General features: G+C 46.3%; 1 protein-coding gene across 1 annotated transcript; it reads right to left on the bottom strand.

The window, feature by feature from the left end:
• Window positions 1–49,903: 49,903 nt before the first annotated feature.
• On the bottom strand, window positions 49,904–56,824 carry LOC147665206 (suppressor of cytokine signaling 1-like). The gene is made up of 2 exons (XM_086949673.1): window positions 56,561–56,824; window positions 49,904–50,915 (listed from the first exon to the last, which is right to left on the bottom strand). The coding sequence occupies exon 2, from the start codon at window positions 50,833–50,835 to the stop codon at window positions 50,188–50,190; it is 648 nt and encodes a 215-aa protein (XP_086805799.1). The 5' UTR covers window positions 50,836–50,915; window positions 56,561–56,824; the 3' UTR covers window positions 49,904–50,187.
• Between the last annotated feature and the right edge of the window lie 15,265 nt (window positions 56,825–72,089).

Here is a 72,089-nt window from a genome sequence, read left to right as displayed (position 1 = left end):
TATCCCTGGGTGACCCCAACGCCTATTCAGGGGGTTCTCGAATGCTAAGAACATTAAATAATGTCAGCACATTAACAAAATATATATACATAAAAAGCAAACATAAAATTGAACATTTTGAATGCCTTTTAAACGTGAAGAAATCTGAAATTCGATGCTACAAATTGAGGCGGTAGGCTTTGCTGGATTCGTAAGAGCACTGCTAGTACAGCAAAAACAGTCTAGAATGGACAGATGGTGAGTTCAATTGTAGCGCTGCGATGCCCCAACAAAAAGACACCATGCCTTAGGAGCATGAAAGGCAAAGTGATGTGCTAGAATCTGACATACTGCTTCGTCTTTTAGAAATAAAAACACATTAAGTAAAGCTCTACCCTTTCAATTAAAATGTAGGTTTTTGTATATTTTTTGTTTGAGGATTAAATCAAATATTTCATCATGTGTCTATTTATTTGATAAACACTTGTTTCTGAAGTGTTCTGCTTTGCTTTGAGGTTCAAATCATATAAATTACTTGGGCCGGGGTCCCAGACATCCAGTAGTGATTCAATGGGGGTCCACATAAGTGTAAAGATTACGAACCACTGATTTATAAGGTTAGTGCTGGACATAGCATTGATTAATAGACTATTTCGGCACCTACCTATTTTTTAGGTCGAGCCTGGGCAGCGCATGCGCTGCTCTGCGAGGCATGCTGTATTTGAGTATATAGTTGAAGCCCCGCCCACTCCCCACCCATATTTTCCATTAGCTTGTTTCATTGTCCTTTCTAATTGCTGGCCTCTAATTCGTTAATAGGCGTGTTAGTCCCTCCTTAGTACCGCCTTGTCTTCACTTGCAATCTCCCATGAAGACTGACCCTTCTACTTCTGTTGTTACACAGTATGTCTTATTTAGTCTGTGAGCACTCTTTTCTTTAATGAGTTCTCCTTCTGCAGGCACAACATGCTTTCCTGCAGCATTCAGCGTGCCTTACGAGATTTCACTTTCCTCGCAGCCCGGGACAATGGCGGGCGCTTCTTTGAAGTGAAATAGGTCCAGCATTTGCAAGAGTTTGAGCTATTGGCAATGTAAATGACAATGCCTTTTATGTATGTGGTAATTAGCAAAACAGATAAATAAAAGGCATTGTCATTTACAATGCCAATAGATTAAACTCTCGCAAATGCGAGACCTATTGCATTGCAAATGCTTGTTGAAAAGTGTTCTCACTGACTGTCTGTGCTTACGTACCACAGTGTTGTGCTTTGGCTAAATGTATATAGCAGTATTCATTTTGTGGTATGCACTATCTGTTTGGCCAATATTGATATTCTTAATTTATCATTAGTAGGAGTACTTTTGTCTGTGTTAAAGTTATTAGTAATTGTAGCAATTAGTCAACTAGTAATTTTAATATCATCTTTGTAGGCACTTGAATAAAGATAGGGTTACAAATGTCTAAGTAGGAGGCCATGATGATTATCATAATAGTTGTCCTTTTCTTTCACCTCCCAAAAAAGGTGTAATTTGCAGTGGCGGCTACTCCCTTATGGCAGATGAACATAGCCCCACTGCCTTAGCAAGCAGTTAAAAACATTAAAAGGATGGTAAAGAAGTTTTATTATTATTTTATTTTACATGACGGAGCCCGAGACCAGTCTTAAGGGAGGGGCCATCCTCTGACAGGAGCAGGAGTGGTGAGATCAGGGAACTGCAAGTGCGCATGACGGTTTGGCTGCTTTGATAGGACGGCCAAACCGTCATGCACACTTAGATATCTCCAGGCTATAGCCTATAGCTTTGAGAATAAGCAGGCACAGGCTCCCAATCCATCTGGGAGCATAAAACCAGCCAGCTCTGTCAGATACCAGCGCTGCTCTCATGCTGGGTAATAGTATTACTAGCAGCGATCGATAAGGTTCTTGATTGGCGCAGGAGAATCTGAGAGCCTTTGATCCGGAGCAGAAGAGTACTGAGGTGTCGAAGCGGCAGGTACGCTTTCTTTTTAATTTTTTTTTATTGTCCCCCTCACTGCCCCACACTTTTCCTTGCTGGCAGCCACCGCTGGTAATTTGGGCAGGGCTTTGATACAAAAGTTACAAGTCTTAGTTTATTATTAAGATGGGAATCTAACAGCACCATGACTGATTTCACTTTTTGGGACATGGTTTGAAATTGGTCATCTACCATCATGCATTCGTACTTTAATTTTCACACTATCATCCTGTAACCGACATAGAAAAGTTCAGTGTTTTCCTTATTTAGTGGCAGGCAATTGTTTGCCTTCCAATTTTGTGAAAAGATGATATTTTTTATTTAGTTTCAGTGCATCCTGTTTCAATCACTATTATTAGAAAGTGGAATGATTACCAATCATCTGCATATATGTGAAACCCTCATGCCACTCATGAGTAGCATATTGTGTAGTGGTTTCACACAAATGGTGGCTACGACGAGGAGCAATGGGCATCTGTGAGAACCTCTGCACATCACCTCCAAAGAGGACATAATTTCCCCACACTTAACCAGAGAAATCTAATCTTTAAAAAAGGAAGCAAACCAATGTGGCGAATCTATGCTGACCACAGTCAAGGTGCTCAGCCCTTCGAGCAGAATTTGATGGTCTATAGAGTCAAAAGTTGCAGATAGATCTGATAACACTAAGATGTCTGCCTTGCCTCGGTCTGCCACCTTCCAAATCCCCCATAAGATAATATGGCTACATTGGACTTGTGATCTGGAAGGTAAGGAACTGCTCCATCATTTGTTTCCAGGCGTGGGGCTCCTGCAAAAGCTAATCCATAGCGGTACAGGTAGGCAAACACTTGATGAGCCTGTAAGTGTCAAGGTTCTGAGAAGGTGTAGGAGTTTGCTGTCTCTGAATCAGTGAAAAAGATGCCGTCAGATATCTGTGATTACACAGCACTCTCTCATCAGTCCAGCTCCCGAAATGGGTGAACAATGGAAACAGGCTCCTTTTCCAAGCCCTTTCTAGCTCTAGCTTACACGCAATTTAGACCACTCTTTAAATGGAGTCGAGCTGCACTTGTGACCTAATAATAATAATAATAATAATAATACTGCATTTTATAAAGCACGAACAGCTACCTTGTCATTGGTGGTCTCCAGTCATGTTAATCTCATAACTTGAAAGAGGACAAATTCATCATGGAGGGGTGCCAACTTTAGGATACCAACTGTCCTTCTACCTAGTTCATGGCCCATGCATACCTTTTCATGTTGCAATCAAGAACTAAGCTCAAGGGGTTGATGCATTCATTGAAGGGATCAGTATGTAACCTGAAGGCCATATGTTGGAGAGCTGGTGAGGCTGTTTAACCGTTCAAGGGTGACAGGATGAGTAGCTTGAAATTTGCAAACATTAATGTCTGTTATCAGTACCTACAGATCAGGCAAAAGGTAAAGTGTGCTATTGAGATACAATGATTATTATTTGAATTCTCTTCTCAAAGATGGTGGCAGGGATATCCAGAGTGGAAAGGCTTTTCTCATTATAATTTATACAACCCTTCTCCGGATGCACTACTCTGCCCGAGCTAGAAAAAGTAAAGAAGAATACTCTGGCCACCAATGTGTAATCTTTTTAAAGACTTAGGACCTGATTACGAGTTTGGAAGTGTAGGAATGGGGGCAGCACCCTACCGCCCTGCTCCCACACAGCCAAGCTCGACTGCTGACTGCCCTCCAGATTACGAGTTTCTTCATGTTCTGGCGGGCGGTCCTTTGGTGGTCTGGTAGCCTCACCACCAGCATATTGCTGGGCCAGACCGCCGCGCCACTACCGAGGGATTGTGGATCCACGGCAGTTGCCGTGGTCCCATGGCGGTTCGACTGCCATAGTAATAATACGGCAATCGGATCGCCGGTGTGCACCACCACCACTCCACCATCGCGGGTTTGGCGGTAAACGGTTTGGCAAACTCAGAAAGTAGCCCTCAGGGCCTCTTTCAGGGTTTGACAAGTGGCTCGTCGTACCTGAAGGTCCCCCGGCACCCTGATGGACGAGTTTGGCAAGTGGTGCACCATCCCTGAAGGTGGTGGAAATTATTACCTCTGCTACCCTGATGGGCTACCACCTTAGGGTGACCAACTGTCCGTAAATTTCATGGACCGTCCGTTATTTTAGTATGCTGTCCTCAAGGCGTCCGTAATTTGGTGTCCCAAAATTACGGATGCCTTACAGACATCATACTAAAATTTAAATAGGAAATTTCGATTAAGGAATGCTGTTTCCCTGCGAGAGGCCCCATGAGTTTAAGATTTCACTCGGCCTCTCGCACTTATCTTTTATACTGAAGAGGCTGCCTGTGGCAGCCGCTCCCAGACCTCACACAGACTGTGGAGTGGCCCATTGTCATTCTGAGACTGCAGCTGATTAGCACTTATAGAATGACAATGGGCCCAATTGTAGTGACAGCATGTGGTGTGCCTTCTCCTGCAATGGACTAGGGCAAAGCAGTCTGCTTTTGTCTTGGCGTCATGCTGGAGAAAACAAAAATAAAATAACAGCGTTTTCACTGTACATTTAAAAGTCAGAATTTACCATATAAATACAAAACTACTATTTAATGTTTGTTACATTAGCACAAATCTTGATTGCAGTAAGTACCTGATGTCGCTTTGCAAAGCTGCTCACATACTGAAAAACTGTGGAGTGCACGAATGTCTCAACCTTATATAAACGTATTTTGACTTGTATTTATGTTGGTTGTTTATTTACTCACTTATATATTATTGTGCCACCTCCTCCAATATGTCTGTAAAACGTATGTTTTGTCCAAAATGTTTGTCCTTCATTTTGACCTTCTGTCCTGAATTTTTCTCCTGAATTTTGATCCTTTGTCCTGAATTTTTACACTGACCGTCCTGAATTTGCACCCATGGCAGACAGTTGGTCACCCTATACCAGCTGCCATATATAGGGATCTGCGCCGACCTTGTGGAGAGCTCTGTGTCTTCAAAGAAGCTACTGCCATGGCAGCTCAGCTGAAGGCACTAAAAGAGCGCTGAGTGGCTGCCATGTTTCATGTGGCTGCACAGCAAACTTTTAGGTTTTACATTAACAGGCAAAAAACTAAGACCCTGGCCAGGGCCGGACTGGCCATAGCGGGCACCGGGCATTTCCCGTGTGGGCTGCCAGGGTGGGGGCCGGTTTTGGCTGCCTGGAGGGCCTTTTCTGTTACAGGGGCCGTTTTAGCAGCATAGCTACAATTTCGGCCCCTGTAATAAAATCTGCCAAAACCGGCCCTGGCAACAGCTCGGCCGCACCCCAACCCCCAGGGGGCCTGGCAGAGCACTTTGCCATTAACGGTCTTATGTATTTTTTCCACTAACAGCCCTGAGTCTGTTGGGCAGTTCAGTGGCATAACATAGGCCCCCACAGCCCATTACCCGGAGGGGTCCCCCAAGTTCCAGTGGCCCCTAAGCACAGTAACCTGACCCGAGAGCTCCTGATTAAGTCCAGAGGGGGCCCCCTCCATGTTATTTGCAGGGGCAGAGGGGCTCAAGTTTCGTTACGCCACTGGGGCAGTTGGTACAGGGCCTTCATTGGCAGAGCCTGCAGTCGGTAAAAACATAACGGTTCACAAGACTCTTGAATAGAGCCGTCAGTTGGGCAGACAGGGTATCTGCCTGCCTTGTTCCATGAACGTCAAAATATAAAAGAAGCTGCTGGTGAAACACTTTAATGGCATTCTAAAATACGTCCAGACTCCCTGGAAAATGACACCATGTGCATGGTTCACTGACACTTTTCTCGCGTGTATGCTTTGTGGCACAATGTTATAAATGGGCATAGGAAGGCAACGGTATTGTAAATCAGACGGGTGAGAGGCAAACATCATGTTCCAAGAAGGCTCAGCGCCGTTCCCGTGGGAGTGTTTAATATAGTGTCCCGGCGTCTTTACAGGAATTTTTTAAAAGTTAGGACTGTGGGCCGGATGACACTGAACAGTCGGACAATCTCTAAACAACCCCCCCCCCCCCCCCTCCCTGCGTAGAAGCTAGCTTACTGAATACATACAAGTATGTATGTTGAATCATGGAAAACAGTTTGGAAACAGGAAATTCGTTTACTGTTTTTTTTCCAGCTCACGCGTTCTTTGCCCTCTGTTGTAAGAAAACAGCATTTAATTACTGCGGACTCAGTGGCTTATGGCATTTCATTAATGCGGTTGAGTGATGTCACTTGTGCCGACGCAGCTGGTACAGTAGATAAACAGAGGAAAGAGAGTGAATACAAAACTCAACTTTCCACCCTTACTTTTCTAAAAGCCCCACACAGAAGCGTTTGTGGTGGAAAGCCTTATTTTAGGCCTTGCCCCCGTTTGGGTTAGAATTCAGATATTCTGCTCCACGCTTAACTTTATGAGAGAGGAAGTTATAAAATGATGTGCATTAAATGTGGAAATTGTTCTCCTTTTTCGGAGGTTAATAGTTAGTTGGGGCGAGGTGCCAGGCAGAGCGCTCCTGTTTGCTAGTTTTCGAGCATGGGAGGCAAAATATTCAAGAATTTGGGAATTCTGAACAGTGGCACAACGCAAAAGGATGAGGTCTCGCTGCAAAACGTGAAGAGGGGACCCTCAGTATTCTGTATATCACAGATATTCCTTGGCTTTGGGCTGAATGGGGCCCCAGAAGTTTAGGAGGCCTGCACTATGCCCTTGTTTATGAATGCCATGAATTTAGTGGTGATAGTGTAGTTCGAAAACAGTCACCGATAACAAATGTTGGGTCGATGACCTTAAAGTCCTGGTTGGGGTATAGGGTATAATTTTATTTCTGATGTACTGAGCCCCGCTGTTATGGAGCGCCTTAAAGGCCAACAAAAGGGACTTAAAATGAACCCTATTTTTCACTGAGAGCCAGTGCAGAGCTTGTAAATGAGCCGTCATATGGGTCCTGGGCCCAACCAGGGAAACAGCTCTAGCGGACGCATTTTGAACTACCTGTAGGCGGCCCAATTGATATTTTGGGATGCCCAGGTATAGCACATTTGCATAATTGAGCCTTGACATGATCACGGCTTGGATCACAGTTTTCCTCTGGGACAAGGGGAGCAGCGGTAAACACATGCCGGCCATAGATCGGACCTGCGACTTCATGGAAAGATCCGAGTCAATCAAGACTCCAAGATTTTTCACGGTGGTAACTGGATTAGAAGGTGGAGGCTGATCCTGGGGCCACCAATTTCGCCATTCGCCATCCGGAGTATGGCCGAAGCAGATTATTTCAGTTTTGGGGGAATTGCATGAAAGTTGATTTTGTCGGAACCAATCAAACACTTTAGTCAGGCATAAATTGATGGAATTATCATTAAACAGCTCGCCCTTCTCGCAAGTGAACAACAGTTGGGTGTCATCGGCATAAGTTATAACTTTTGCCCCATGTTGTTCAGCTAGGGGTGCCTATTAATATTAAATAAAGTTGGACTCAAAACTGAGCCTTAAGGCACTCCAACATTCAGCGGTGGAATATCTGCTGAGAAAGGGGGGACCAGACAGATTGCTGACGGCCTTCAAGAAAGGAAGAAAAACACCTGCAAACCGTGCCCCCAATGCCACATTCACTGAACCTCTTTAAGAGTCGTCCGTAGGGCACGTTATCAAAAGCCACCGAGAGGTCCAGCAGTATCAATACTGCCATACCTCCTCTATCAAGGGTGGCTTTGATAGTTTCAGTGACTTCCAATAGGGAAGTTTCTGTACTATAATTTGCTCTAAACCCCGATTGACTGGGATGAAGAGCGTTAGTACCTCAATGAAGTCTGTAATAACCACATTCACATACTTCTCCAACGCCTTGGCGAAAAAAGGGAGCAGTGTTATGGGCCTAAAGTTGCTTACCACTGCTGGGTCAGCTGAGGGTTTCTTTAAAAGAGGAAACATTTTACCCTGTTTCCACCTCGCTGGGACCTTTCCTTCTAACAAGGACAGATTCACGAGCTGATTAACTGCTGGATTCAGTACCTTGGCGACAGATGCCACTATTTTAGCAGGACATGGATTCGAAGGCGAACCGGATTTAAGCACCTTTATGATGGTAAGTGATATATTCAAGGAGATAGGCGGGAAGTCCAAAAGTATTTCATACAGAGAGTGACCTTTAGGATCTGGCACATCGTCCTGACTCATTCAGGTAGGATTGTGAAATGAATCCTGAATGGACTTAATTTTGTCAAAGAAAAATTTTGCAACCTGATTTGTCCATTCAAGGGTGGGAGTGAAAAGGCTCTGAGTGACCTTGTGGATGCAAAGTCTTTGACAATTTTAAAGAGTTCTCTACTACTGTTTCTGGCTTGTTCAATTTTAGTGGCCAGAAAGCTTTTTTTCTCATCCGGAACTTTAGCATAGTGCGCTTTAAGTGCCTGTTTGTAGGTGTTTTTACTTATTGGATCAAAATTCCTTCTCCATATGCGCTCAAGTCATTTACACAATTCAGTAAAGGGGGTGGTGATGAACAGAGTGTCTGAATTAAGCAGACAACTCTTACCCAGTCCAAAGATCAGGGCTTGATCCATCACCGTTATTTATCTCACTGCACCATCCCAGCTCAGAACCTGGCTATATGCAAATCAGTCTGTCCCTGGCCCAGTGCATCATGGGAACAGGGCAGACTAAACTACCAAGCCAATTCTTCACCAGAAAGGAGACAAGCTACCGGGGACCGGTTTCTGGCATTTCAGCCGTCTTCGGCCCGGCTTGCTTGAATCCTGATGGTGCAGTGAGAAAGGGACTCATGTCTGAGTATACCCTGCCACACCTATAGTGGCCAAAAACGATTCAGAAAAGGGGGTGGTGATGAACAGAGTGTCTGAATTAAGCAGACAACTCTTACCCAGTCCAAAGATCAGGGCTTGATCCATCACCGTTATTTATCTCATTGCACCATCCCAGTTCAGAACCTGGCTATATGCAAATCAGTTTGTCCCTGGCCCAGTGCATCATGGGAACAGGGCAGACTAAACTACCAAGCCAATTCTTCACCAGAAAGGAGACAAGCTACCGGGGACCGGTTTCTGGCATTTCAGCCGTCTTCGGCCCGGCTTGCTTGAATCCTGATGGTGCGGTGAGAAAGGGACTCATGTCTGAGTATACCCTGCCACATCTATAGTGGCCAAAAACGATTCAGAAAAGAGGGTGGTGATGAACAGAGTGTCTGAATTAAGCAGACAACTCTTACACAGTCCAAAGATCAGGGCTTGATCCATCACCGTTATTTATCTCACTGCACCATCCCAGCTCAGAACCTGGCTATATGCAAATCAGTCTGTCCCTGGCCCAGTGCATCATGGGAACAGGGCAGACTAAACTACCAAGCCAATTCTTCACCAGAAAGGAGACAAGCTACCGGGGACCGGTTACTGGCATTTCAGCCGTCTTCGGCCCGGCTTGCTTGAATCCTGATGGTGCAGTGAGAAAGGGACTCATGTCTGAGTATACCCTGCCACACCTATAGTGGCCAAAAACGATTCAGAAAAGGGGGTGGTGATGAACAGAGTGTCTGAATTAAGCAGACAACTCTTACCCAGTCCAAAGATCAGGGCTTGATCCATCACCGTTATTTATCTCATTGCACCATCCCAGCTCAGAACCTGGCTATATGCATATCAGTCTGTCCCTGGCCCACTGCATCATGGGAACAGGGCAGACTAAACTACCAAGCCAATTCTTCACCAGAAAGGAGACAAGCTACCGGGGACCGGTTTCTGGCATTTCAGCCGTCTTCGGCCCGGCTTGCTTGAATCCTGATGGTGCAGTGAGAAAGGGACTCATGTCTGAGTATACCCTGCCACACCTATAGTGGCCAAAAACGATTCAGAAAAGGGGGTGGTGATGAACAGAGTGTCTGAATTAAGCAGACAACTCTTACCCAGTCCAAAGATCAGGGCTTGATCCATCACCGTTATTTATCTCACTGCACCATCCCAGCTCAGAACCTGGCTATATGCAAATCAGTCTGTCCCTGGCCCAGTGCATCATGGGAACAGGGCAGACTAAACTACCAAGCCAATTCTTCACCAGAAAGGAGACAAGCTACCGGGGACCGGTTTCTGGCATTTCAGCCGTCTTCGGCCCGGCTTGCTTGAATCCTGATGGTGCGGTGAGAAAGGGACTCATGTCTGAGTATACCCTGCCACATCTATAGTGGCCAAAAACGATTCAGAAAAGAGGGTGGTGATGAACAGAGTGTCTGAATTAAGCAGACAACTCTTACACAGTCCAAAGATCAGGGCTTGATCCATCACCGTTATTTATCTCACTGCACCATCCCAGCTCAGAACCTGGCTATATGCAAATCAGTCTGTCCCTGGCCCAGTGCATCATGGGAACAGGGCAGACTAAACTACCAAGCCAATTCTTCACCAGAAAGGAGACAAGCTACCGGGGACCGGTTTCTGGCATTTCAGCCGTCTTCGGCCCGGCTTGCTTGAATCCTGATGGTGCAGTGAGAAAGGGACTCGTGTCTGAGTATACCCTGCCACACCTATAGTGGCCAAAAACGATTCAGAAAAGGGGGTGGTGATGAACAGAGTGTCTGAATTAAGCAGACAACTCTTACCCAGTCCAAAGATCAGGGCTTGATCCATCACCGTTATTTATCTCATTGCACCATCCCAGTTCAGAACCTGGCTATATGCAAATCAGTTTGTCCCTGGCCCAGTGCATCATGGGAACAGGGCAGACTACACTACCAAGCCAATTCTTCACCAGAAAGGAGACAAGCTACCGGGGACCGGTTTCTGGCATTTCAGCCGTCTTCGGCCCGGCTTGCTTGAATCCTGATGGTGCAGTGAGAAAGGGACTCATGTCTGAGTATACCCTGCCACACCTATAGTGGCCAAAAACGATTCAGAAAAGGGGGTGGTGATGAACAGAGTGTCTGAATTAAGCAGACAACTCTTACCCAATCCAAAGATCAGGGCTTGATCCATCACCGTTATTTATCTCACTGCACCATCCCAGCTCAGAACCTGGCTATATGCAAATCAGTCTGTCCCTGGCCCAGTGCATCATGGGAACAGGGCAGACTAAACTACCAAGCCAATTCTTCACCAGAAAGGAGACAAGCTACCGGGGACCGGTTTCTGGCATTTCAGCCGTCTTCGGCCCGGCTTGCTTGAATCCTGATGGTGCAGTGAGAAAGGGACTCATGTCTGAGTATACCCTGCCACACCTATAGTGGCCAAAAACAATTCAGAAAAGGGGGTGGTGATGAACAGAGTGTCTGAATTAAGCAGACAACTCTTACCCAGTCCAAAGATCAGGGCTTGATCCATCACCGTTATTTATCTCACTGCACCATCCCAGCTCAGAACCTGGCTATATGCATATCAGTCTGTCCCTGGCCCACTGCATCATGGGAACAGGGCAGACTAAACTACCAAGCCAATTCTTCACCAGAAAGGAGACAAGCTACTGGGGACCGGTTTCTGGCATTTCAGCCGTCTTCGGCCCGGCTTGCTTGAATCCTGATGGTGCAGTGAGAAAGGGACTCATGTCTGAGTAAACCCTGCCACACCTATAGTGGCCAAAAACGATTCAGAAAAGGGGGTGGTGATGAACAGAGTGTCTGAATTAAGCAGACAACTCTTACCCAGTCCAAAGATCAGCGCTTGATCCATCACCGTTATTTATCTCACTGCACCATCCCAGCTCAGAACCTGGCTATATGCAAATCAGTCTGTCCCTGGCCCAGTGCATCATGGGAACAGGGCAGACTAAACTACCAAGCCAATTCTTCACCAGAAAGGAGACAAGCTACCGGGGACCGGTGTCTGGCATTTCAGCCGTCTTCGGCCCGGCTTGCTTGAATCCTGATTTTTTTTTTTTTTAAATATATTTTTATTGCAGGAATTAGTACAACAATACAGTAATGACCAGCATCATATTATAGCCAACTCTTACACAACACAGCCCACCGACCCCCTTCCATAGTATTGCTATGCAGCCAAGCGGCTCGTGTTCTTGGGGTTAGGCGGTGAATGTAGCTGGGGTCAATAGGGTGCTGGAGCTGGTCCGGATAACACACTGTCCGTCATCTGCTTTTCTAAACAAACCCCAACCCCCAAAAAGAAGAAACCCCCCCCCCCCTCAGCTACCAGACATTATGAAACTCCCCCCCCCCCCCCCCCACCATCAGCGCCAGGGAGTTTATCACTGTAGGATCCACTGTTTGACCCCCGGGGAAGATAATAGTGCTGTTAATGCTAGTGTTTAAAGGGACTCGGGTCTAGTTGCTTCTTCGTTTTCGGAATCGCTGGGGGTACAATAATCCCTGAGGGCCTGCACCAGCGTTTCCCATTCTAACGCGGCCTCCTGCGCCTTCTCATTGCTTTGCCTCCAAGCCAACTGATATCGCAGCGCGCTCTCACCCGCCGCCCATTTCAAAAGTTCACCGTGCCATCTGCTGCCCGTAGGACCAGCACGTGCCTTCCAATTCCTGGTCACCTCTCGTTTAGCCAGTAGGAGCCCCAGGTCTATAAATTTACTGGAGATTTTATTCCGGGGGGTATGGGGGAACCAGTGCAGTAGCCCTACCGCCGCATCGAACGATAAGCGCCTCCCCGTCACCTCTTCTAAGGTCGCCGCCACCTCCTGCCAGTAGGCCGTCAATCCGGGACAGGCCCATAGCATGTGTAGGAGGTCCGCCTCCTGAGCCGGGCACCTAGGGCATTCCGCCGAGGCTGTGGCAAAATAACGCCTGATCTTAACCGGGGTCAGGTACGCCCTATGGAGAACATAGTAGTGGACCAGTTGGAAACGGGCACAACGCGTACCCTTCCATGCTCGCCTCACCAGCTGGGACCAGGTCGTCTCCGGGATCTCCCTACCGATGTCCTCTTCCCAGCGGGACTTCAGTGTGGTGAGAGGGACCAACCCCTCGGCGATCAGCCTGCCGTAAAGGCATGTGACCGCCTTCACTGTTCCTGCCGACATCATTACATACTGGCACACCTGAGACAACTGAGGTTCCTCTAGTCCGTTTTGCCAATACGCCTGGATCACTCGCACAATGGCCGAGTGCAGCAGAAAGTCGCCCCGGGGGATCCCAAAGCGGTCGATGAGATCCTGAAAGGACAGGAGCACTCCGTCCTCATACAGGTCTCCGACGAGCTGTAAACCCGACTCCTCCCAGTCCGCCAGTCGCGACCAGTCTCCTCCGTGGGGGAGGGCCGTCAGCATCCCCAATGGTATTTCAGGTGCATATGGGGTCCGCAGGTGACCTCTATTATGAGCCCGATTCCAACAGAGTCGGATAGTCCGCTCCTCCATCGACAGGTCCCGAAGGACTAAACGCTGTCGCAGCGCGATAAACGATAGGACGTGCCTGGCTATACCCGTCCTCCTATCGTCTTCCGGGCCTCTGAACTCCCTGGCTATCTCCTGGGTGTATGTCTGGAGCTGCGCCGCCAGATAGTACTTCTCAAAGTCCGGCACAGCGAGCCCCCCTTCGTCCTTCGGCCTCATCAGGGTATTGAGAGCCACCCGCCGCCGGCCCGTGCCCCAAAGGAACCCGTTCACCATGGAACGCAAGCGGCGAAACGTAGCCGGTGGTACCCAGATCGGCAAAGTTCAAAAGTAATACAATAGTCGGGGGAGCGCCACCATTTTGAGCAGGGCAATGCGTCCTGCCACGGAGAGCGGCAGCGTGGCCCAAAAATCCATGCTGCCTCGGAGTGCTCGCATGCACCGGGCAATGTTTCCGTCCAGGAGGTCGGGCTGGTCGTGGTACACAAATACCCCAAGGTATTTAAAGCAGTCGGGTTCCCATCTGATCTCTCTACTTAGCGCCGGAATGGGGACACCCCTACGCATCGGGAAGAGGCAGGTCTTAGACCAGTTCACTCGTAGTCCTGAAACTTCCCCGAACTCCGTTAGCGCTAATTCCGCTCCCCGTAATGCGTCGATCGGGTCCTCCAGGAAGAGCAACAGGTCGTCCGCATAGAGCGAAACGTAATGCGGGCCCGCCGCTGTCCATAAGCCCGTATAGTGGGCTCCCGAGCGAAGATGCATCGCTAGTGGCTCCACAGCAAGTGCAAAAAGAAGCGGGGATAAGGAACACCCTTGCCGCGTGCCACGCTCCACCGGATAACGCGATGAAATCAAGGGGCCCGATCTAACCCTGGCTGAAGCAGAAGCGTAAAGAACTGCCGTCCATTTAACAAATCCCTCCCCAAGGCCGAATTTCCGCAATACCACGTCCAAATAGTCCCATTCTAGGCTATCGAACGCCTTCTCCAGGTCCACCGACAAAACTACCGGGGACGGGGCATCCACAAACGGTTCCCCAAGCAAGCGGAACAACCGTCGGATGTTCATGGTCGTATTTCGCCGTGGGATGAAACCGGCTTGGTCCTCGTGTACTAGGGAACGCATGTGTCCCAACAGCCTCGAGGCCAAGATGCTGCTCAATATCTTGTAGTCCACCGTCAACATAGAGAGGGGACGGTAGGACCCCGGGTCAGACGAGTCTCGGCCTGGCTTGAGAAGAGGAACCACCAACGCCTCACACATCGAGCCGGGGAGGCGACCCAGCCTCTTCGCCTCTCTGTAGACCACCAGTAAACGAGGGGCCAGAAGGTCAGCATAAGCTGCATAGAACTCCACCGGCAGGCCATCCAGGCCCGGGGTCTTGTTCCTCGCCATCCGTTTGATGGCCCCGCGGATCTCCCCCAAGCCTATGTCAGATCCCAGGGCGTCTGCCACTTCTTGTTCCACCGTGCGGAGTTCCAGCGGGCGAAGATAGTCAACAAGCCGGTCCGGGTCGCGTGCGGAGCGACTGCGATATAAACATTCGTAATAATGCCGGAAGCAAGTAAGAATCTCCGGTTGGGTGCACACCTCGGTCCCATCCGCCCCACGCATCCCAGTCGTCGTTTGGGACTGGCGCGTAGGGTTGGCCAACCACGCCAGTAATGCGCTCGATCTGTCGCCCTCCGCTATAGATCGGACCGTGTAGGCCTTGTAATCAAAACAGCGGAGCCGCTCGACCTCCACCGCCACCTTCTCCCTCGCCTCTACCGTTCGTGTTTGCAATTCTGGGTGTCCGGGTCGGCTAATTTCGAGCTCGCGAAGCGTCCGGTCCGCTGCGTCTAAATCAGCCAGGATAACACGCCGCATGCCCACCCTCTTAGAGATACAGTACCCCCTCACCACCACCTTGAAAGCGTCCCATTCGAGCGCCCTAGTACTCGCGGAACCGCCGTTGGATGCAAAATAATCCGTGATTTTCTCCCCTAGGTCTGCCTTGAAGACACTGTCCTCAAGGATCTCGGGGCGCATCTTCCAGGTGGGTACCGCTGGCGTCCCAGGGAACCAGCGAATGTCCAGTAGGAGGGGGTTATGGTCCGAAATGGTCCGCGATAAATACTCTGATCGGACCGCCGACGAGACTAATTCGGACGAACCAAGAAAGCCATCCAGTCTAACATGCAGCTCATGAAGGCTCGAAAAGTACGAATAATCTCTAGACGCGGGGTGATGCGCCCTCCAGATGTCCGTCAAACCCCATCGGGTCTGCCAATCTTGACGGCCCTTTGCCACCCGCCGGACCGGGGAGTCGGGGAGCGGGGGATGCGAGCGGTCCATGTCTACATCTACCACGGAGTTAAAGTCTCCCCCCAGCAGGAGGGGACCGGTGAAAAGGTGGGCCAACGAGCCCGATAACCCGGAAAGGAAGGCAGTCTGATCCATATTAGGGGCATACACACAACAAACATTCAAGTCCCTCCCTCCTAGCGTGCCTGATATGGCCACAAAGCGCCCCTCCGGGTCCAACACTGTCCTCGTGACTTGAAAGGGGACTCCCGCCCTGATCCATATTAGCGCCCCCCTGGCATAAGCAGAGTACGCCGTGGAGAAGACCTGCCCTCGCCACCTACGCTGAAGCGCCGCCCCTTCCGCCTTGTTCAGATGCGTTTCCTGCAGCAGCGCCATTTGCACTCCCCTACGCACTAAATAAGCGTGGACCTTGTGACGCCTGGACATAGTGTGAAGCCCCCTCACGTTCCAAGTAATACATTTCAAGTTAGCAACATCAGCCATTGTCCCAAAGTGTTCGTGCACAGTCCCCCCGTCCGGGTCCCCACAAAGAAAAGACATCGTTCCTCCCAGCGCTGTCGGCGGCCATTTTCCCCAACCAGAACCAAACCCCCCAAAACCCAACAGAACCCCCACCCAACCACCCCAGAACAGGACCCAAACTGCACCATCTGAATCCCATCCAAACTTCTACGGAGAACAACCCCAAAAACCCCACAAACCCCACTAGCCCTACGGTCGCCACCGTAGGAAGGCCTTATGGGCCAGGTGCGGGCTGAGCGGAGGCAGTGGGCCCTCGTCGCCCAGGCTACTAGGACTATCATGAGCCCCCCCGTATCAAATTCTTTCGGGGCAAGAGTAGAAGCCTCCCGACCCTCCCTCTCCCATTGTCAGCAATAAAGGACGGCAGCCGCCTCCCCCCTGCCGGGCCCCCACCCAAAACAAGGCAATCGATCCCATTACCCCTGTCCGTCCAGAAGGTCCTCCACCGATTTCGGTGTGATCACCGGTGTGTGGGTACTGTCTGCCACTGAGTCTTCCGAGTCCGATGGAGCCCCCCGAGCACCCGGGTTTTCTTCCTCCTCTTCGATGACTTCGCCCCTTGCTCCCGACAGTTCCGACAGAACTTCCAACACTCCCCTCCGCTCAGATGATGTCTCCGCTGTCGAGGGTCCTCCTGTGCGGCCGCGGCGGTTCCTGTCCCTTTTAGATCGCCTCCTTTGTTCCGGCTCCTCCGCCTGATGGGTCGAGGCGCTATAACCATCCTTCCCTGTTCGGTACAGTTCGAGCCAGTCACAGGCCTCCTCCGGGGTGTCGAAGAACTGGGTTTTGTCGTCGACAATGACTCGGAGCCTCGCGGGAAATAGGAGTGAATATTGGATACCTTCACTCCTGAGTTCACGCTTAACCGCCAGGAAGGAGAACCGCTTGCGCTGCGTCTCGTAGGTATAGTCAGGGAAGATATTCACCTGGCTGTTTGCAACCTGGAACGGGCCATTGTGTCTGGCGGCATTGAGGATCAGGTCTCTGTCCCGGAAATGTAGCAGCCGCGCCACCACCGGCCTCGGGGTTCGTCCCTGTTGCGGGGGTCGCGCTGGAACTCTGTGGGCCCGTTCTAGAGTATAAAAGGAGGACAGGCCCTCCGGGACCACCGTGTCTCGGAGCCAGGTCTCCAGGTAGCGCACCATGTCGCCTTCCTCAACCTTTTCCGGCAGGCCCACTACCCGAATGTTATTCCTCCTATTTCGGCCTTCCGCATCTTCCGCCCTCCGTTCGAGGGTCTCGATTCGGGACATGGCATCCTTTATCGTCGCAGCCAGGGTTCTCTGCGCCGGTTCCATAGTCCTCACCGTGCTCTCCACCTCCTTGACCCGGTCCGAGAGCTTGCCATGGTCTGCCCTAAGGAGACCCAGGCCAGTCGCCACCTGGGCAATGTCCTGTTGTAGGGCCGACCGAGTCGCCTCTATAGCTTCCAGTACACGGTCGAATTGCTGCTGGAGTGGTGCGCCACCAGGTCTTTTAGGATCTCCATGTTCTTCCTTGTCCTGGGCCTCAGAGTCCGAGGTGGCCTGGCTGGATCCCTTGGCTCCTCTAGGTTTCCCCATGCTGCCAGGGGCTCTCCGCAAAGGACCCGGAGTAGTCGCCTCCGTGTGCAAGTGTCCAGCACGTTTTCCCCGGGATTCCGCTCCCCAGTCCGGAATGGGCGATCTCCTTCTCCAGAGCCTGTGGAGACTCCGCCGCTTCGGCTCACGCCACCGCCACGGCGTCCGAGGGCACCGATAAGGGGGCGGAGATACCCGTCTCCGAGTCGGGCAGGCCCGTTCACCCACTATAGCTCTGGGGCACGGGCCACCAGCTCCCCCGGTTGTCCTGTGGCGCCCGAGCGTCGCGCCATCCATGTAGTTGGGGCGGCAAGGAACCCGCAGCCCGTTGCGGAGTCGCGGTGTCGGCCACTGCCTAGTGCGGAGTGCGCCCGTGCCCGGCGCCCTCCAGTGCGTGGGCACCCGCCCGGACGTCCAATCGAGTATGGTCCCGCTGTAGAGGGTCCGAACCAGCCAATGTCTAATGTCTAAAACTCCTGAGGCTGGTGAAGCCGGGTGCCGGGCGACCCCCGCGAGACCTCCTCAACTCCGTAGGTCCGATCAAGGGGACAAAGGGGTCCGGGCGCCATATTGGGTCGCACTCCGCCACTCCGCAAACTTCGGCATTTCTTCAAAGCCACCTCCGACCAAACTCCACCAGGGCCCTCGGGCGGGTATCGTCGCCTCGCTCAACCGAATGCGGGGTCTGGGGTGCCCCTCAGCCTCCGATATTCAGGATAAATCCAGGCTCAGTCCCGGAGCCGAGCTCTCAGGCGACCATCGCCATCGGCGCCCAAGCCACGCCCCCCTTGCTTGAATCCTGATGGTGCAGTGAGAAAGGGACTCATGTCTGAGTATACCCTGCCACACCTATAGTGGCCAAAAACGATTCAGAAAAGGGGGTGGTGATGAACAGAGTGTCTGAATTAAGCAGACAACTCTTACCCAGTCCAAAGATCAGGGCTTGATCCATCACCGTTATTTATCTCACTGCACCATCCCAGCTCAGAACCTGGCTATATGCAAATCAGTCTGTCCCTGGCCCAGTGCATCATGGGAACAGGGCAGACTAAACTACCAAGCCAATTCTTCACCAGAAAGGAGACAAGCTTTTTCTTAAGGCCTCAGCGAACCGAGGAGCCGAGGTTCTTCCCTGTACGGCACTACGCATCTTAGGCGGGGCTAAATGCAGTGACCAATTCTGAAGCCAGCCTTCCAGAGCGTGTGCCACATCTTCTAATTAGCCTTTCACAGGGATATGGTGGTGGTTCAGTATTTCTGGCAAAGAGTCGGACATAATCAGCTTAAAAGATCTATATTCTTTGTACATTGGGACTGTGCCCTTCTCAAGTCTTTTTTTAGCCTAAACGTGAGCAGAAAAGGGTCGGACCATACAATAGGGAGGGGATTATCTAAATCAATGTTTTATGTAGAAAAGATCTGGTCCAAAATGTGACCCTTCTCATGCGTGGGAGACACCACAAAAGGAGTCAGGCTAAAAATGTTCAAAGATTCACTGATATTGGCAGCCTGTAACTCCCCCAGTGCAGGATTAAAAGTTTAATCATGATGTTCTCCTGAGAAATAGTGAATTCTGAATTTCGAGGTTTCATTCCATAGTAAGTCCACATTCTCCCCGGGAGTTTCACTCAGAGATTTCGGTCACTTTCAGACAACCACAGCCCGTGGGGGTAAGAGCCGAGGGGTGGTGGGGCTGGAGGGGAGGGTGCATTTAGACAGACGACAAACAAGGGAAAATTATTTTTTATTTAATTTTGCCTCGTTGTCATCTGTTGAATCCCCCCACCCCAATGCCGCCCAACCGCTCTTCCCTGCACAGGCCGCGGCTGCTTTCAGGTGCCGGAATATGACGATTAAACTAACTAGATCTTTGATAAATCTGCAGACCTAGTAACTCCAATGGGGATGGCAACCAGAATTTCCGCTCCTATAGGAAAAGAATTTGAGGATTTGAGCCCATGAAACTTTGCTAGGGGCGAAAAGAGAAACAGTTACAGATAAACTATGTGGTGTTACATCAATGAATGTCCCTGTAAAGGGTTCACAAACAACATACCAGTGAAACAGATACAGAGTCCATTATCCTGGGGAGTGATTCTCAACACCCAATCAGATCAGAGAAGGAAAGACTGTAGGATTCTCAAGAGTTCATTTGGGTCTTCTGATTAGGGATTCTTGTTAGAGGGAAAGTTGACATTTAAAGAGAAACCCATCAGTTAAGGATGCTGTGATGACCAGGTTAGGACAAATCTGCCACCCAATAATAACTCATTGGAAATAGATTGTTTCTTTCTGTTTGTAAAACACTGAAGATGACCATGGCCATTAGTGTCTTGATTATTGCATACAATAGAGTCCTCAAAGTACCATGACCTCACAACTTAAACTTTAAAGCTACAATGAACTCCACTGCAGGGAACATGTTGAAAGCATTTGCACTGTTAGGGTAGAATGCAGTAAAAGGCTCTCTTCATACAGCAGATTCATCATTTATTTATTCAAATTTGTTTTAGCCCGGGGAGACTAAGTGATTTGCACAAGATCACAGGATGGTGAGCAGAGGATGGAACCAGTTCCAAATGGGTAGTTCTGGCTGTTAGGCCCTATCCATGCCCCATTCTTAGGAACATGTAAGAAAGATATTACACTTGTCTTTATGGATTACTCACGGTAGGAGATAGTGAGTACAGCTTTGAAGACAAGACTGATGTGAGACAGGGATGTGTAAAGTCAGTGTTACTCATCAACCTGGTCATCAATTGGGTGATGGAACGCACAACAGAAGACCAAGCCAGAAGCACCAGCTGGATCTTATTCTGTACACTGGAGGACTGTTGACTACGCGGATGACCAATCCTTGCTCTCTCACACACAACAGCATATGCACGAAAAGCCGTCTTGCCTCAAAATCTATGCACAGCAAGTAGGATTGAAGATCAACACAGAGAAATCAAAAATCATGCCACCCAACATCCCAAATCCCTCACCAATCAAGATGGATGTAGAGGACCTACCCATTACTGAAGAGTTCACCTACATAGGCAGTAATGTCAGACCTGATGGAGCGGCAGGCAGTAGACATCAAGAGCAGACCGAACAAGTCTAGCAATGTCTTCAGTATGTGGGGGTAATCTCAGTATAGCACCAACACCAAGCTGATTCTTTACTAGAGCTCTTTTCTGTCCACACTCTTCTATGGATCAGAAGGCTGGCAAGTGACAAAGATGCCACCAACCTGTCAGCCTTCCATATCAGTAACCTCAACAGAATGTTGTGCATTTTCTGGCCGTGGACTATCCCCAACCAGGAACTGCTTACCAGATGCAAGCAAGAGAGCATGGACACCATTATTATGAGAAAAAGAACGATAAGACACATCATTAGAAGAGAACAAGACTCCATCACAAGATCAGCTCTCCACCGCACCCCAGAAGGCAAACGGAAGAGAGGCCAAAGAACTCCTGGAGACCCACAGAAACTTGCCCAAGACAGACAGAAGTGGAGGACTTTTGTTGCTGCCCTACATGCCCGTTAGCATAATGGGCAGGAACTAAGTTAGTTTTGAATTTCAGAGAGCGTATTGCCAGTATTATAATGGCTGCTTTGTCAAGGTTGACCTGGAACATCTGAGGATTACATGTCATAAGTCAGACAGCATTCCTTCACTTGTCTTAAGGTTCAAATTAGTGTTCCACAGAGAAAATATTCTGTAGCTGGTAAAATCTGATTGTGTGTTTCTCATGGTGTTTTAGAAGTTGGAAGCATTGTTGTTGTTAAGAAGGTTGGTTTTTAGCTAGGCAATAGGCTTCTGGGTGATCAAACATTGAAGTGGTAACTATACTTACCTTTAAGGAACTAAAAGAATGAATCATTTATCTTGCCTCTGAACGTTAGGTCTAGGAAAGAGAGAAGCACCATTCATAGCATGGTTTCCTTATTTACAATTCCCACTCCAGTGAGTGCAAAAGTAGGGAAAGTGTTGGATAGCAGAGGGATAAACATTGCAATTCACACTCCTGTGAGTACAACAGTAGGGGAATTGTTAGATAGCTGAGGGGAAAAATTACTATTCCCACTCCAATGAGTGCAACAGTAGGGAAAGTGTTGGATAGAGGAGGGGTAAAAATTACTATTCCCTTTTCAGTCAGTGCATCAATAGGGTAAGTGTTGGATAGCAGAGGGGTAAAATTTACTATTCCCACAACAGGCAGTTCAAAATTAAAAACAAACAAATATCATCAACAAAATAAAAATATTTTGCTAAAAATAAAAATATATTTAATATTTTAAAAAGACATATAATGTTAAATACATATCACGAATACCTACAAATAGTATATTAAATCAGAAAATGCAAGCAAATAAATCTTTTTTTGTGAAAATATTTATTAACAAAATCATGAATTATTACATAAATTTAGTCTATTTACTTCCTACACACAACTCACAACCCACAACGTAAATAAAACAATGTATTAACATAATTATGAATTAAACAAATATTTTTAATTAAAAAACATAAAATGTAATTAACTTCCCACCCTTTACACCTATACTCCCCACAACCCAAATCTAAAATTAAACTGTAAAAAAATTAATTACACAAATAAAAAATGTTTTCAATTGAATAACTAATAGTATTTAACAACTAATTATAAAGTAAGAAAACTTAATTTACTCCCCACCCTTCACCCCCATAAACCCAAATTCCACATAAAAACTAATTAAACTATTTCACTAATTAATGATCAATTAATCAATATTTATTATAAACTAATCATTAACTAATTAAAAGTGAATTACTTCCCACCCATTACCCCTTAAATCCCCCAAGCTGCACCTAAAATGAATTATACAATCACTATAATTAATTATCAATTAATTCATTAATATCAATTAACGAAAAAATATTAATAATTAATAATAAATTACTCACCCATCACTCCTATAAACCCCACAACCTGCACATAAAATTAATTACACAATTACCATAATTAATTGGCAATTAATTAATTAATATTAATTAACAACTAGTTAATAATAAATTCAAAAAAAATTACTTCCCACCCTTTACCCCTATAAACACCACAACCTGCACCTAAAATGAGTCGCACAATTGCTATAATTAATTATCAATTAATTAATTAATATAACTTAACAACTAATTATTAAATAATTAAAAATAAATTACTTCCCACCTTTAACCCCTATAAATCTCACAACCCGTACCTAAAATTTACAAAAAAAAATGTAAAACACAATTAACATTATAAAATCTCAATTAAAAAAAGATTATTAAATATTTTCATTAATGTATTATAATTAAATTACTTCCCACACTATTCCCCTATGAACCCACAACCCACTATGGAACTAGAAAATACAAAATGTAATTAATGCCTTAACGGCGGCGTTAATTCTGCTGCGGTGCGGGCGTTCTATTAAGTGGGCGGGGCTGCGACGGCGGTTGGCCGTTTGCAGCACTGGGGAGGGAGTGCGCCAACGGGAGCACAGAAGGGCTTAAAATAAAATTAATAACTACTAAAAATGTAACACATATATTAAAAACATAAACAATACTTTTACAAAAAATACATCACATACATTTAAAATATATACTAAAATACATAATACTTCCTATAAAATCGATATTTTAAACAACTGTATTTTTGCAAACGATATTAATGACTTCTATATATTTTAAATCGATATTCCTTACCTTAAAGTCGATATTCTTGACCACGATATTCTTGCTGTAAATATTTCTGTGTCACGATATTTAAAACCCAATATTAGTATTTGTCGACATTTCAAACTTGATATTTTGACTGAATACCCTGCCTTTTCTTTGTAAGTGACTTGTTGTCCAGTGAAGACAAAGACCCCTCACGCTCCCTGTTTGGAAGCAGGTGAGAAATGAGATATTCAAGAGGCTATCTACACCTCTAGGGCAGGGTAACTGGCCTGTACAGCTGAGGATGGCTTGTGCCATCTTGAAAAGTCCCAAAAATAGTGGATTCTGGGTAATTTGCTGACAAACAGCCCCTGGATATGGCATCCTCAGGTGCGTATTAGTCACAGGACTAGCAGCCCGTTGGCGCCTAAGTCAAACACCTCGGAACAACCCCTAAATCAGGATTTAAGGGGCGCCCCTGACACCAGAATTTCAGATCTGCTCTGAAGAAAAGGGACAAAGAAGAGACATGTCTCTACAAAAGACAGGACTCCACAAAGAGAAGGTGTGAAGCCTGTGGCATGCCCCCTGCATCTGCTACGCTATGACTTGTCCCATTCAAAAAGGAAGGTGAACTCCTCTGCAACTGAAAGACTTCATCAGGACTCCTGGGGACTAGAGGGTCTAGTCCCCTACAGTCGGCAACTACAGACTGCACGTATAAGAGTCAGAGAAGGACTGTCTGCCAGGCTCAATCAAAGACCAGTCCAAAGGTAACTGGCCAGTGCCTTCTGAGAAAGCATAGTCCTGAACCTCGCCGAGTATCAGCCCTCTACAGCATTCCCAGGACTTCTGGAAGAAGATTTGCTTCATCACTGCATTTGCTGTGGCCAAGGCTTGTTGGTGGGCAGGCTGACTACTAAACTGTTTTACTCAACACTCCAAGTAGAGGGAAACATTCTGCATCATCAACCTTCAACTTCTGTGGTGCAGTTTTCAAGCACTTGCATCCCAAACCTGTCTGTGTTGGCACGTCTGGTAAAGTCTGCCCCTGCAACTCCTGTTCAGCACCATATATAGCCAGGTACACCTCTGCATCCAAGATGCCTGAGCTGGACAGAGCTAGTTTTCCTGGTGATTCCTGGTCCTAGGTCCCTCCAAACTTCAATGAATCAGCGATTTGTAGAGCGCTGCTTATCACCCGTGAGGGTATCTAAGCATTGGTGGGGGGGTACTGCTGGGAGTTGTCAGTCGAGCATTCTGGTTTTTAGGCCATCTCTGAACTTCTGCAATGTGGGTGCAGTCTGTGGTGGAGTGGGAGGCCATTCCAGGTCTTGGCAACAATGTGGGAGAAGGTCCGGCTGCTGCTTATGCTTATGTGGAAGTGGGGCTCATGGGCAAGGGAGAGTGAGGCGGAGCATATTTCTCTGCCGAGTTGGTGGTAGTTCCGTCAGTGGTTGAGGTAGGCTGGTCCTTTGTTGTGCAGGGCCTGGTAGGCGTGGGTCAACAGTTTGAACAAGCACCTTTTTTGGACTGCGAGACAGTGGAGCGCTTTGAGGTGGGGGTGATGTGGGTTCTGCTCTCGAGGTTGAGGATGAGCCTGCTGGAGCCTTTTGGATGGTTTGCAATCTGCCCAGTAGTTTTGAGGCGATGCCCACGTAGAGGCAGTTTCCATAGTCCAGGCAGTTGGTAATGAGAGCTTGGGTGATGGTGCATCTGGCGCTGATGGGGATCCATTTGAATATTTTCTGGAGCTTGCAGAGGGTGAGGAAACAGGCTTAGGAGACATCGTTTATCTGATTCTTCATGAGGAGCTTGTTGTCGAGTATGATGCTGAGGTTTCTGGCGAGGTCTGTGGGAGTAGGCGAGGGGCCCAGTTCCACTGGCCACCAGGAGTCGTCTCATGGGAAGGTATTGCTCCCGAAGATGAGTAACTCTGTTTTGTCTGTGTTGAGTCTGAGGCATTTGTTTTGCATCCAGCTGGCAGCGCAGGTCATGCAACTGTGGAAATTGGTTTTGGTGTTAGTGGGGTTTGAGGATACAGAGAGGATGAGCTGAGTTTCATCAGTGTATGATTTGATGTTCATACGATGGGATTTGAATTGCATGGCCAGGGGGGCCATGGATGCGTTGAACTGGGTTGGACTCAGTGAGGACCCTTGAGGAACAACGCAGAGGATGTTATTTGAGCCTGAGGTGTAAGGCAGGAGGCGGACACTCTGGGTTCTTCTGGTGAGGAAGGAAGCGAATCATTAAAGGGCATTTCCTTGGATCCCCATCTGGTGGGGTCCATGTAGGAGGGTGTAGTGTGACACAGTGTCAAAGGCTGTGGAGAGGTCGAGGAGGATCAGGACTGCAGTCTGCCCCTGTCTAGGAGAGATCGGATGTCATCTGTGGCTGCAAATGGGGCGGTTTCTGTGCTGTGATTGGGATGTATCCAAGAGGTTGTTGATCTCTAGGTGGTTGGAGAGTTGGCTAATTATTGCTTTTTGTCGGAAAGAGAGCAGGGTGATGGGCCGGTAGTTCTGGAGTTTTTCTGTGTGTTTCCATCGGTCTGGGAAGGAGGCAGACGTGATGGATAAGTTGAGGATTGTGGTGAGTTCCTTACTGATGTAGTTGCTCCCCAGATTGAACATGTGGTGGGGTGAGGAGTCTCTGGGTGCTCCTGAGTGATTGGAGCTCATGATGGTGGGGGTGGTTTGTGTGGTTAGTTAATCCCACATAGTGATTGTAGTGTTTGAGGTGGAGTCGCTGCTGTTGAGACGTTCATCAAAGTTGTCGCTGGGTGGTTGCAGGTCGAAGTGTTCATAGATAATGGTTATTGTATTTTAGAGGAAGTCTGTGAGAGTGTTGCAGAGGATTCCTGGAAGGGGTTACAGTGTTCTCAATTGCTAACGGGGTTGGTGAACTCTTTGATGGTGCTGAAGAGTTTGTTGCTATTGAAGAACTGAAATCTTCATTCTCAGGGAATACTTACTAATAGAAAAAAGGACTTGGCACAGAAGCTGAAATATGAAAAAGACATCTTTATTAAACTTATAGGTGAGGCCACGTCACACAGAAGAAGTAGCAACTGAATGAGGTAGTCTGAGGAATACAGGAAACAGAGGCCTTATATATGCTCAGGGTTACAAAACTCAGCATAAAAGTAAGGGGCAGTCCTTGCTTTTGCAAGCCCATGATCAATCATTGAACAAACCCAACATTCTTCTTTAGACAAGCCGGACAAACCCATAATAAGAAGGACCACAACCCATATCGTAAATAGACCATAAAAGAAGAAACAGAAACAGATAGAAGTAGGATAAGGCATATTTGTGTGCAGTAAAACCTTACAATGTCCTGTGCTCTGATCCTTAATCTTGATCAGCTAAAGGGCAGGAACTGGTTTGGCAAGGTCGGCTTTAGGCAACAGGGTCAGTTCACTCAGGTCAAACAGGAGTCAGCACAAACTCAAGCTAAGGTGTACGTGTCCTAAAGACTTGTTCAGCCACAGTCATAGGCCTATGTGAGGGCAACCACAAAATGGCTACCACGCACATAATAGAACCCAAGGGTTCAGAATTCACAGAACCTCACTATGGTTGGAGCTAGCTTCGAGGTGGGTGGCTAAGGCATTCTTATTGATGTTTTTCAGGCTTATGTGATATTTATTGACAGCCGCTTTGAATTTGGCTCAGCCGCTGGGTGTTTTGTTGGTGCTCCACATTCTTTCTAGATATATGCAATTGTACTTGGAGGCTTTTAGTTCAGGAGTGAACCACCTTTATGTTTGGAGGGTCTGCCTTGTATTGCGGCTTTGAGTAGTGTGACTATGTCGGCGCATTCGGTGATCCAGGCCTTTGAGTCCAATGGGCATTGCGCGCCTGGCCCAGGACCACTGAAATCCTTAAGATGGCCCGCCCTTTCTTGCTCTTACGTCGTACATTTACGTGTCTGTCCCTGCGTGTCCCCTGCTGACTGCTTGTACCCCTCCATCCGTGCATCCACGCGCCTCTCCTAACAACCTGTTCCCATGCCTCTTCCAGTTGCTTCCCACCTTTCTCCCAAGTGTTCCTTCTACCCGTTTACATCTTCTTCCCCTGCTTTTTGTTAATCTTACCGTTGCTTATTCCCACCTACTGTTTCCTTACTCCTCACTGTCTTACACCTACATCTGACGCGTGCATTTATCCTACCACATAATCCTCTTGACCACATACTACTACCAGATCTTCCCTCGCTCTACTTCTTCAATTTGCTTACACCTGCTCTACTTTCCTACGGCCCTGCTGCCCAGTGGCGGCTCCTCCACTAAGTCGCCCACTGAAAAAAAAGGAAAAATAAAATGATAATAACTATTGTTATTATCATTTTATTGTTCCTACATACGTCAGTGGCACTAGGGAAGGACGGGGCTGGTGGACTAGGGACAGGAGTGGTTTTCACTCCTGAAGTGTGCAGTACTGCTTGGCCGGACCTCTCGGGTCTCCCTAAGCTGTACTGCGCACTTTGCATGTCCCCCACCAGGCTGTTTTACACATCCTGGTAAGGAACATACAAACCCTCCCAGTCCCCGTATGAGCGGCCATTCATGGCGCTCAGACCAATCACAACGCTACATTGCAGCACTGTGATTGGCTATGGGGAGGCCAGGGGGGCGAGTGCTTCCTGCTGTTCACCGGGAGTGTAGAAAGATGTTGGAGGTACGGGAGAGGTGGCGGCCATTTCAGGTAAGTGTTTTTATTTTGTTTTGTTTTTCTTTTTTGTCCCCCGCCTCACCACCCGGGTCCGGTATCAGACGCTACTGCCCCTCCCTTGCTCCCCTAATGTGCCCATCAGTCTTAAAATGGCATCCTCTGCAACCCCGTCCCCTCCTGCGCCAGTTTTTCCACGCTACTCTAGGCCTGCACCTACCCCTCCCACCTTCTTCCTGTCCCACCTCTATTCTGCCCACCCTGAGGCGTGGATATGCCGTTGCCATCTCCTTACTGCCCCTATTCTATTCTGCACACTCCTGCAGCACTACCCTCGCCCCATGTCACCTTCCTTCTAGCCCATCTCTATTCTGCCCACTCCTGCAGCATGGGCATGCCAGTGCCCCCTTCCTACTCTCTGACCTCCTTCCTTTATACTTTATGCTTGCCTTTTCTGCTCCCTTCCTTCGGCCTAAGCCCCTTTTTTCCAGCCACCTTCCCCAGCTCATTGTTCCCAGTGACGTAACGTAACATTATGGGGGCGGGGGCTGCAACAGGTGCTCTATTCAACCTAATCACATGTTTCCTCACTACCCACCAGCTCCACCTAAGTTTATCCCGCTTCTTTTGAATCGCCATGTAAGTGTCAGCTGTAGGAAGAGACAGCTCCCTTCCTCCTCTCCTCTGTCGTGCACCGCCTCGCCCCAGTTCGCCTGCATTATGCATATCCAATCCCATTTTAAATAACAGTCAGTCCATGAGCGCGCTCTGGTGCTCGGCCCCAGGAGGCCCTGTGCCAGGTTGTTGGGCACGTTTGGATGGCTCCTGCCCTTCCGTGACCCCGAAGGGGCGCTCCATACAGCTCGATATTCTTGCACCTGTCCAAGTGTTTAACCCGCTGCTGTTAGTAAGCGGCCTAGGTCCAGCCTCGCCTCTGCTGTCGGGTGTGGTCTAGGCTCCCCTCTTTTAGCAGTGGCCCTAAAAGTTTCAGCTCTCTGTCAGTTTCTTTCAAACGCCAGGATTGCAGAAGGGCCTTGAGTGCGTGCGGTGAAAGAACTTCTTTCTGTTATTCACGCCTTCACCCTGGAATATGCCTCTGTTGTAGTCGTGCAGTTACACTATTGAGTTAACCAAGTAATCGGACCTATATATAACTTGTACAGTGACAAAGTAAGCTTAAGGAAGGGTATAGCCGCTCCGGAATTCCCAGTGACAGATACAGTGAAGGGCCTGCTCTAAAGTGCAAGAGATGACATCGCACAGAATGATCCTGTCCTTCGGACTTGCACCTGCTGCCAAAGTAAACCTTGCACATCTAATGCACGGCGCACGGGATGAGAGACCCTTTGACCTGACCCCTGACCCTTTCTATTGGCTCCGTGGTGATGAGAGCCACGGAGCCAATAGAAAGTGCCGGATTTCGCGGGCAGTTTTGTAAAAATCGCGGCATTTTTACAAAACTGCTGATTTCGCGATTTTTTTGCAAATCGCGAAATCGCGATATCCTGGAGGGTCTGCCTTGTATTGATTTCATTTTGGTGTCTAAATGTATATAAAAAGTTTTATTTTAATAAATTGTTGTCGCATTTCTTTGAAGTTGTGCCAATTACTTTTTTTTATCATTTTTTGTGCAGTCCAAAAAATCAATTTTCTGTTGAAAAAAAATGACACCGGACCTGTCGAACTTTCTTCAGATGTTCAGTAATGGTAATTTTTAAATGTTTAATCTTTTGACTATCAATGACTATTGCATGTGAATTATCCCTTTTGGAACTAAAATAAGTGTGTTTACAGTCATTTTCCTCCCTGAAATTTGTCAAAATAGAAGCTTCTGAGTAGGAGGAAAAGTCAGGAAAAATCGCAATTTTGTTCACTGTGGGCTTCAAAAAGTGGTTATTCAACATGAGGCACAATCCAATTGGCATTTTGAATAATTTTTTGTACAGTCCAAAAAATAAATTTTCTGATTTAAACGATGACCCCGGACCTGTCGAACTTTCTCCAGATGGTCAGTAATGGTGAATTTTAATGTTTAATCTTTTGACTATGAATGACTATTGCATGCGAAGTATAATTTTTGGAACTAAAATAAGTATGTTTAAGGTCATTTTCTTGCCTGAAATTGGTCAAAATAGAAACTTCTGAGTAGGAGGAAAAGTCTGTTGTTGCTTTGAAAGGCTTAACACTCTTTCCTCTCAGTAAGCCTGACTGCTCTTTGCCACTCTACCAGGACTGAGCTAAGTATTACTAGTATGAATCCGAGGTTCACTTTTGGGTACTGTGTTAATATTACATGCTAAGGCTCTCCAGCCATACCACATTATATTTCCACCTTGTTACGTTGGTGGCAGCAGTGGGATCTAGAACTTATGTTTCGCAGTCCCACCTGGCCATAAGTAGATTTTTGAGTACACAAGAAATTCTCAAATTGTCTTTACACTAACTAATTCTTTTTTTAGATTTTTCTAAAATCAAGTTTAATTAGAGTTGCTAGAATCCTTTGTAGATCCCCATTCTAATAGCACAAGGAAAAATTAAAAGTACCATAGAATGTTAGGTTTTAAAAGTTAGTGTAACGTTTATTAAGATCCCACACTTTCTGATAAAGGTAGAGAACAACGGAGAGTAGTCAAAATCTCGATCTGTCCATTATCCCAGCTCTCATGATGAATGATCTTAGAGCTTTGTACAAGATATGGGCATTGGCTTTAGAGCTACAGTCAAAAGGGAGGACCTTGAGAGCAATAAGATAGGGAAAAGCACTCCTCCACTGAGTATCCTGAGGAGAATGAGGAAGATCTCATAGCCAAACTGACAATGGGGAAGGCAGTGAAGATCAAGGCTCTGCACTCTTCCCCAGAAACCCTACTACAGTGGGAAGTGGCAGAATTGACTATAGCCCCCCCGCCCCCACTGACCAAATGGTAGGAACTCTTGAGGGGAAGCTTGCCCAAATCTCCCTGGAGCAGAGAAAGCTTTAACTTCATCAGAAGAGACTAGCCCTTGACATAAGAAGGGTTAAATTGGGCCTAGTTCCCCAAGGTGGCGGCAGCCAAATCAGGAAAGAGAGGAGTCTTTTGACCCCAAGTTCTTCAAAGGGATTTTTACCAAGTGTAGTGATGGAGACAACATTGATAAATGGTTTGCAGCTTTTGAAAGGACTTGCAAAATGAGGAAAGTAGGTCGCCAACACCAGGGTTTTCGGGAGTTATTCTCAGTAATGGGCAGATATAGACTTCTGACCCTTAACGAGGATGTGGCTGAGTCCTATCAACACATGAAGGAGACTCTCATAGAAGGGTTTGGACTCACCACAGGGGAGTACAGAATCAAGTTTTGGGAAAACAATAAAGCCCAAAACCAAACTTTGGTAGGCTTTTTTGACTCCTCAGTCAAGGCACTGGAGGGCTGGATTAAAGTTAACTGGGTGGACACTTATGATGGGCTGTATAATCTGTTGATGAAAGGGCACGTTCTTGTTAATTGTTCCACAGAGCTATTGTGAAAGCATCTAGTAGATTCTGAATTGTCCTCTCCTAGAGAGAGAGCTGGGGAGGAAGGCAAGTAAATGGGTCAGATCAAGGGTGTCCTAGAAAAAGATAATGGTGGGAGTGACCCCAAGAAGGGTGCTCATAATTCCCACCAGGGGAAGGAGGTGAGCACTGAAAAGGATAAAAATGAGTTCTCTAAAGGCCCCAAAAGAGTTCGCAGGAGGTTGGGACCTAGGACTCTTCCCAGTCCAGAGGAAAGGGATATCAAGGTAAAAACGGTGATCCAAGAAGGCTAGGACGTACTTTGAGGCAATCATCCAGGGCACCAAAAGCATGATGCAATATGCACCAAGATGCCCCCCACTGGTGGACAGTCCAAGGGATTAGCTAGTATTGCAATGGAAGTGGAATTGTACTCTGGAGTGGCCAGAGGATACACCAAGGCTACTTTAGTTTCCCTGGGGGTGGATATTGAAGCCTTGGCAGTTCTACGTCCATGCTTAGAAAGGTACAGACAAAGGCCAAGAAACAATGGAACTGAAGTAGATGCTCTGAGGGATACGGGAGCCAGTGTCACCATGGTGGCAGTCAGACTGGTTTCCCCAGACCACGATCCCTGGTGTTAGTCACCAGATTACCAATGCTGGTAATGAAATTAAGTTTCTTCCAATGGCTTTGGTGAATTTAGAGTGGGGAGGAGTTACTGGCCAAAAGAAGGTGGTTGTGTCTACTACCATACCAGTGGAGTGTCTGTTAGGCAATTAAATGGAGACTTCTGCATGGGCAGAAGTAGAGATGAGGGCTCATGCAGAGATGCTGGGTTTCCATGAGTGTGTGTGTGTGACAACTAGGGCACCGGCTGCACGTCAAGGAATTCAAGAGGAATTGGAGCCTGAAACTATGGCCCATGACTCTAGAAATAAGAGAAGGACAAGAGCACTGGAAACACAGCTTCTAAGAGGTCACAGGATCAGGGGAGAAGTCTCCCAAGGGAAATGCCCTGATGCCTGAGTAGGAAACTGCAGCTGGGGAGCTTGGGCCTGATCTGGCAGAGCTCCTTGTTAAAGGGGGACCCTCCAGAGAGGACATGTGCCAAGAGCAAAGAGATACCCTACTCTTGAGGGCCTAAGGCAGCAAGCTGCCAGGCAAGAAGGAAAAGATGTAAGTGATACTCACAGGATTTATTGGGAGGATGGGTTCCTGAGGTCAGGGACCCCAAAGGATGAGCATCCAGGAGAGTGGTGGTCCTACAGGTACACAGAGAGTTTATCTCACCTTTAGCCCATGACATCCCCCTTGCTGAACATCAGGGACAAGCCAAAACCTGAAGCAGGCTGGTTGCCCATTTGTCTTGGCCCAACATGTCTGAGACAGTAAAGGAGTTGTGTCACTCCTGTGCGACCTGTCCAGCCAGTGGAAAGACAGGCATACAACCAAAGGCTCTCTTAATACCACTGTCGGTGATTGGGACTCGCTTTGAGAGGGTAGGGATCAACATGGTTCCCTTGACCCTTCTACTGCATCTGGAAACACATTTATTCTAGTGGTAGTGGACCATGCCACTAGATATCCAGAGGCAATTCCCTTCAGGACTGCAACTACTCCGGCATGTGGCAAAGGCCCTCCTTGGTATCTTCACCTGGTTGGATTTCCTAAGGAGGTGGTCAGTGACAGAGGAACAAATTTCAGGTCTGCATACCTAAAATCTATGTGGGATGAATGTGATGTAAGTTACAAATGTACAACCCCCTATCACCCCCAAACTAATGGCTTGGTGGAAAGATTCAACAAGACCATTAAGGGCATTATAATGGGTCTCCCCGAGAAACTCAGAAGGAGATGGGATGTTCTGCTTCCATGACTCTTGTTTACATACAGAAAGCTGCCTCAGAAGGGCATTGGCTTATCCCCTTTGAACTTCTCATTGGCCAGCCTGTAAGGGGTCCTCTAACTTTGGTGTGGAAAGGATGAGAGAAGACTCTCAAACAACCCAAACAAGACTATGTACTGGGCATGCGTTTATATATGGCTAAGCACATGAAGAATGTCACATTCGGAAATTCTCTTACCAAATTGAGTACACTCGGATGGTTCCCAATTTCAGTTCATGAAGGTTCTGGTCTGTCCGGGGTAAGGGTGACTCTTTCAGGTAGCCACACTGCCGCTGACTATGTAATACCAGAGCAGACCGAGCCTCCCAGAAGGAGTCCTAAGAGGAAAAGCCTGAAGGGAAGAAACCTCCTACTGCAGGTGGAGACTCCAGGAAGAGAAAGTAGACTATAGTAGATAACTAGATGTGAAGACAGAAACTACCAGCAAGGAAGACTCAAACCAGAAGATAGGAAGCTCCAGGTGAGGACAAAGGCACTAATGAAATCCAAATAGGAACAGAAAGCGCCAGCAGGAGCAAAAATACGTAAATCAGGAGCGAAGACGCACTAACAAGAGCGCGAACACACCAGCAGGAGCAGGGAGTGTTGCAAATCAATGTAAAGTAATGAGAGATTCAGCCGCTTATATCCCCACTGAGACAAAGTGATGTGACAGGAAATGAGCACTCACCATTTTGGATAGGGAAATTGTAGTGAAATAGATAGACAAAGTCACCATCTTAGAATGGCATAACAAAACCTCTTACAGGGTATTCTAGGAGTAAGGCTGTGTAATCATGGGAGAAAGACGAGCAGGAAGGTGGCTCATATGCAGAAGAATTTCTACTGAAATGTTTGTTAAGTGCAACTCCCAGGCTTAAGATGAGAAATACTGGGCTCAAAAGTGGGTATAATACAGGGGGCCACTGACCCAACATGGGAACCACGACATACGTGTGATACTACAGGCACAGAGGCGTACTGCCGCAAAGATAAGCAGCGTGCCCAAAAGGAGAAAGGCATTGCAGGCCGGACCGCGGTCCTCCGCGGTACAGATGAGAGAGTCGTGGGGCAAACCCGAGACGCTCTAACTGCCCAAGAGGCAATGTGAAGCATTATGGGCTGAACTGTAGCCTGCGGTGGTGAGAACGCTGTGGGTTGCACATCGGCTCACTGCTTAACCGAAGAAGGAAGGCAGGAACTTACAGACCACCCAGCCAGGAACATGTCAAGTACTGGTCAGCTCTGGTTGCATACAAACCAGGTCAGTTGGTGTGGGTGTTGGAGCCTGTGGCTCCGAGGGTCCTCAGGACAAATGGACTGGGCCCTACCCCATTTTTGAGAAGAGAGGGGAGGTTACCTATCTGGTAGACCTATGCACCCCTAGAGGTCCTCACAGAGTACTCCATGTAAATTGCCTTAAGCCACACCAAGGTAGGGCTGACATGACCATGCTGATGGTCACCAGTGCAGGACAAAAGAGCGGGGGTGGCAGAACCATATGTCAGTTTCTGGGCCAGCCCAGTGCTACTGGTCCCCAAAACTCACTCTCAGGCAATACAAATAGGCTAAAATCACAATTATGTGAGTAGATATATGCAAAGTGATCTACCCATTTCTTAGCTGGTATAGATTGTCTTATGTTTGGTGTTGCTACCTCATTAAAAAGTAACTGATTCACAATTTCCTGGAAAGCTGAACTATCCCTATCATTATAGACCTCCTTTAAATCTTCCAACGCTGTTTTCTTCAGATAGCCCTTCCGATTCCCACGTGCCTGCACATAAATCCTTCTGGCCTCTTTTACAGCTAATGTGGACCTTGGCCTTTGTTTGAGGACCACCTTTAAATCATTGTAAGCCCTCGAACAGGCCTTGTTGAACCATTTAGGGTCACAGTTGCTAGTAGGCTGGAATAAATCTTCAGAAAGTCCCCTTTGCACATGTGATATGATCTCTACACTAGACACTTTACATATAGCTTTTATCTGTCCTAAATTGGCTGCTTTGCAGCATAAGTATGCATGTCCTCTTCTTACGCCCTTGAATTTTAAGCAAGACCAGCTTTATTGTACCTGCAATGTTTAGATAATTTGAATGTTTGCTGGTTTTTATCTTGTTTTTTTACAGGGGTGTTTGTGAATGGATATGGTACCATTGTGGTCCCTCTCACTGAGGTTCCCTCAAAGAAGCAGCCAAAGGAGGTAATTTGGACCAAAGGTTGCAAAACGCCTTTGACACCCTGAAAGCAGCCATGAACTTAGTACCAGTCTTAAAAGCACCAGACTATGGGAAACAGTTCATTGTTCAAACAGACGCTTCTGAACATGGGATGGGGCAGTGTTGTCACAAATCAATGATGAGGTTCACCAACAGCCAGTAGCCTACATTAGCACACAACTCCTCCCTAGAGAGAGAGAGCAGCATTGGAGTGCCATTGAGAGGGAAGCCTTTGCAGTGGTTTGGTCCATGAAGAAGCTGAGGCCCGATCTGTTTGGGACTCACTTCAGGGTTCAAACTTACCACAGGCCTTTAAGGTGGTTAATGCAGATAAGGGGACACACCTCAAACTGTTGAGGTAGTCCATTTCCCTACAGGGGATGGACTTTGAAGTAGTGGAACACAGACTAGGGACTGACCATGCCAATGCAGATGGCCTTTACAGGTTCTGCCACATAAACAATGAGAACTACTGAGAGGGAGGTTAGTGCTCATCACCTTTCATCAGGGAAGGGGTCATGTAGGAAAGTGCCCTTTTTGGATGGTCAGCCCCAACTATTTGCTCTGGATGCTGTGGTACTAGACCTGAAAGTGCACTGGGACCTGCTAACCACGCTCCAGGGCCAGTGCTCTTTCCCTTAAAGGTAATGTGATTTAGTGCACCCAATTGGAAAGATGCTTTAACCCCTCCCCCTTGTAAGTCCCTCTTATATGGTACCAGTGGTACCCGGGCAAAGGTGTTAAAGGCTTCAACAGGGTTGCAGTACTGTTTGTGCCACTCTGAGTGACCCTAATAAAAGTCATGTCTGCCATCGCAGCCTGCACAAGAAACTTCACTGCTCGAGATCGACCCTGCACACGCCATTGTGACAGGCTCACCTCTCTGCCTTAATATAAGTAAGCCACCCCTAAGGTAGGCCTCCCACAGCCCAAGCAGCAGGATGCAATATATTAATGGTGTGAACATGTATGTGCAAGCATACAAGTCCCTACAGTGACCTTTCCATTAAAGATTACTGTAAATGAACGGCAGTCCATAGGTTTACATGGACTGGCTACCGGGCGATCCCAAGTTAGCCAACTCCATTATGGCACCTCAGAGTTCAGTTGTGTTTGGTATCAAACACCATGCTTTTTCACCCCAACACCATGCTAGTGTCAAGGGTGCGCTGCCATGTGCCCAGGTGGCATCCTTAGATGTTACCCCAAGTTGCCTCTGTCTCCCTGTATTTTGGCAGACTTTCCAAGCTAGTTGCTACCAAGACAGAAGTCTGCCCTCCTGCAGGGGAGTGCTATCACTCCCTGAGGGTGGAGACAAAAGGCCTGGGCAGGAAGGAGGTCACACCTCTGCCATCCCAGGATGGCTAGTGAAAGACACATCAGGGTGGTGAGCCTCAAAGGCTACACTGCCTCTGATATGTGACTTGTCTCCCAGTAGAGACAAAGATCACCTTTCCCCTGGCACTCGTATTTGTGAGCAGGCTGTAAAGTCGGAATTCAGAGGGTGTACAACCCCTAAAGCCTAGCCACACCTCTAGGGCAGGTTGCCAGACCCAAAAATAGTGGGTTCTGGCTAGTTTGGTGACACACACCCACCCGGATGGGGTCACCTCAGGTGCAGATTAGGCACAGGACTAGTAGCTCATAGGCTACCTAACCCTCACACCCCTTAAATCCAGGATTTAAGGGGCACCCCTAACACCAGACCTGCTCTAAAGGACAAAGAAGAGACCCGTGTCTGCAAAAGGCAGGACTCCACAAAGAGAAGGCGCAAAGCTATGCACCTCTTGAAGCCTCTCTGCACCTGGTGAACATCTCTGCAACTGGAAGACTTCACAAAGACTCCCTAGGACAATTAGTCTAAGTCCCCTGCAATCGGCAGGCACAAATTGCACTTCCATGATCCAAAGAAGGACTGTACGCTGGGCTCCAAAGAGGACCAGTTCAAAAGTAGCCAGCCAGGTACTGTCTGGGAAGTGAGGTCCTGAACCTCATGAGCCTCAGCCATCTACAGCATTCCCACGACTTCTGATTTTGTGTCATTGCTGCATTTGCCGTGGCCAAGGTTTGTTAGTGGCCTGGCTGACTACTGACTGCTTTACTCGAAGCTCCAAGAAGTGGGAAACATCTTGCACAGTGGACCCTCAGCTTCTGTGGCACTGTTGCAGGACGCAGCACTGTTCGCACAGGCGAGAGACCTTTTGTACGGGGTTTGAAAACGGACCCTGGAATCGCACACGCTCGTACGTGTGCTTTTTTATTTTGGGTTCCACTATTGGGCTTTGTTTGCGTGCTTTTTTTAAACAGAGCACGCAATAGGCCAAAGGCGGGCGCATTGCTCCGCCCATGGCCTATTGGTGTGTGTTACGCACACTAAAGCCGCTTTCAATTATCATGCCCAGACACGGGCGCGAAAATTGAAAACAGATGGCTCGCAGTGGCGCACGCGCACCACTCGCGGGCATGTTTTTTTTTTTTACAAAGCGATCGCTTTCGCGATCACTTTCAGTGCCGCTTGTTTTTCTTGTTATATTTCTCCCAAATTGTATGCAAGAAAAGTGCATTACAAAAACTCTCTTATAAGTTGCAGCGCTATGAGTTTTATAGCCTCGGCTTCAAGATGTCAAACAGTGAAAAAAAAGCTGTACCCTAAGACACCCCCTGGTCTTGGCACCAAATCAAACCCCAACACCTGAGCATCAGGAAGAGCAGCCAGAGCATTTCTAATAGAATCAGACCCCCCGAGAAAACCAATTAAAATCCAGGGTGTGCAGCGGGAACTCTGAACGGGTGTAAAATGCAACCGAGCAGCGCCTTGGACTGCGGAAGCTTCCTGCGCTGACGTTACATAAACTGAATATGAAAGCTAGGACATGCCTGCCAGTCCGGGCCAGGCGTCAAACCCACCCTGACAGCTCGACAGCGGGCGCTGCATGCCAACGAGAGCAGGGTCCAGATGAAGTAACGCTGCGTACGCATCGGTAACAATCTATTAACATTTGGAAAGTACAGAAACCGCCTCCTCGCTGAATAGATACACAGAGGCCCCGAGCTCGCTTTCATTTAATCTTCATGAAATAAAAGTCAGTTAATTCTTTAATCAAGGGTGAGCGACGCTCAAAGGCAGCGAAGAAGTCCTGCATTTTTTCCTAGTGGTCGATTTGACACCATCCAGCTTGCGCACCTCATCCGTGTGACATCTAGTGCTTCGGGCACTTCCCGCAGCTCCTTCATCTAAGCGCCTCCCTTGTCTTGACCCTTCACTGCAGTGCCCCATGCCCAGTCCCTGTTCTGACACATTATCAAGAACCAGGGACTGGGAACATCAACCAGTCCTGGCTTTTTGGTGCTAGTAAAGCACGGCTCCCGCTTTTATGTACAGGGGAGGGCTGATATTGCAGCACCAGTGACAAAACCGGCCACCCACTGTCACAAAACCGACCCCCACCCCTCCGGCCCACCTGGGAAACGCCCGATGCCCGCTATGGCCAGTCTGGCCCTTACAAGAACTGCCCCAACCCTCCTAAATCATGCCAGGGCAACATAGCTCGTTTATAAAGCCACGATTCTAATACAAATGTGGCAAATTGAAAACACTTTACAAAGGGTACTGAAAACTTTTTTGGGCAATGTTGCAGACCCATAATCTAATCCCATATGGAACAGCTTTTCTGTTAGTGATCTCCAATGGAGCAGAGGCACAACTCCAGCAGTGGGGGCCAAATGGGGATGCGGGGGTGGAGGGAGGTTTCTCGGGCGTCTTTTACTCATGTGACACTTGCACGTGACTTTCTACTTGAAATCTGTGACCTCTTCTCGAAGCATCACTGTAATCCATTGGAAGAAAGTGTTCTAAATGATATCTGCCGGATAAACACAAGCTCAAACCTAGCCTTACCATCCCAAACCATGGTTTTCAGTGTGCTGCACTAGTGTCAGGCATGTTAGATGTGGATGTTGGAGTGAGCTTGTGCAAGGCCTATACAAATTAAATTAGTTTGTAACTGAGTAATTTAATTCAGTCTTTCTACTTTGTGTATTTTTTCTGAAAATGTGACCCATGAATACCAAATGCAGGGAATAAAGCGTACGAGTTGTATGCATCACAAGAAAAAAAGCTGCTAGTAGCAGGACTCCCTAGCAGGGGCCTTTCATCTCTACGTAGTTATTAGCTGCCATGTGCCCATTATAATTTGTATTCACTATGCATATTTTGTTATCCACAAAGATGGAGGCCCATGATATGCATCAATTGCCGGATGAGACAGTTGTTCATCCTTTGGCTAAGGGATTTGGAAAGGGAACTGCAAGTAAGGCTTTAAGCCAAGGTGACATGCTCGGAAATAATTAAAGTGGTGAATTTTGGGGCGCATCCAGGATGACGAAGCATCATTTTTCATAGAGTCAGGGACACACAATAGTATTCCAATAGTGGACGTTATGTGAGTAATGGGAGACTGGAGCGAAGAACTGGTAGGGCTGGAAGCCAAGGAGCTGCCACTGGTGACATCCCCTCTTCGAAAACAGAGGTTAAAGGCCACCAGGAGCTCTTGATATGAAAAATATTAGCATCAAACCATTGGGCAAATCAAGGATATGGCCAATGGTGGAAAGTACGTCCTTGGGTAAGAACAGTACCTATATGTTCTCTGTGTTAGTCACTGGACAGCATTAAAACAATGGTAAGTGCACACACCTGCCCAGGCGCATGCATCATGCTTAGGCTTCCTCGCTGACCAAAAATGGTTCTAATGGCCAGCGGGATTCTTTAAATAAAGAAAGCGCTTTATAAGAGGGCAGATCGTTCATTAGTCGCTTTTTACTTGAGTTTGTGTTGGGAGGACACAAACCCCGATGCCTTGATTCCTCGAGTCCATCCACTCTTATTTCTGAGGGCCTGCTTTATGGGCTGTTGCATTGAGCCTGCACCCGTTGACCAAACCCTAAGTTTATGTAATAACCACTGGGTGTTAATGAGCGATGCAAGTACTGTAAGCTTCAAAGACTACCTCTCACAGTATTTCTTTCCTTTCATGGATACATCCTGTTGTATTCCAACTCTTCATTTCCAATTCCAAAGCCGCCTCCTTTCCCTTCATCCTATCTTTTCTTTTCCTGTTTTTATTCCCTCTGCACTAGGCCAGTGCTGTCTTCCCCTTTCTATCACTTTCTGTCACATTTCTCTTATCTCATCCGTTCCCACTCTTTCAGTACTGTTACCCTTCCTTGCCTCACCTTTCCCCATTCCCGGCTTGCTTCACTTCCTTTATTTTTTATTTGGAAATTCTTTTTTTAGTGAGGTGTTTTACCAGTACAATCTGGCATGACAGGAAAATGACAAAATAACATGCTTATCAGAATACTTGTATGCCAGCAGGAGCCCTTAAGCCTGAGAGAAAGTTCCTTCCTTTATTTACATGAATTTTCCTCACTTGTCTCACATGTGCACGTCAATATTGTAAGGAACAGAAAATTAAGACCAGAGGCGTTACGTAAGAATTACCATGCAGCAGTCAAAGTGAGGGCCTAGTAAAAAATAAGTGGGAAGTGGTCAGCATGATATTCCATCATGTGACAGGTGATAACAAGCTCTTCACATGATCATCATGTGAAGTGATAGTATCACCAGGTGAGCTAGAAACACCTTTACAGGGTAGATGTTCAGCTCATGTGTGGCGACACTGGACTGTTGAGGTCCATTAAACGCTTTGAATCATCCCCTGGTCATGGTAAGCTCTTCAGAAGCCTTTGTTTTGTGGGTCGAGCCTGGTCAGTGCATGCGCTGCTCTGCGAGGCCTGCTGTATTCAGGTAGGGACTTGAAGCTCCGCCCACTCTCCGACCCTCTTTTTCATTGGCTTGTGTCATTGCCCACTGTAAACTGTAGATGTTCATTGGGCAAAAGGCTTAGTAGTCCCTCCTAAGTACCGCTGTGTCTCATTTTGTAACCTCCCATGGTGACGCTTTTTAAAATTTGTATAGCACAACCGCATTTGCAATGCATTAGGTCTCGTATTTGCGAGAGTTTAAGCTATACTAATGCCTTTTATTTATCTGTTTTAAAAACAACACAAATAAAATGCATTGCCATTTACAATGCCAATAGCTCAAACTCTCATAAATGCGAGACCTATTGCATCGCAAATGCTTGGTGAGTACTTGCATCCCAAAGCTGTCTGCGTTGGCACACCTTGTAGTCAGTCCCTGCAGCTCCTGTTCAGCACCACGGATAGCTAAGTAAACCTCTGAATCTAAGATGCCCGAGCTGGGTAGAGTGGTTGTGGCTGATGATTCCTGGTCCTGGGGTCCCTCCAAGCTTGATCTCCAAAGGGTGCCCCTTGAACTCAACATGCAAGTGACAGAGCGTCACAAGTCTGTTTATGACAGCTCTTGCGACTTGCCGTACAGCACCAAGGACAGCCAAGTCACCTCTGCACCCGGACTCCCTGGGCAAGGTGAAATTGTTCTGACTGTGGAGGCTTTGTCTGTGGTTCACAAGACCTTAACTCCAACTGGGTTCCATGGAACTTAACACGCAAGTGACCAAGTGTCAGTGTTTTCTCCATAGACAGAGTGGTAAAATATGACAGCTCTGCAAAGTACTGATTTTCTGAACACTTTACAATTATACGCCTTGTATTAGTTTTGTTTTGGTGTCTAAATTTATATAAAAATAAGCTCTATTTTGATAAATTAGTGTCGGATTTCTTTGGAGTCGTGTCAATTGCTTTTTGTCTATGTTGTTGCTCTGAAATGCATAACCACGTTCCTCTCAGTAAGCCTGACTGCTCTTTGCCACTGAACCAAGACTTTGCGAAGGATTACTAGTCTAAATCCAAGGTCCTCTTTTGGATATGGTGTTAATCCTACATAGCAAGACACCCCTACAATTCCACATAATATTTCCACCTTGCTACATTCATCATGCAAACAATTAAACCATTGGCGTTACAAATGTGTTTTGTCTTGTTGCTCAGTCTGTAAAGCTGAACTTGAAAGGTGTTAATTTTACCAACAGTGTTACATCTGCATCTTTGTTATCCTTGTAAGGTAAAGGAATGCGTTACACCTATGTTATATGTCACTGTTCAGCTTGCATGAGTGACGACGTCAGAATGGAGAGGGGAGTTGAAGTGTTGGCTCTGTTTGTCACTTGGGGTCTGGAGGTTAAGCAGACAAGTAGTTGCTCGAAGTTGGGTTTCCAGTTTACATCTAGATACTTCTTCCCCTTGGAGTGTGCATGGAAATAATTCAATAAAGAGGTATCCTACATTAAAATGGCGAATCTTGACTCATGGCGATAAAGGAGCATGCAATGCAGAAAACTGGACAAATGCAGTGCCTTATATAGACTTTGGATGACAGGGTACTTAGTTAAAAAAACATGAAGATGTCCTCCACGTTGACAAACTACTCTGTCCACCAAACTCTAAATGGGGCCCAATGCCTTTATTTCCACAGCACCCAACTGCCGTTCAGTGGGTTTTTACAAATCTCAAACCACAAACATACTGATTTCCAAAACCTTCACCCTGTTTCTAAACTTCTGCTTCTAAGCAAACCAACTGAAAATGAGGGAGCAAATAAACTCCAAACGCACATCCAGATCTACAATCTATTGAAACAACATTTGGGTGGAGAAGTGTGGCTCAGGGGTTAGAGGCGGCAGACCCGGAAGCTGAGATCGGCCGTGGACCAGGGTTCGATTCCCTGCCTCGGCGGGTCTCGGGCTCAAAATTCCACGGAGTCGACAATTCTCGCTCTGGTGCCTACTCGACTCACGGGATCACACTCTGCGACTCTGGGCAATAGCTTGCCTAATCTCCACTACGGCCCCTCGCGGTGGGATGCCTGGCTTTCACCTTGTGGACACCCGGCCGGGGTATCTCACAGGGGAATACCAGGACGGGTTCCCTAAGCAAGCGCCTAGAGACCCCTGGGTTATAGTGCGCTATATAAATCGAAACACATTTACACACATTTACAAAGCCCTGGGTGAGACCTGGCATACATTGGAAGATGGAGGCACCCATATACTGCCTTATCGATCGCTCTGCTGCATTGAGTCATAAGTCAGTTCTTGCCACAAGCATGGACCTTGATGGTGAGTTCCCGAGGTTGCTTTAGTCCTTCCTAACAGAGTCCTACAGGTACACTGCTCTACTCATCTCACAAGGCATGTTCTATGTTTTCATCATCCTGTAAATATTGCTGCAGGTATCCAGGTCCATGGACAGTGATATTGTCATGGTCTAGGACAACCCGCTCTGGCATACAGTCACTGAGCCAATGCCACGGTCTAGGACAACAAATTCTGCCATACAATCACCAGAAAAGTGAGCTGTTTGCTCACTGTAGAGCTGAACGACATCGTAGTTCCCGAACCTCAATTCCTCCACAAAATGTCCTATATATCCATACTAAAGGCATTCTCTTGAAGCACAACTCACAAAAGACTTTCCACACTGTTTTCCTGAAGGTCGTCTCTGGACATCACCCATGATGAGGATCTAACACCTCAACCTCACATTGCCCCAAAAAATTCAAAAATGGAAACCTTGCTTCCTAAAAACACTGAATCATGTCATTGCAAAAAATGTCTGAGATTATCTGTGTTGGACAAAGTTTGCCACACGCTGAAGGTAGTATAAATGGCAATTTCTTCCTACCATCACATGCCATTGGTGCCAGACCAGAAACTAATGGGCCATTAGTTTCTGGTCTGGCACCGTGCAAAGAAGTTTGGTCTTATTAGAACTTTGTTCTAATGAGTGAGACTTAATTGGCTTCCTGTGAATAATAGTTTCTTATTCACAATGAATTGAGTCCCATGCAGAGCGGCCTCTACCAAATCAAACCTGACAACCTAAGAGACAGACCCATAACTAAAGTGGAGTCACAAACACCAGAAGGTTCTCTTCAGCTTAAAGACCCATCATTCAGAAGTTCTAAGATTTCTGAAAAGCACTGACGAACATCACTGAGCATACATGGACCCTACGAAAATTTGAATGGCTCCCACCATCCTTGCCTTGAGCAAGGCTTATAAAACACCAGGTTCTACTCCTACCCCCTACTCTGGTTAAATGTTGCACTTCTTTGATGTCTTTCATACAGTACTTTTTTACTGCCATTCATTGCACTTCTACCTGCTTGATGGACAGTGCTGTGTTGCCCATGAGGTGAGGTTTGCACCAAACATGGTATCACTAATAAATCAATAAAGACTGTAGCAGTTGCATCTTTTCCTTTCTAAATGAGGACTTGCAGGACTATGAAGATAACCTGCAGGTTTCAGCAGTAGATGCATTGATCCACTCAGCTATTTCAACAGCTTTAATCTTCATTTCTTATTCTCATATCTTGGCTGAGCTCCTATAGTAGGGTTCCACTGCGGCACTTGAGTGTAGCGCACTAGAGGGAGCTAATGAATATAACAGTAACAACCATCATTTTTCACTTCAATGAGGGCACCCCCTTGCCCCATTACATTTAAAGTGTTGTCATCCGTGATCTTATAAAGTAGCTTTTGTAAGGCCCTTTGAGTTGTCTGAATTTCATTATGGACATTACAGGGGCATAGATTCTATTTCTGCCAGGTATCTCCAAAACTACATTTGGCAATTGAGTTTTTATTGCCAGAATGGGATATTACAATGCGGACCGTAAATAAGCGGGTTTTTCTCTGCTGGTTTTCCATAATTCTGGGGCCAAATCCATTGACATTTACCAATTGATGTGCGAAGGGTGGGGGCCAGTGCTAGTCCGAGATTACAGGATGGGGAGGGGCAAGGAGAGGCTGTGGCCGGTAGAGAGTCACGGTGTCTCCTATAAGATACCGGTTTGTCTTACTTACAATGAGGCCTATGTTGGGGATTGTACTTCGTTAGGTAGCATATATGCACACAGTCTTGTGGCATTTCCACAAATTGTATGTGCTTGAAAGACCAGCTGTGATGAAGACAAAATGTAGGCTTCTTGTAAGTAAAGTCTTGCCCATTGGCAATTCCTCAATCCAACCCAGATGTATCAATTGGAGTATGATCAAGGCAATTTTCATATGGCTGGTCTCTGTCTGAAGTGGCATAGTGGAGAAAAAGGAAGGACTGGAATGCAGCCCAGGCAGCTTCCAGGGATTGAGACGGTTTAAAATAATTGTGCCCATCACCTTTGTGTTTTCCTGTAAAGTCAGGGAGTCCTTATATTAAAGATCATTAAAACTTGTGAAGTTCGCTTTTCAAGATTAAGGGCCAACAGAAAAGCGTATTGCACTTTTTGTTTCAAACACATGGCTGTCCAAAGTATGTCCATGGGGGCGAGTCCATGCCAGTCTTTCAGCAGCACAAGGCGTGTATGACTGCAAATAAGGAATCTCGATGGACGGCATGCATCGGTGTTCCGAAAATCTGGCATGCATAAGACACTGCTGGCCTTTTCAGTGTTACGGGTTTCACAGGGTTTTGCGATATTGAGATATTTGGGAAGGTTCACTTTCTGCTTGCTCGTTTGTGTAAATGTAATCGAAACTTAAATTCGCTGAAGGAATATGAATCCAGGGAGAGGACATCCAATCCAAACCCTGCATCTGGTGCATACGTGGAAGCCTTTTAGCTTTCACATGCTCTGATGGGTGGATTTAGATATTCCTCCACACTGTAGCAAACACAAACACGTGCAAGGATGTCAAACAAAACAGAACCTTCACCCTACTGCATCTTCCGAGTGAAAAGGGCAGCATGACAGGTTAAGGACGTCTCCTGTAACAGACTACAGTACCCTTGGGTCTGTATGTGATCCTGCATCCTCCAATGACGCCTTAGAAACAGAATACGTTCTACTCCCTAGCAGTACATAACCCAGTGAACCGGGAAGTATGTATCAGTCAATCTGAGAAGTACACTGGCTTTCCATTATCTCTTCAAGCAGACTCACTTAGCAACTACACTGAGGATAATTCAACCGAAACTTCAACAAGCGTTTTAATCCTGTCAACAAAGATTTTAAAAACACACCAAAATACGCTCAAATTCTCCAAGATGATAACTTTATTCGAAGTATTTCATTTCTCTTCTCGCGCCTCTTTCTCCGACATGTGCACTCAGTGCCAGGCGCTTTTGTAAAAAGTGTAGGTACCTCTGCGCTTTCATATGGCACAAGAAACTCTGAAAATAGACCCACAGATATTACGGATTTGTGACCAAGGCAACGCCCGGCTTAGCATTTCTGTGGGAAGCCTACGTAGTCGGCAGGCTGCTGTTTGCTTTACATTAAGGATGAATAGACCAGATTGCTAACTTCCCTATATGGAAATTCCATCACAAGTAACTGTGCCTGAAAAGCGTCTCTGCAGAAACCCTGGACGGGCCTTCAAGAATCAACACGCAAGAAGGAGAAATAAATCAAACTAACAAAAAAAAAAAACTAGCGTTCCCCACCGCCTCGAATCCCGCCATAGAAAGAATTGCAGATTGTTGAAAGCAAGCTGCTGTCACATCAACCTCGTAAACATGTTTTTACAAAGTTAGTCTATCTGGAAAAATACTTATTTTCACCCCTACCCCAAGAAAATTACAGATCACAATTATGCATTTTTAAAAACCTAACAGACGGTAGGAAAAAAAAATATCTTGTGTTCCAGGGTTTTCTTTTATCCCAAAGAAAAACAGGGAAGCAAAATATAAGGCATGGGAATGGTGGCAAGGCCCCGGTAAAAACACAGCAGGTTGTGGAAAAGGCGCATCAACCCACGAGCAATTAGGAAAGAACGTCTCATCAGTCAAAGTAATGTAACTGTCAAAGTTTTGGTATGTAATAGGAAGTGATTTGTCGCGAAAATTAAGAGGGGTGGTTAGCTAAAGAATCGTGATAGGGGAGTAACTGAGTCTTGACAGTAGAATCAAAGTTATTGCCCTAAAATTACCTGCAGTTCAAGCCCAAAGATCACTTTAGGAGATACTGGATCTGTCTGTCTCATTTAAGAATCCCAGAATGTCCAAAATGGAAAAACAGGGAGAGGTACATAAAAATAAAAAAACTCTGAAATGAAAGGCGTCACGCTAATTTAACAAATCACCCGGAAAATAAGGTTCAAGATTTCCGCTTCTGTTCTCCATTCTCACTTACGGTGTTTCCTTTTGGAAGAGGGTATGAATTTGAGTTTGGGGTTGGTTACCGCATCACACACCCTTACACCCAAAAAACCGACGCAATTTTTTTGGCCGTGTAAAGCCATAACATGCGACTACATAACAGTGCAAAAAACGAAACGGCAAAGTCAATAGGTTGGGTGTTTGCTGACAACCTATTGGCTTTATCAATGCTGATTTTGTCTTAGTTTTCATAAAACTATCTTTTTTATGGAGGTGCCAGGCCCTCTGCAATATACTTTTAAAAACTAAAATATTTTGGGCCTCAAAAAGCACACTCAAGGGTAGCAGTCTCTGGTACTGAAGAGAACTACTTTGGCTGTGTGTGCTTTGTGAAAGAGCAGAATTTCGCCACCTTTAGTGACATCAGCAAATGGCAGAAGTGGGCCGACCCACTGGCCCATGCTGTAGTGGACGGAAGAAAAATGTGAATGACACAACAGACCAATTAATGAAGAGACCTAAATAGTGTTGACTACTGAAGAACAAAAGGGGTGCTTGTTCCACAACATAAATCAGAGTTTCCATGGTGACCATCAAGCCTTAATCAATGCCATGAGCTATGCAATATCCAACTGTGCTGCAAATTCAATTAAACTGCAGCAATCATTTACCACACACATTTAACGCGATTCAACTCTACTGTCAACATGGTAGACTGGGTCTTTTCTACGACAGGAACATTAAATCTGTAAAATAAGCAGAGGCATCCTCTATTGTGTCATCAACACACTGATCTCAGCTTTCTCCAGCCATTACTTAGAACTGCTACCTTTCTTGAAAGTGCCTACAAGTGCAATGATATTGTATAGCGTCAGTACTAACGCAGGGAAGTAGCATTTTATGCATTCGTGCTATACATAATGGGAAGTATACTGTAAAAAGGGTCATTGTGCTTGCATGACAATATTTGTTTTCAGGGCAATCTGTACTGCATGCTAGATTGAGTACCCACGTTTGTTGGATTTCAGTATTCTGGTGTTGCAACACTTCAGGATCTCTGTGGTACTCTGCATTATAACTTAAGATGCCAGTTTTTCAACAAAGAAGTCTTCATTTAAAGGGAATTGATAACATAATTAAATTTTGCAATTTTAATACACAGGGGCCTATAATCCATGCACAAAAACTGCTTTCTACTTTTCTTAGCACATCATTGTTGCGATGGAAAGGTTACACTTTTTTTAATCTATATGGTGTGTTGTGGTGGAGTCCCTGTGCATTAGCAGTTGCTAAGAACCCACTTACAAAAGGGAGTATCCTTCTCCCCCCATTATTGTTAGAATGTTACTGTTGTGACACCAGTAGTCATATGTAATATGAAAGTTGCATAGCAGTTCAAATGTAATAGCTTATTGCAGATGAGTAGCAACATCACGCCAGTAAATATGGGCCAGGGGGCTCTGTCAAGGGGGTGATCAGGGAGAGGAATAACATCTGCTGTTTAAACAAAAAAGGAAGAATAAACTTGTCAGCTCAACTGTTTCCCTGAAATGAACAGTCATTTGCAAAACAAGAGGCATTTCTGAAGTGCATGGCAGGAAGCAGGAACTGCACTGCGAACACACCAGAACTGTAGATATTTTTTTAAGTGTGTTATATTGGACTGCATGTACTGCGTTTTTGCAGCAAGTTAACATATATTGGTGAGTTTCATTTATTACCAGAGATTCTGCGAGTGTTCTACATATATTCAACCATGTTCATTCATATGAAGGAGCAAGAGACTAAGGATGATTTAGGCCTTGTGGATGAAGTGGGTTATGGTGCGAGTACGTATTATACTGAATAAAATAGCCTGTAATGTACACTAAAAAGGTACAGCAAGTGACCTCAGAGTTCTATGACCTTATAAACAAACTGGGCCGGCCTCGGTCCTCTATAGCTCATGGAGTTAATCAATGACTTGCACTATTTTTTTAATGTGAAGCAGGGGTAACTTTATCCCATATGTAAATGAAATAACCGGAGGTTTTCAAAGTATGTCTCTGGTGAACCATTTTCCTGTCTGTCATCAAATAAACAATATAGTCTGAACCACTGGATTCAAAATAAATAAAGTGTAAAAGGGAAGTTATATGCCAAACCAGGGCTTTGACCTTGTCCCACCATACAGAAAAGGCTACGCGAGGTAAGACATAATACAAACATGCCCAATATGAATTCATTCACACACCTGCATTTAGTTTTCAAACTTTCATAATAAAGTTTATTCGTTCTGAAAATATTATAAAATATATTCTGCGCAGCAGAAAAATATTTCCAAGGGTGGATCACCCCTGCTTTGTGCAAACCGTTTTCATCCATGTAAACATGTACAGTCAAGTCTTCAAGTCTTATCCCAAAATACAATAATAAATTGCTACAAAAATAATATTGACCATAGTTAAATATAATAAAAAACCCAGGGGGCTGTATTTTGCCACCCATGTCTTGTCCCTTGCGGGTTTAATGCCGTACGCGAGTCAGATTTGAAATGGGAAAGACTTCAGGTAGTCCTTTAGCACTGGGTTGAGGGGGAGCCGCTCCAGGTTCTCACTCCCAAATGTGGCGATAATGCTTTTGCGGCACAGCTCCTGCAGCGTGCGGACCCGGTCCTTCCGCAGCGGGGTGACCAGCAGCTTCTTGGGGGAGATCAGGTAGTGCTCCACCAGCTTGAAGAGGCAGTCAAAGGACTCCCTGCTGCCGTCCAGGCTGAAACACCCGGCCTGGAAGTTGACCCTGACGCTGATGGGCCCGGTGGCGGTTTGAACACTGATGGCAAAGAAGCGGTTGATCTGCTTGCTGTCCCGGATGAGAAACGTCCCACTGGGCTCAGCCTTGAGCTTGTCGTGGGCCTCGTTGACGGTCATCGGCCCCCAGTAGAAGCCACAGTCCTCCAGCCGGGTGCACGTCTGCGTGATGACCCGGAAGTCCGAATGCGAGCGGAAGGTACGGAAGTGCGTAGTGGCGTTGGAGGCGGAACCATGGCGCGCTCTGGGCAGCACGGGCCGGGGCTGGCACTGCTGGTGTTGGAGGTTGAGAGGACAACGGTCCAGGGCCTGAAGGTCGAGGAGCGGCAGTCGGACGTTGGTGGTATCTGCATTATCTGCTACCTTGCTGTGCGCTACCATCCTACAGACTAGACCAACCTATGTGGTCTTCCATATTCGCCAGTCCTGCAGAGCCGGGGTGCAGCTGCCTAGAAATCCGTCTGAAAGCAAAGAGAAAGACAACCAAACGTTACTTAAACACTCTTAATCGACATCCGGGTTAATAACATTGTCCGCATTTATCTCACATACACACTTCCAAACGCTTACAATAAATTCAGTAAAGAGCTTTGTATTTCTAAATTTACAGATTTTATTTATTTATTTTAAAGGTTTTATATAGCGCTAGCTTAACCCAAGAGTATCAGAGCGCTTCACATGATCTGGTTACATGCCAAACTAAGTACAATAGCAAAAATAAGGTAAATCAGTTGAACTTCAAGAATGATTTAAAGTTAGGAAGTTCAAAATCATGTAGCAAATTTTAGATAGTAGATCAGGAAGGCAGAAGAGTTGTATAGCATGTCATTAGTTGGATAAAGCGAAAGATTTAGCAACAATTAGGGAAGGATGAAGAGAGTTATAAGTAGAGGGGAGCCTGTATAAGTACTGGATTCCAAGCTGTTTCAATTTACGTGTGAATGCTAAGTGTAGTCCACGCTTACACGGACTCTGAACCGGGAAAGTATTACTGCAGGTGCCTATTGCAAAGAAAGCTGATTCTCAGGTCTGACGCGGGAGATCTCTGTGTATAGTGGCGATGGCATCAGAGATGACGAAGATGGCACAGGAAGAGGAACCGGTGCCACCACGGAGGAAGTCAGATTGCAATCTGTCTGAGAATGTGGTTCCGATACTGTTCAATTAGTCATTTGTAGCTGTGGTAACCGTGCCAATTGTACACTGAGAGGTACAGGCGTCTACAGGACAGGATAATTGCGAAATATTTAGGATTTCCTTCTGCGAAGTACAAGGCCTCAAGAGCGAAATGAAGCCGTGTGCGATTTCCACATATGTCATTTTTGGTTCCATTCGGAATAACATTGCATGTTTCCTAAGATGACCTGACTAAAATGGATGGGCTTTCAGCCAACTGCGTCGCAGAGAGTACAAGTTGGACAGCAACATGTCTGCCAAAAGAACCAGGGCCAGCCCACTGCTGCTTCAGGTCACGGGCCTCCTCCACTGTACTGCTTAAACCATGCAACTGGCTACGCTGCCTATAGGGCTGCATAGGGGACACCATCCAATGCTGCCCCCCCCCCCCCCCTGATAGACAGGATTAGCATTGCCCCCCTTCCAAAAAAAAAAGTCATGGAAGACACACACACAGACAGGGCTTTTCCTGGCTCAGGGGCGTGGCGAGGCCACTGGGGCTTTATGAGGAGTCAGTGGGTTGGTCCGTCACACCTGGATCGCCATGGAGTCCAACACCCAAGCCCTGTAATCAATCAACCTGCAACACATTTTTATCCAGAGTTAATAACTGTTGCGCCCTGGTTTGATAACGTCACCCTTGTTCTCACTTAATACTGGGGCAGCAATGCTATGTCGTAGTCGGTAAAAAAAAGAGTTGCATCAACTCCCAGCCAGAGCCTACCTGTTGTTTTTTTTTGGGGGGGGGGGGCGGATTTATATAGTCGACGCGAAGGTTTTGAGTTTTACTGAGCACCAATCATTGCATTGTTGCTGAAGAAGAAAAGGGGAGAAAGGGAATGCTTTACAACAGTGTGCCCTTAACGCGGGCATTTACCGTTAGTGGCATTTTAAAGCTTCACAGCTGGAGGGCAGCATGCAAAGCCGAGCAGGAAAGCCAATAAAAAGAGCCACCCCCTCCCCCCTTTCCTCTTCGCAGAAGTCATCTGCTCGCGAATGGCATGCGGCGGTTTCAGAGGACGGCAGCAGCGCAGGGCCGCCAGACCACATGAAGGCGGCCACATCTGGCTGAATAACAGGAAGCCCAGGCCTGCAGCTTCCTCGGCTCTGAGAAGCGTGTCACTTCTCAGACACCGGCACAGAACATGCCACAGTAATTGCTTTGAAATTAAAGACGGACATATGCGGTATGCGCTGACTCGCAGCACGGCTCGAGGAGCTGGGAAAAGAAGCGCGGCACGGCTCCCTGGAGTAAAATGCAATTTGTAAAGCTTGATTACACAGGCAGCTGCAGAAAATGCACTTAATTAATGAGTGCGATAGATGCACTCGCGAGTACACCACCATCCTCGCCACAGATGTACTGCACGCTGCTCGCCTGAAGACAGCGTGTGTTGACTATGCACTGTATACGAACGAATACCCACACAACAACTATGCGTATGACATCCGTTCACGAAGTACTTTTGTTAAAGAAGATATGCATCTGCATATATTTATGTTACAGGGGGTATGTTTAGATCACTGGCCATGGGGGAGGTTGGGGGGCTACTGATCATATCTCGGAAATAGGATTGGTGCTGTGCACGTGAGAGCCGAGGGTACGTAGTTTCAACGTAATAGGGTTAAATACCACCACCGGTGCGGAGTGGGGGTGCAGGGTGACAACGTGCACGGGATTATGTAGCTTGGTCTGGGAAGGTGGTAGCCATGGTAACGTAACATAACATAACGCAATACAGGAATCTGTAAAGCATTTGGCCAACCAGTGAGATCTTCTGGGCCTGTAACTGTTTAATGTTAACTCTACTCAATGGTTATACTTGTATCTATCTACCTTGGGAGGATGAGAGGCTGTGTAGACCCGCCAAGATTTGCACCAGAGGTGAGGACAAATTCCTCTAGTGTAATCAATACTGCACTAAGCCCCTTGAGACCGGGCTTAAAGGTAAGATGCAGGCCCCTTCATGTCTTTATATGTAAACAAGATGTATTCATGAATAGAAGTTACAGATAAGCTGCATATACATTTACCATTCTTTTATCAATGCTATACATGATAAATAACCATACATATATCTTACACGCACACACAGCTATCATATTTATCTGCATGCATTTACTGACATAAACAAAAATCTAGACACAAATACACTGAAAACAATGGTGGTAAGAAAAAAAAGACCCACGTTTAGAAGCACAAAAACAACCCACCTTTACAAACCCCGAGGCCTGCTCCAAGATCCAGCGCCCTCCCTCGCAGCTTGTTTTATAAGTGCTCGCAATCTAAATGGTTGCTTATTGATATATCTCTCAGCCCCGGCTGCCTGCTCCTGACAGTGCGGTTCAATAATACCTCTCGGGTGATTGACTTGACCTTACTAGGAAGCATGGATTTTAGGCTGCAGTCCTCTCCTGGCCAGTTATTGACTGCTCCGGCGCATTGTTGAGAAACCGGCAGGCCTTCTCAGAAGCCAATTCCCCACAGCCGCGTTTTATGGGTACTTCTGAGCGGAGACATTGATTGCTTAGCAGGCCTTCAGCGTGATTGCCAATTCGCAGCATTCCTGGGTGGCAGCGGGTGAATGGATTCGCTCGGCCTCTTCCATCTTGAGCCTTGTCGGGAGGGGAGGGGGTTGGCTTTTGAGCCCAGGCTGGACTGCATGCATGGGCCTGGCCAATATACAGGAACGCAGCCGGGCTCCCGGGGTCCGTATGCACATAGTAAACGCTCACATTTGCCCTTTCAGCTGTTTGTGAAGCACGTAAACTAGCCCCTTTTAACATTTGCTATTTTTAACGCATAGAACGACTTAAGGACGGTATTCGGTGCTATATAGAACCAGTTGATAGGCCACCTTTGGTAGGTTTAATTATATATGTTCCCTTCTATCACCACCAGTCGCCTGTCCCTGAAATCATCCGTCTGGGCGAGTGTGCGGGACCCCGTGAGGTGTTAAGGGCTCCCTTCGCCACATACCGTGGGAGTCAATGGTTGGAGGTGGGGGGGAGGGGGGGGGAGGGTGAGGGGGGTAGGGGAGTGGTTGTCGGGTGTGCTGTCAATCCTTGTACACAGTAACCCGTGGGTTCCCAATAGCACGGTTAGCAAACGCCAGCTAAAAAAAAGAAACCACCCACACACACTCCCTCTGGCATGCCCCTATTTTTGGCTGCAGACCTGCATTACACAAACAGCTGGGTACCACGCTGCCTGCATGATATAGTGCAAGTAGCAACCAGACACACGACATACTAAGTGTGCTACGTGCCCTCAGAGCACCTCTATGTGATCGTGCACACAGCCGCCGTTCCCGCTCTGCCCCGGTGACACTACAGGTTTGCAGACAGGAATATCACATTTGGGCACCGTGCTGTCTGCATACGAGCACGCAAAAAGCACCCCGGGCACAATATACAGATGCTCGTGGCTTGCAGGCGGCGTGAAGAGCCCCGCGACGCTTGCTCAGTGCTTCCTAAATATGTATTCTGCCAACATACACTGCATATGGAACCTGGGCTGCAGACGTGCACCTCCCACCAACGTGGCACCGTGCCCGCCTGTACTCGATCACGCAAACATAAACCTTCCATACTACACGTACGGAGGCCTCCTGGACCAGGCTGCAGATATGCCTGCAAGCCGAAACGCAACTGAAAACCTGGCCCCGTCCAACTGCATCGATGTCTGTGGTGCAGACATGCAGCAACCACCCGGGCACTATACAGCCTGCACGCGAACATGCCCACACCAGCCATTCGCACAATATCTCGAGGCTTGCGGGTACAGACTGCAGAAACGCACCAGCCAATCGGGCACCAACAATTCACATTAGCTACCGAGTCTGTTGGAATGCAGTCAGACTTGGGTTCACGCGTGAAAGTTTTAAAGAGCGTCACATTGTACAGTGCGCCGCGCAGACACTACCAAGCGCAAAGAAGTCTAAGAAGACATGCAACAATTCACGCTTTAAAAGACGCCTGGTCACGTGACCTCATCCTGTGCCACAGGCCTGCACCAGCCACATCGCGGGCATCAAGGCGCTACCAATTATTTGAAGTAGTAAACATTAAGCTGCACACGAAGAACATGGTTGCAGTGCATCGTTTTTAGCAGACAGTGCAGGTCTAGTACATACATAAAATGTATGTGCGCTGGTGGCGTCACGCAAAGTGAGATTCACGCAAAGTCCCTCAGATTGTGACGAGTCTCCCATATGTCACAGATACATAGGGGTTCTGAGCTGGTGGCCCCTGCGTCGCAGGGGGCTCCGTTGCGCCCCTGAACCCCACTGGGTACCCCAGGGAGTCCTCTGTATTCCAATCCGAAAGTCAGCGCCGCGCAGTGCCGAGCCAAGTGGCACTTCATGGCAGTCACGTATGTTCCCAGCACGCTCATTGGTATTCCGTGCCACGCTCTGCTGTGGCTAAACATCGCCCAAACTCTGCCAGCCACAGTAGATCCCGGCTAATCTCCCAGACACTGCAGCATGTGGTGCAGGGCAGGCACTTCCACACAGCCAGTAAGGAAACACCGAACAATGTCCCCTAAACATTGCAGAAAAAGCACCTCTTTCCAGAACACTTTAGTTCTCAGGAGAGCATCGTTTGAAGAGCCAGACAGACCCTCGTTGAACGTCTGAATTACCGTATTCCTTCTCCACAGAGCCCCGTGTAAGGCCAAGCCAGTGCTATGAATTTAAATGCCAAGTTCAACTGAGATCGGCATGTGACTCATATCACACATGCTGACAGCCGTGGAATCCCGAGCCACAGCCAATGCAGGCCCGGAGTCCTGGCCTCACGTCTCCTCCCGCAGTAGAAGTAGTAAGTACCCCTGTGGGGCCAAACCTCCACCCCTACAGCCCCCACACTCCCCATCTCTGGCTGCAGAGTACAATGGTGTATACAGACTGCTGCAAGCGCCCCTTACCTGTCAGCCCTGGGCACCACAGGTCGCTGCAATGTAATCCAAAGAAGACATGAAGCACCGAAGCGGGCCGGGAAAAACGCACAGCCGCTGTCTCCCTCCAGAAGAGCCGCTCGGGGAGGTTGCTGAGTCCTTGTGCGCAGAGCCAACATAATCCCTGGAGCCGTGCAGCCAGCCGCTGTGTGTCTGCTGCAGCCCGGTGCCCGTGTGTGTGGCAGCCCTGTGAGCGCTCGCTGCAGCTCCGACACTCTTTCTTCAGCAGGGAGGCGACGCTCTGAGCCGGCTGCCCGGCCCCCGCACCTATGTATCCGCGCAGGCTCCGCCCCCTGCTGCAACCCGCTTTCCTGGAAAGCACGTGTCTTCATCTGCTGCGCGTACTTTCGCTTTCCTTTTACCGATTACCACAGCACGAAATGAGAAGAGGAGACGCACGCGAAGGATATTTCAATGCGAAACTCGAGCTCCCGACTATAGAGGGAATGGGATTTCTGTCTATGCCCCTGGATCAGGAATAGATACCAACGTGCAGACGTATGCTGATGCGAATCACGCCCTCTCTATTCCCTGAAGGAAGTTCTTCCACTATAGGAAATTCTGTACTCCATGCCTATAGAAGTGCCTTCCCAGTGTGGTATTGTGTGTTGAGTGTCTGCTATGTATTGCAGTTTTATACCTCTACTTGTATTTTGTACGCTTATGTAATTTGCACGAGTCACTTTTTCCTCTTGTAACGTATAGTTTGCTACCTCTTCTTGTATTTTGTTTGCTTTTGTTGCATGCACAATTGTCACCAATTTTCTCCTCATGTAACGCTACTGTTCCTATTGTGAAGCGCTCTGACACCTTCGGGTAACGTCCGCGCTATATAAAAAGGCCTAAAATAAAATTAAAAAAAACGCGCCCCCTGGCATTACTCTAAGACATGCCCCTTGCATGTTCAGGGCAGTACAGCCTTGGTTCAGGGGACCTCCAGGCTATTGGTGAGACGGGGCTGCGGGGGAGGGTGGTTATGAGGAAAGCATTTGCGTCGTTATCTGTTTACCATTTAGTATGACATTGCAATATTTTGTTACTGTGAAAACAATGGAAAGAAACTCAATACAATGTATTAAAAACATAAAGAAACGCGCTCTGCCCCTGTCTTTTGGAAAGTGTTCAAATCACGCCTTCTTACTTCTTACTGCCTGGGTGGTCCTTGGCTAATACTCTTTGTGCCTCAGTCACAGGTCGGTGAAAACTGTACAGTGTTGGCAAAGCCAAAAGGTCTGGATCTCATGTGGGGAAGCATGCAATACAGGCCTGTTCGAATGTTTTGATGTTGGCCATGGTGGTAACCAGTACATCGAAAGGTACTGTACAGTACCGAGTACCTGCACTTTTATTTAATGCACTTCTCAGCACAGGCTGTAATGACACAGTACATGCAGTTCTGAGGAGCAAACTTGTAGAAGAGTGATTACCAGCACTTCCATATTTCAGTTTAAAGCACTGGTGTAACCACACGAGCCAGATTCAATAACTTCTTTGAGGGGCACATGACAATTTGGATTATAAATTGGAAAGATTTGCAGGTGAGCCAGTGGTTTATCCACCTGTGAAATGTAAGCAATTTGATCCATTTTGAGACAGAAAGCTTTCTTTAATTTTCTCCCCCCTCTGCAACACTAACTGCCCTGTGTGCTCCCTGTCCACTCCCCTGACTGTCCCTGTCTCCTATTCATAGACTGACCTCTGCTCTCCGTCCCTTCAGCTCGTGCACAGCTCGTGCTTGCCCTGCTCCAGTGGCATCCCTAGAAGAGATGAGCAAACAAAACTGCTTTGCAAGGGGAGGTGGACAAATTAATGTGTCTGGCAAGGTGCAGTGTCAGCCTGTTTTTTCTGTGCCGCCAACGTGTACATTCAGCAGCTTTGTTGCTTTGGCACAGCGGGTGAGTAGCGAGGGGATGAAGAATAAATAGAGATTAGGCACATCTGGAGATATTGTATGAGTTGATAGACAAGTGCACAGCTAAATTCGATGATAATTGAAAAGAAAAGTTATTTATGAAAAGTTGGTGCTCCTGAAGGTGTCGTCTTCCACCCAGGAGACGAGTAAAGTTAAATGAAGAAGTGTGCTTTCAATTGAAAATTGATGGCATCCCTTTAGGGCACACAAAAAGCAGGAAAGATATTCCTCCTTGCAAAGTTGAAGAAACAATCTTTCCCAGTTGATTCGAATTCAAAATATTGTATTTAATCCATTACAAACATTTAAGTATGTTTCTGCACATACTTAGCGTAGTTAATAAAGTTTTAGCTTGCAATATCAATTCAATTCAAAAAAGTCTTTATTCGATTTTCATCATAAAAGACATACTAGCATACAATTAATACAATTTCATTAATAAAAACATCCCAGTTATATTATCACCATAAACACCATTCAATAAAATCAGATGCTAGTAATGTACATATTAATAAAATTCATAGATATATAAACATAGATAAAAAAGTATTAAATCCAGAAAAGACTTTACAATATATGTTGATAAAAATAATGACACAATGGTGCTAGAGAGAAATACTATTCTCTACCCGGGGCCCAAGAGAACATTCTCTGGCAACTCTACACCGGATAATCCATGCCCAGCTAATGTATTTGGCTACTCCAGTCACTACTACATTGGAAGTGTCAGTTTTCAAGATTCTACTGGCTGTTAGAGCAGATCTTGTGCCCAACAGACAGCATACTGGACGCAGCCACTTCCACCTCGGAGCACAATACAACGGGCAAACACAGAGGAAATGGTCTAATGTTTCATCCTGGTCAAGACAAGCATTTGCTACTGCCCCGCCCCAGGATTTGGTTAATCCCCTTACGAGCAATGAACCAGCTGTAAATTGATGGAAGAGCTTACGATCAAAGCTCTTTGATATAATGCCCCAGTAGTCCTCCAAGAGGCAATTATCTTTGGCATTTAAAAAGCTAGCAGAAAGAGAACCAACAGCTACACTAGAGTGACGTCTGCATGTTATCCACTTCCAGTATTGTTCTTTCAATACCTTTTTTGGGGGGGGAATATCGCAGTTTCAGGATTAAACCACAACTCTCCCAACCCCATTCAAAGTAACAATGACTTGACTCCATCGAGCCACATGATCTTATGGGAGCCCCTTAGTTTTATAGTCTCTAACAGACCCTTTGCGTACAACGATAATTCAGGTACAGTCCACACGCGTCGCCAAAACGCCAGCGGTCTGTACTGAATTATGTCCTCTACAGGCTGGCAACCCAGGTCATATAACATGGGTATACGGGGGGAAGATTGTGGTAAACCCACTGCCGATCTTTAAAAAAAAATTGACCAATTTTCAGGGCATCCACATTACTAAAACCCCACAACTCTGCTCCATAAAAAGACTGCTGGTAACATTTTTGAGCTATAAATTTTAACAAGTGGAGCCAGTGGTTTTGTGAGGGATCTTTTATGCTCCCTAAGTAGGGCCCCTCCTAATTGGGTATGTTTTAGGGAAAACAGGTCAATTTGGGGCTTCCAGCTCAATGTCTCGCTAAAAGTCACACCTATATAGGTAAAGATGGGTGTTTGTTCGAGAGAGGTGCCTCCCATGAATACACTTGCTTTTATTGGTCTAGACCCCCTCAACACCATAAACTTTGTCTTCCCCACATTAACCTCCAGCTCATGCTCGCGGCAGAACAGCTCAAACTGCGCCAGGACCTTCTGCAGCTCCTGGCGAGTTTTGGATATTAGAAGCGTATCGTCCGCGAACATGAGCACAGGTATCTTCATTCCCTCTAAGGAGGGGGCATCAGTAGGGTTATTAGTAAAATAGTTCATAACCCCATTAATAAATAGGGAATATAACGTGGGGGCCAGGACACAATATCAACAATTAATTCCTCCAGCTGCAATGCATTTTGGGCCATTGCCCTTCGTCTGGGAGCATGTTTGGAAGTCGGGGTCGGAATAAGCTGCCGATATTGAAATTAGTTTGCTATCAGCAGCTTATTCCGACCCGACTTCCAAACATGCTCCCAGACGAAGGGCAATGGCCCGAAATGCATTGGAGCTGGAGGAATTAATTGTTGATATTGCAAGCTAAAACTTTATTAACTACGCTAAGTATGTGGGGAAACATACTTAAATGTTTGTAATGGATTAAATACAACATTTTGAATTCGAATCAACTGGTAAAGATTGTTTCTTCAAGTTTGCAAGGAGGAATATCTCCCCTGCACCTCTGGAGATGCCATTACTCTGCTCATACACCTCCCTTGCTGCTCCCTGTCCCTATTGTGGAGAAGTGTGGCTCAGGGGTTAGAGGCGGCAAACCTGGAGCTTGAGTTCGGCCCTGGACCAGGGTTCAATTCCCCGCCTCGGTGGGTCTTGGGCTCAAAAATTCCACGGACTCGTTAATTCTCGCTCCGGTGCCTTCTGGACTCACGGGTTCACACTCTGCGACTCTGGGCAATAGCTTGCTTAATCTCCACAACGGCCCCTTGCGGTGGGATGCCTGGCTTTCACCTTGTGGATACCCTGCCAGGGTTATCTCACAGGGGAATACCAGGACAGGTTCCCTAAGCAAGCGCGGAGATGCCCCAGGGTAAGTCGTGCGCTATATAAGTTTCATTCATTTCATTTCATTACTGTTCACACACAGACTCACTGTGCCGTGCACTCTCTGCCTCTTCTACTTACACCCTGCCTACGCACTCTGCACACACACACACACACACATTGCCCCTACTTCGTAACTCCTCTGGGCACTCATTGCTGTCCCTGCACCCTGCCTCTTCTCCTCACATTGCGCCTTCTGATCCCATACTGCCCCTTCTCAACATGAACTGTCCTCTCTGCTTTTGCCCTTTCCATTTTCACAGACTGCCTTTCGACTTTATTTCCTATAAACGACACCTTCAACAAATATTGTTGCATCTAAGTAGTATTTTGGTGTGTAAATACATCATCATCATTCAGAAAATCTGAAAGTAGTGGAATTTTATGATGGCCTGGAGGGCATATTTTGCAACGTTTTTAAGTTAGATTGTGTGGAAGGTTTGTGACATTGTAGTGCGGGTACCCAGTAGAAGTAGGTAAATACAACAGTCTGTATGTTTGTGTCCCATATTTCTTTCCACCCAGGAAACACACACATTTCTACTCCTCTAGTGATAGATGTGGTTAATGCCTTTGTAGGGTGAGAATGGGACTCCACCATATTTAATGGCGGTGTCGGTGAGGAGCTTTCTCCCAGAGGAAACTATTATTCCTATGCAGAAAGAAAAATTGTCAAACTGACATTCTTTTGATTTATTCATGGTTTCCATTCTTGCACATAAACAATCATTGGAAATCATGCAGTTTTTCAACTTCTATGTGTGCTGCATTGAGCAGCACACATAGAAGTTTCAAAACACCATTTCAGATTGTTTATGCGCAGGAAGAGACACCTTCCTGCCCATAAACAATCATTCACCTCAACACAGGCACCCTTGCACTATGGTGCATGGGGGCCTGCGTCGGCGCATGGCAGCAAATTGTGCGCTAGCGCAGATGAGAGCAAAGGGATCCGTCATATCATTGTAGATATGATGCATCCCTGTACTTTGGAATCAGCCCAGCGTGGCACAGCCAAATGGCTTGCGGCACCGCACTGCGTTAATTCCTTGTAAATGAGGCCCTGAATGCGTAAAAATTAGTTGTGCTTTTCATATTTAAAAAAAAGTCCCTCATGCATTAGAATGCAACTGCATTGCAGGTGGAATGATACATCAAACACCCAATAGAATAAGGTGAGACATCAGTACTCTTACCATTGGAACCAAAGCTTGCGCTAGATATTTTAAAGAGTTTGTAAATAATTGGTAACAAAAGGTCGAGCAGACAGTTGTGCCAGTCCAATGGTTCATTTTGCTGCTTTTGTGAGATGGGTGCAAATACATGCTTACTTGGCATTTGCCGAGGCAATTTCCACAAGGTGAACAAAGGTCCAGGTCATCCATAGTGGAGATAGTGCAGGTAAAATTGTGCGGTGGCGGTAATAAGACAGATTAAAAAATGGTTGCACAACACCTCAATTCCACTTTATGCACCTCAAAAGTTATATAAGGCTTCAAAAAAACGACTGCATGAGGCTGTTGACATCTAGTATGTGCACTTCTGTTTCCTGGATTGTCCAGATCTAATCAATAAGGTACTGATGTTTTCAGCCTCAAATCATCTAGGCGGCGATATGTACAGTAATAAGTATAGCAACATAGACATACTGCAGAGTGCTGTACAAGGTCGCAGCTAAGAGAGTGAATCTAGGCGGGGGATTGGATGTAGGTAGGGTGCTTGGTTCTGAGGTTAACTATTTACAGTATTGCAATGCAGTGTTCTTTATCAAGGTGTTTTTTTTATCTCTTCCTTGTACTTCCTCTCAAGTCTGAAGGTGTCCCGGCTGCCGGTGTGGGAGACCCACCAAAGATGGTGACCTTCTTAGTCTCAAAAGCAGGGTTTTGCGTCATGTTTGTTTTTGATTGTATTATATTGTAATTGCATTTATATAGCGCTTACTACCCCTGATGAGGTGTTGATGCACTTTTTCGGCAAGTAGCACACTACTGCAGAACCCATAAAGGATTAGTAGTGACTTAGTATAGTGAAATATGAAAGTAATTTGAGTGGTTGATATTTAGTCAGTTATTTGGATTGGGAAGGATAGTGGAGGGATAGAGGAGGGAAAGGTTTGCATTTATATAGCTCTTGCTTCCCCTGATGAGGTGCTGACGCATTTTTCCAGCGAGTAGCATGCTACTCCGGAACCCATAAAGGATTAGTGGTAAATTAGTATAATGAAATATGAAAGTAATGTGAGTGGTGGATATGTTAGTCAGTTATTTTGATTGGGGAAGATAGTGGAAGGAAGAAGATTTGCATTTATATAGTGCTTGCTACTCCTGATGAGGCGTCAAATCGCTTTTCAATGTGAAGCACACTCCTGCGGACCCCAAACGGGATTGGTGGTAATTAGTATTGGGAAATATGCAATTAATTTGAGTGGTGGACGCTGAACAGAACACAAGGGTGTTGATGATGAAGCTAGCCTTTAATCTGGTGCCGGTCAGCAAGGGAAGTTACTGAAGTTAGGGTGGTGTGTTCATATTCCTTTAGGCTATTGAAGAAGCGTATTTAAAGACAGATTACCACTCATGCAATGCTAGCCAACACGCAAACGTTGGCCCTTGTTTTGAATGATATACCATATTTCGTTCAACTAAACAGCAAATTGGAACTTTTTGGATCTTAATCATCTTCAGGGCAATCTGTTCAATATTAATCATACATTTGTAACTCATGAAATGAACCCAATTTTAGCAGTCTTGAAAACTGGAGTTACATATTCAACAACCTTTTCCAAAGATCAACCCTCTTGCCTCAAATGGAAGTCAAGATCAGGATTTAGGGAATCCACAGGTTGCCCCTTAGGCCCTGAGGAACATCTTGGTTGAGGAGGAGGATAGACGAGACCTATTAACTGAGTTAAGTTGTGGATCCTTTTACCAATTGGGTAACAAATAGGACAGGTCAAAGAGTCAAAGCATAGTCTTTGTAGCTTCCTTAGGATTCTTTATTGTGAGTGAGCTGAGTAATTCTGGTGATCCACAACAACTACTCAAATGCAAAAGCAGCCATCACGTGTTTCGCCCCATGGTGGCACGCAGGACTGGGGACTTTTTTATGGCGTAGATGGTGTATTCAGTTGGGCGCACGCATACGTAATTGTGGAGAGTGTCAACACGTGAGAGAAATGATGTGTGCTGTCCCCAGTAATGAGGAGAAGTGTAAATGCAATCCTGGGCTTGAGTGCAAAGAGTATGTTGGCAAGTTGAGCCTTAGCAGGTCGAGGCTTACTAACCTAGTCGAGACTTACTAACCATCAACCTTGCGGCAGGAAAATGCTGGCTCAAATTGCTAACGCAGATTAATCAACTACACCATTTTTACATGTAGGAACTCGAAATGGCACACAGCAACGGCACATTATCCCCATTTCTTCATAATTGTGTGCAAAATGCGCATCTGCTAATTTGCAGACGCAAAACAACCTCTTGTGTTATTGTAAATTAGCTGGCATGCAAGTTGGACCTGCAAAATGCGTCTTGATCATGAACGCCATTCCAGAGGTCTTGAAGGCCATGCCTTTCTAGATAAAAAATGTAGTTGGTCACTCACGGACAAGAGACAGTATTGCTTCATCCCAGTGAAGGATAAAGTTTGATGCTGGCTGGGTAGTCTTTTTTTATTGTATATAATTGCAGAGACGCCCTCAGCCCCCTCGCTCAGTGACCCCCACTGGCTTCCTATTAGGAAGAGAACACTGTTTAAAGTACTCTGTCTGACTCACAAGACCCTGATAGGCAAAGGCCCTAAGTACTTACAGGATACATTCATCCCCTACTACCCCGACAGAAACCTAAGATCAATAAATCAACTTCTCCGATGTCCTCGTCACATCGCATGTCAAAATACTCATCTTGCCCCCTACCATTGAAATAGACTCTCCTTGTTCATTCGTGCGTGCTTTGACTTCTCTGGCTTCAGAAAACACCTCAAAACATGATTGTTCTGATCAGCTGCTACACCATCTGGCTGTCACTGCAGCGCCAAGATGCCCCTTCGGGGCGAATCGCATGTGCTATATCAAGAATTCATAAACATAACATTTACACTTTTGAAGTAGCTTTAACGGTGCAAAAACAGTATGAGCATGTTTTAACACGAACACCCCTTAGGAAATAGGTGCAAGTTTTGCTGTATCATAGTATTTGCTGTGGCATGTTTTTGTTCGCACCCCTTAACATCGCAGAGGCCTCTCAGTGACTCAAAACAGTGCAGGCCTGAAGACAAGGAGCTGTGTGGAGTGCTTTATGCAGTATACATTCCAGTTGGAGCAGCACACACGCAGGTATGGGCGCATAGAATGGTATGGTGTTTGTGGTCCAGTTGAGACCAGAGGGCAGTTACAAATTTATATCAGAGAGGGGGCTCGAACATATTTTTGATTCATTGATACCTAGTAGGTATTTTAGTGACATGGTCAGTATTTCTATGTGAAGGCTATTAAAAAAAATGAAAAATGTGCTCATGCTATTTTTTTTTCTTCAATTTTGGAATATTAAATTAAAGCAGCAACACTAAGAAGAATAAATCACTTAAAAATGATTCTAGATCTTGCTGAACTATTTGAAAATGAGTATTAAAGCTGCAACACTAAGAAGAATAAATCCCTTTAGAAGGATTCAAGATGTTGCTGAACTATTTGTGAATGATTATTAAAGCAACAGAAGCAGAATAGCTGTGTTAAAGAACAAGCGTACAGGGGATATACAAAATCATTTTCCAAGAACCAGCTCTAGGCCACTCCAGAATCTCAAAACATGAAACAATTACCAGTCTTGTTCTCTTAGGAGAGGTGGTAACCCTATTCTGTCCAATTTTAGCAATGTGTTGAATACACAGAGGAACTTTCATGACCAAATTATAAGCAGGCTGCAGCAATTATGTTATTCTTTGGCACGTTCTGCATAATTATGGATTTGGTGCATTTGCCACATTATCACCAGCTTCAGTGGTTCTTAGCCTGTGGTCTGTGGATCCCCAACAGTCTGCAAAGCGAACTCATGGGGTCCGTGAATGTGTTACCAAATTTAATAGTATTAAAATTAATAGGTTACAATTAATAAAATATATATAAAGAACTAAACAAATTGCAAATGTTAAAAAAAATGTATATTTGATTGTGAATTAAACAAAATATTTCTATATCTGAACATTTGCTTTTTGGGTATATTTATTTTTGTATCTTGTTTTGAAGTTCAAATCATAGAAATTGCTTCCAATAGTGAATCAGTGGGTGTCCCTGTATTCCAGTAATGATTCAGCAGGAGTCCACAGGAGCCAAAAGGTTAAGAATCGCTGACCTACTGCATTTTTTACAGATTTCAGAAAAAACACATTTGTTTTGAACAAAAACAGATCAAGAGTTTAAAAAAACAGCAAAACATGTTGCAGTGCACTGGAATGCCTTTCCCAAAGGTTGACTGGTCTCCTTTCAGTTGTTTGCTGCTGTATGCGGGTGTTAAACTCGTAAAAATTTGGTGAACCCTTTCCCAGTGTGCATATGTGTACAGATGACTAAAGCAGTGATGTTATCACAAAATGTGTCTTATTACATGGACTAGGCCTTTTATGCCGCATAATTTAGTCAATCCGCCGCATAATTTGGTCCTCACTGTCGCTTAATTAAAGAGACCCTGATTATACAGTGCCTCCCTTCAATCGCCTTACCTTTTCTTAGTTTCCCCTTTACATGGTATCCGCTGCAGTGTACATTTATGGCATCTCTCCTTCTTTGAACTTACTGAACTGAAGTGAAGTAAATTACACTTTGCAATGCTTTTCTATTGATAGGTAGCTTCTTGCCAGGGGTGCGAGTGATGAAACGTGCAAAGTACCCTACTGTGTATCCCAGATGTCTAAGTGCGCTAGTTTCCTTTATCTGACGTTAGGTGGCAGCAAAGGGCAGTATCACGAATAAAGGTTCCCCCCTAACAGGAACAACACATTTTGGGAAAATCATCGAAAACTGTTGGTTTTCCTTTCATAAAAACATGCATCACAGGACATAAAAGTGCAAACCACAGTCAGTAGTTCATAGGTGCACTTATTCCTCTTATAGCTGCACTAAGTCACACAGAAAACACAGAAACACTCTTTGGAGGCATACTATAGCTGTAGAGATTTTCCGAAATGTATACATCTCCTCGGCGTACTTATCGACCCAAGAAAGCTGAAAGCCTCAGCGTGCCCTTTTGTGATTCAAACGGACAGCGTTCAGATTGCACCCCGTAGGCGGCGCTGTACCCGCTGAGCAGGGGCGTAGGAGACACTAAATTTCTGGGGGGGACAGGGACAACCTTGTGGACTTTCCAGCGTCCCCATACAAATCGCCCATTGCATGAGACCGTACGCCCCGTAAACTAATATAATCGGATAGTTTTGAAGAAAAATATATTGAGAAAGGCAGGAATATAGTCACATTATGCTTTATTGTTATTTGCATTCATAAAGTACTTAGACCAAATGTGGAAAAATCATGTCTATTGTTCATAGTGCTACTCATAGTTCACTCAATTTTATGATCTGCATGGAACATGTTCTTTGCAGCAGCCAAATTAACCCTCTGCACTACTTTACGATGAGCCAAAACTTTCACTAGACAAAATTTCGAACTCTCACTAGTAGGAACATTAATCACTAGAGTTATCTTGACATTTTTATTGTAGCCTGAAAACTGCCTGATGCACAAGGAAGTTCATTTGCTTTTAAAACAAAAATTATTTTTAAACTCAGTGTCCCTCACCAAAGTCAACGCGAGGTGTGGTTGCAACAGGTCCCACCGCCCTAAAGCTGGTCAATCTACCAGCAATGGGGCAGCACAAGCATTTCCTGAAATGGGGTCAGACCTAACCTCATAGCCATTATATGAGGAAAATCATCCATGTAATTGGTGGGGTGGGATACTTCCCCCAGATTGCAGCAAGCAAAACAATTTACCAAGTTTCTTGTAGAAGATTTAAGGGAGAGTTGACTTCTTCCCTGACAATGTTTTGTAATTTGTGGGATCACATTTCTAAAATGTGGCAGACCCTTCTGGGGCATTCATAAAATATTCCAGTACTTTCAAGGTGCACCAAGGAGGCCTGGATTTTTTAGGAGTAAATCTGAATTTTTTTCAAATGTCTTATGTCAGAAATAACTTCCACTATGCCTAATTTTTTCATGGTCGAGCCCCATATGCCAATGAGTACATTCAATATGACAGTGTCAAAAAGTGAACATAGATACTGCAGCAATAGTCTTGGGTACCTCTAAAAAATCCCTCTGCAGGCATAGCATGCATACACTCACACACACACACATTCTCTCACACACTTTCTCACTATATCTCTTGCACTCTTGTAACATTGTACTCTGTCACACTCACACACACACACACACACACACTGCCACTCACACTTCAATTAGTAAATTAGCTTTTATTGTGTTGGAAAAGCTTGCCCTGCTGCTACTGCTTTACCTGCCGTACCCTTAAGGCAAACTTAATGAAAACAGATTCTCTATACATTATTCAAAATAGTAATATATTGCTTTGTCAATGTTTGTTACAAGTATGATATGAATGAAAAATGCACTTCCTTAAAATAGCTCTGCAGGGCTTAAATTTGGTTTCACTTGTGGATCAAGCAGTCACAGTATTAACATGTAGTATCACAGCATCCAACTGGCCTAATGAAATGCTTGACTTCTTCGACAACCATGGATTTCATCATGTAACACTTTAAATTTTTGTTTTTTTTAGACCCAACTTGCAATGTAAAAACAAACCGGCATGTCTCGGGATGGAGCATTGTAGTACATGGAAAGCTAGGAATGGCTAAAGCTGTCACACTTTTTTCAATCCAGCACCATACCCCAAAGCCTCCGCCTAGTCACCCTCCTCGTGCCATCCCACATTGTCAGCCCACTCTCTGTTCCTTCACCAGCCCCTTTGGTATAGATGGGATTAATTAGGCATGTAGTACCATGGAAAGAGCAGTTATTCTTAAGGGTGCCTTTGTAGAAATATTTGTAGATTCATGAGAGTTGTAAAATGTTGTATATGTGTAGAGTTAGAGGTGTGCTCATGTAAGTACATAAGATAGACCTATTGCACACCAATGGAAAGTACAGGAATGTTGTCTCGATGGACAATAAAAGTTCAAATGTTCACTTTGGCAGAAAAAAGAGGACAAATTGTAGTAAAGTTCCTCTTTAATGGTTGTGCATAGCCAGCCGACACGTGTTTCGTCACCAAGCAGTTACAAAGCTTGGGTGACTCCTCAGGGCTGTAGTTAAAGGGTATCTGGCCACAGGTCGCTAGGCCGGTGATAATTCCAACCCGGCCCCGCTCGAGACCAGGTGCAGTAAGAGAAGACGTAGGGACGCGTAGTCCGGTCAAAATCAATATTCGGTATAAAAGAAAAACTTGAGAGTACGTTCTGTAGTAGTACCAGTCTACTTCTGTAGCGAAATGACTGGGGCAGGTGTAAGCATCCACTGTATAGGTAGGTGGGGTCGATAGAGGTTCTTCAATTAGATTCCTGACCGGTGCGTCGGAGAGAGAAAACAGGACGGGTGCTCCTGCCGTAGTTCCGGGTGCAGACCAGCTCATGTAAGTGCTGGTTGATGGTGAATAGTGTGAGTGAATGTAGCATGAGTGGCTAGAGTGTAGGATGAAAAATTTGCCACTGTGAGTGTCAGGTGAGCTGCGTGCATGCAATGTGAGAGGAGGGCCCATGTGAGTGTCGGGTGGGAGGAGTGAGTGCAGTGATAGGAGCAAATGCAAGGTGGTGTGAGTACAGGATGAGTGGTGTGCCTGTGTGTGGTACAGGGTGAGCGGCAAGGGTGAAGGGTGATTTGTGACAGGGTCTGGTGAGTGCATGTGGAGTGTAGTTAGTGCAGAGTAAGTGATGTGTTCCGGCAGACTATTGTCACTGTGTGCACGAAGGATGAACAGGGTGCCTTGATGAATGCAGGCTGAGAGATTTGCCTGTGTGAGTGCAGGGTGAGAGGAGGAAGTGCAGGGTAAGTGGTTTGACTCCAGGGTGAGTGCTGTGTTTGTTTGTGTGATATGAGTTCAGGGTGAATGTTGTGCCCATGGGAGCCAAGATGTGAGTCAAGATGTCAGTGAAGATGTGTGTGAAGATGTGAGTGAATAGTGAGCTGTGTAAGTGACAGGAATGCCTATGTGAGTGCACAGTGAGCGATGTGACAGTGGAAGAGTAGGGTGAGAGGAGTGACTGCAGGGTAAGTGTTGTGACATATGAGTTTGGGTGCGGGTCAAAGTGCAAAGTTGGAGAAATGAATGCTTAGTGAGAAATGTGCTTGCTTGAGTGAGGCTGCAAATTTAGCAGTTAGACTGACAGGTGATTGAAGCGGCACATGATTGTAGGATGAGTGGTGTGCTCATGTAAGCGCAGGGTGAAAAGCGTGAGTGGTGTGAGTGCAGCGCAATCACTGTAAGTGCAGGGTAAAAGGTGTGTTCATGTGACCACAGGGGTATACACCCGTTACAATGCATCTTTTACTCCGCACTACCATTACAACGCGACTTTTACTCCGCATACCATTACAACGCATTGCGCTGGGGGGCGCTCTAGGATAGGGAATAAGTATAATTTACTATCCAACACCTTCCCTAGGGTCCACGGGGACTGGAGTTAGAATAGTAAATTATACTTACCACTATCCAGCACCCCAAAGCGCTATGCGTTGTAATGGTATGCGTTGTAAAAGTCGCGTTGTAACGGTATGCGGAGTAAAAGTATGTGGAGTAACATGGTACATCCGACCACAGGGTAAGTGGAGGGAGAACAGCGTGAGGGACATGAGTGCAGTGTGGTCGCTGTGAGTACAAAGTGAGTGGTGTGCTTGTGTGAGCGCAGGGTAAGAGGAGGATGAATGTGCGAGTAGACACGAACAGCATGAGTTCAGTGTGATGGATGTGAGTGCAGGGTGAGCAGTGAAAATGACAAGTGAGTGGAGTGTCATGTGCATGCAGGGTAAGAGGTATGCTTAAGTGGGTGCAGGGTAGGAGGAGGGTGAATGGCGTTAGTGCATGGTGAGCAGTGTGATCGCTGTGAGTGCAGGGTGAGCGTGAAAGTGAAGGGTGAGTGATGAGAATGAGGGGTGAGGTGTCTGAATGCAGGGTGTATACCCAGACCACCGTAGCAACTCAGCATTGTATTGACTTGTGGGTTGTATATGCACAGTAGAGAGCCTGGCCACAGACTGAAGCCTTTAAGTTACATTTATGCTAGTAGAAGTAGGGCCAACAAAATGATCTTTGGTGTGGTAATTAATTTAAGTTAAAGTTACAAAGGTGCTACATCTGTGACAAAAAAACTGTTCAGTTTGCAATTGCAAATTTTTCAGGAATCCCACGGCAATCAGAGGTTACCAAGTTCCGATTTCATCAATGATAGGCTTTTATCACTGATGTCCTGGGTCTTTACCTTTCTGTTGCACAATAATAACAATAACGAACAATAACCACTGAACTAACCACTAACCTTGTGTTCCAGAGTAGCATTCTACTTGTCGTAAAGAACTCCACGCCTTGCCAGGGGGAGTAAGCGCTACATAAATCCAATTACAGCTCCTGGTACGTTGGCTTTTATTCGAGGGGGTGAGGGGCGGAATCACAGGATGAAATGATTTTTTGAGTACTTAGCCGTCACAAACACTTCTGCTTATGGGCACGTTGCAGGGGCACCAGGGTATCAACATCTCACAACACAGCCTGAGAGTGCAGGTTACACTACTTTCCAGTCTCTGTTCCCAGCACCTAGCAAAGTGGAGTTGTCAGTCAGTGACTCCATACCGTGGAGCACAGAAGAGTTTCTCGTTCTCCACTGGTAAGAGAACTCAGATTCTGGTTCCAG

This window comes from Lissotriton vulgaris, unplaced genomic scaffold (genome assembly GCF_964263255.1).
Source record: "Lissotriton vulgaris unplaced genomic scaffold, aLisVul1.2 SCAFFOLD_306, whole genome shotgun sequence".
NCBI lineage: Eukaryota > Metazoa > Chordata > Amphibia > Caudata > Salamandridae > Lissotriton > Lissotriton vulgaris.
This window is presented reverse-complemented; position numbering and strand designations above follow the sequence as displayed.

Excerpts from the sequence above, each read along its gene's own strand:
- LOC147665206 (XM_086949673.1), bottom strand. The coding sequence starts at position 50,835 with ATGGTAGCGCACAGCAAGGTAGCAGATAATGCAGATACCACCAACGTC.